This window comes from Tripterygium wilfordii, chromosome 20, assembly GCF_013401445.1.
Source record: "Tripterygium wilfordii isolate XIE 37 chromosome 20, ASM1340144v1, whole genome shotgun sequence".
Classification (NCBI taxonomy): Eukaryota; Viridiplantae; Streptophyta; class Magnoliopsida; order Celastrales; family Celastraceae; genus Tripterygium; species Tripterygium wilfordii.
The window spans coordinates 4,058,789-4,130,877 of record NC_052251.1 but is presented as its reverse complement, the minus strand read 5'-3'; the positions used below and the strand labels follow the sequence as shown (position 1 = coordinate 4,130,877).

Genomic DNA, 72,089 nt, shown 5'->3' with positions numbered 1-72,089 from the left:
TCAAAAGTTGTTAGACATTGGGTTCGTTCGAGAAGTCCAATACCCAGATTGGCTTGCAAATGTGGTCGTGGTAAAGAAGAAGAATGGGAAATGGAGAATTTGTATCGACTTCATGGATCTGAATAAAGCTTGTCCAAAAGATTCTTTTCCACTCCCTCACATTGATATACTTGTGGATGCAACAACAAGGCATGAATTACTTAGCTTTATGGATGCATTCTCCGGATATAATCAAATCTTAATGCATCCAGAAGATCAAGAGAAAACTGCATTCATAACCGAACGTGGCACATATTGTTATAAGGTGATGCCATTTGGATCGAAAAATGCAGGAGCAACATATCAACGGCTCGTCAATCGCATGTTTGCCAACCTGCTCGGAAAGACGATGGAAGTATATATCGATGATATGCTAGTAAAGACTCTGAAGGCCGAAGATCATATCGAGCATCTTAAACAAGCATTTGAAATTCTTGATTCGGAGTCAAAGCAGGAAAATTTTTGGGATTCATCGTTACACAAAGGGGCATTGAAGCAAATCCTAATCAAATTCAAGCGATACTTGATATTCCTTCCCCCACAACAATACGAGACGTACAACGGTTGGCAGGGAAGATTGCAGCACTAAACCGATTCATCTCCAAATCTTCCGAAAGATGTCATAATCTATTCACAGCATTGAAGAAATCAGCCAATTTCCAATGGACAGAGGAATGTGAGATGGCGTTAAAGAAATTGAAAGGATATCTAACCAATCCTCCAATTCTCGCGAAGCCAAAAACCGGTGAGATACTTTATCTTTATTTAGCAGTTTCTGAATTTGCAATTAGTGCAGTACTGCTAAGAGAAGAAAACAATCGGCAACATCCGATATATTATGTTAGTCGAAGTTTGCTAGATGCTGAAACAAGCTATCCTTTAATGGAAAAGCTTGTTCTAGCGCTTATCACAGCAGCATGAAAGCTTCGTCCTTATTTTCAAAGTCATCCTATCATGGTGGTAACGATATTTCTGATCAAAACAATACTACACAAACCAGAGTTGTCCGGACGATTAACGAAGTGGGCAATTGAATTGACCGAGCATGATATCATGTATCAACCTCGAACCGCAATCAAGGCTCAAATTCTGGCAAACTTCATTGCTGAATTTAGTCCAGGAATGATGGATAATGCTCACAAAGAATTGCATCAAAACAAAGAAGACGATGAAGCTATTTGGCAATTATTTGTTGATGGTTCGAGTAATGCAAAAGGAAGCGGCTTAGGTATCATCTTAATCTCACTACAAGGAGATCAATTCCCTCAAGCTATACATTGCGGATTTCACGCTACAAACAATGAAGCAGAATATGAAGCTCTGATTGAGGGGCTGAAACTAGCAAAAGAATTAAAAGTTCGACGTGTCCACGTGACTTCAGATTCCCAATTGATCGTTAATCAATTGAATGGAGAATACCAAGCAAAAGATAAGAGAATGAACGATTATCTGGAGTTAGTACAATAGTTGCAACTTGAATTCAAAGAATTCCATATTAATCAAGTGCCTAGAGAAGAGAATCAGCAGGCAGATGCACTGGCAAATTTAGGATCAACAATCTTGTAGGCAACTCAAAATATCCCACTGATCTATTTGGAATCACCAGCAATAAACAAACATTCCATGGTGGAACAATCGTTCATTATTACTGAAGACGATGATGATTGGAGAACACCATTCTTACAGGATGATATGTTACCACAAGATAAGAATGAAGCCAGAGCAGTACAACGTAAAGCATCTCGTTATACAATACTTAATGGTATTTTATACAAAAGATCATATCAAGGAGTTTTGCTACGATGTTTATCTCAAGATGAAGCACAATAGCAGAGTTGCATGAAGGTGTCTATGGAAACCATTCAGGTGGCCGAAGCTTAGCCAGTAAAGTCTTGAAAACTGGTTATTATTGGCCTACGCTTCGTGGCGATGCAGCCATATATGTGGTTAAATGTGATAAATGCCAACGATTTTCACAAATCCCACATCAACCCCCAACGGAGCTGGTCCCAATTTCATCAGCATGGCCTTTCATGAGATAGGGAATGGATATCGTTGGAAAGCTTCCCCCAGCTTCAGGACAACGAGTTTTCTTATTGATCTTAACAGATTATTTCATAAAATGGGTAGAAGCTGAAGCGTATAAACAGGTCGGGGACAAAGAGGTTAAAAGTTTCATCGGGAGAAACATCATTTGCAGATTTGGAGTTCCTTATGAAATCATTTGCGATAATGGATCTCAATTCATCAGTCGTAAACTCCAAGACTTCTATAACACCTGGAAAATAAAACTCTGTTTTGCATCGCCAAGACATCTACAATCGAATGGCCAAGCAGAAGCTACTAACAAAACGATAGTCAACACTTTGAAGAAGAGACTAGAAAATGCAAAAGGAGCCTGGGTCGACGAACTCCCAGGGGTTCTGTGGTCATATCGAACAACAGCAAGAACTTCAACAGGTGAAACTCCATTTTCTTTAACTTATGGAATTGAAGCAGTGCTACCAGTTGAAGTTGGCCTCCCAACAGCACGATTCGAATGGCAACGAGATGAGGAGAATAACATCATCCTCACTGAAGAGTTAGATATGCTCGAGGAACGATGAAACAACTCATCTGTTAGAACAGCAGCCTACAAGCATCGGATCGTAAAATACTACGACAAAACAGTTAACCCAAGAATTTTCAATATCGGTGACTGGGTTCTACGTAAAGTTTTCCAGAACACACAGCAGTTGAATTCTGGAAAACTGGAGGCCACATGGGAAGGACCATATAGAGTCATAGATGTCATCGGCAATGGTGCTTACAAGTTGCAAACCAAAGAAGGGAGGATACTTGACAACAGCTGGAATGCAAAGCATCTCAGGTTATATCTTTCCTAAATAAAAAAAAAATTAGTATAAGGATCTGGATGATGAATCACTGAAATGTATATATTTTCTCAATCGAGTTGAATATATACATATATATGCTCAGCATATATAAGTGCTTGACAGACCGCATTACATCACCCCCATCGTTCTATACTTGATTAATGCAGGATCTGTTAGCATATTGGATAAAATATCAAAGTTTAGACGAAGGTCAAAGCGACGAAGATTGACGTCCTCCAATTTCCCAAAAGGTCATGTATACTTAACCCTCTGTTTATTCTAAGATTATTATTTGCATCATAGTTCAAATCTTAAGCATATAGTTAAAGCTATGTACTTCAATTGATAAGAACGTAAAGGAGTTAAGATTGTATTTAAGACTAAAAAGGAAGGTACAAGATAGTGAGAATAAAAATATAAGTCTAAATATCGTCTTCGACTTCAGAAGCGGAAGTTTACGTTGCATCGATGACCTTGAATTCTTCATATTCTTTGATCATTCGATCAACTTCTTCCTCGTTTAAAGTACCAGCCTTGTATTGCATCATTACTTCTCCCAAAGCTTTGATTCTTTCCTTTCCAGCAGCAAGAGCACATTCTCCCTTGTAGAAATCGGCATCTTCCTTTGATTCTATCAACTCATCTGATAGCCGATTTGCTTTCTCAATAGAAGTACTTAGCTCAATTTCACAATCTTTCAGCTTAGAATCAACTTCTTACAGATCTTTCAATAATATTTCTTTTTCTTCAAATTTGACCTTGAAAGCTGAAAGTTCCTCCTCCGTATCTTTCTGTTGCTGCATTATGTTGGATAGTTGTCTACTTTGATCTGTAAAGTCAGTTTTCAAAGCAATGTGTCTTCTATCCAATTCATCAAATTTATCTTCAACTTTCTTTAAAACTTCAGCAGCAGCACTCTTCGTTTTCTCCAATTGAGCTTCGGCCTCCATCCTTAACTTTTTCTCTTGCTCTTCGGCCTTTGAAATTTTGTCAATGTCAGCCTGTAATAATCCTCTGGAAAGACGAAGGCTCTTTATCTCCTCCTTCAATTTTTTGATTTCCTTATCAATGTAAAGCTGAACTGACAAAGCCTGAAAGAAGAAGACGAAGGTTACTTTTAATTTAACATTGAAATAAAAATAAATTGAGTTTCGAAAATACCTGAAAAATATGAGAAATGCTATAAAGAGAAGCATCTTCAAGGTTTAACTTAGGAGGAGTAAAACCAAGGGGATAGGCCAATTTATATAGATCAGGAAATAACTCAGCAGGCCTTGAATAAAGGGGGATGTTAGGGATCGATATTTCGAAGCTCCTTGCTGGAAGATTAGATGGAAGATCAGCACCTGATAGTCCCAACTCTTTCTCAAGCAAAACTCTCAGAGGAGAAACTGGGCAAACAAGATCTTTTCCTTCTCTTCTCAAGGTCTCATCTATCACCTCATCATCAGGAACTTGAATGATGTCATCAGCCCCCTTGCTTAATCCCGCACTTTCATCTACCAGAGAAGGAGACGATAGCCTGAGTTTTTTCTTCCTTATAAGTGTAGAATCATCATCAATATTGCTCTCAGGAACTTCAGGAGCTTCAGTTACTTCAGCAATTGTTCCTAGCTCGCTGTGAAGTCTCAAGCTAGACTCATGTTTCTTCTTCATCCTCTTCTCCTTAGAGCTACTCTGGACTTTCTTATTTTCAACAATCTCCTTAAGAGTCAAAGGAACGATTACTCTTGGAGCCATATGAGATTTTGTCAAAAATTAGAAAAGAAATCGTTAGAAACACGAAACAAAACCGAAAACATAAACGTTTTATCAACTGACTTCCAAAAAGATACTTTGTTGAAACAAATTTCCAATCTCTTTCAGAACGAGGAATTGTCTTCAAAAACAATTGACAATTCCTCTGAGCTTCTTTAGTAATGGTTATCTTAGGAGATTTTCCTACAATAAAAAGACAATTATTCATAATAGGATTGAATGAAGATAAAAGGAATCCAACTAATTTTACCTTGAATATTCCAGGAAATAGGAATAGTATCATCATCTTCAAAAAGAGTTTCCTTCTTCACCAAGAAATATCTCTTTTGCCAGTTATGGTCACTGGATGTTGTCCCAGCGATCAAATTTTCCTTATCTTTCTTCGACAACATAAATCTACCTACATCTTTTTTATTTTCTTGCCAAGAATAAGCAGCAAGAAATTCATGAAGACCGAAAGTAAGACTATATTTTGCACTCAAAGCTTCTAAAGAGAGCAAAATACGCAAAGAATTAGGCATAAGTTGACTGGGAGCAACTCCAAAAAATCTTAGCACAGATCTGACTAAAGGTCCTAAGGGAAATCTCAACCCACATCTTAATGCTAACACATACACAACAGTCCACCCTGGAAATTCATACGAAGCTGATTCACCAGGAGCAGGAATTCGCATTTCTATCTCTTGAGGAATTCCAAATTCGGCCCTCTAGCTATTTAAATATTCTTCTGTTAACACAGAAGCAGGATCCTTGTCTATTACTATATCTTCCTCAACAACCTTTTGAGTCGTACTCTTCCTTAGAGGGACTAATCACCTTTTTGCTCGATACTCCTTCGGATTTAGAGTAAGATGAAACCCTAAGACTAGCGGTTTGATCTCCTAATTCTCTTTCAGATATATTGCCTTCAGGAAACTCATCTTGAGTATCCCTAATAGCTTGACTTTCACTCGGAATAATCTGGGGACCAAAATTAGATTCGTCCCTCTCGTTTTCTCTTTCAAACCTATCAATAAATTCTTCAGAGGAACCGAACCAAGCCATGATTGAAAATTCGAAAAAGAAGAAGTCAAGATGTAATACCCCAAACTTCTTTTTCTTTTAGAAAATAAGTAGAATCATCATGTGTTGAGTATAGAGATATGTATAAAACTGAAATTTTTTGATTACAGGGGTAACCGTCCGGACAGTTTTAAAAACCGTCCGGACAGATACAGAAGAAAACTGACCTAAACAAACCCTAAACCCCATTTTCTCTCAAATTTCCTCCCTCCCATCAATCTAAGATCATCAATCAAGGTAAGATTACTCCCTTTCAAGTTGTTTCAAGTTGGATTCCTAACTTCTCTCTCTAGCTTACACATTCTTAAATTTCTCTCTTTGTTCTAATCTTTCAAGGTTTGAACCCAAACTCAAACCCATGGGTTCCTACATCATTTGAGGCCTAAAGGAAGCTTAAATCCCTTCTCTCTACTTGTTTCTACAACCTTGGTAAGTTTCTTAAACCTAAAGGTTAGTATCTAAAGATTGGGGGATTTGGGATTCTAGGGTTTATGGGTTTTGTGGATTTGGGGGAAATTCTCTAAACTAGATGAAATTAGTGATATAATAGGTTGATTTAGACTTGTTTATGGTTGTATTGCTAGATCCTATTGTCGATTGGAGTAGTAAGCTTGAGTAGGTGAAGTTCAAGAATTTAGGAAGTTTTGGGTAAGAGAAGGTAAGGAGTTCTTGATTTATTGAATTAATTTGTATTGGATATGTGCAATTGAAGTTGTTTTTATATTGATTGGAGGATGGGTTTACCGAATAATAGGTTGGTTGAGGCCGGGAAAAGTCAAGGTTGAGTATTGATTAACATAGCTAATTTTTGGAGTGCGAGGTAGGGAAATTCCACCCTTTGTTATTCTCTTTGAATATGTATTCCTATTGGGAACATTTATTTTTCCCCATTGCTCATTATGATGCATTCTTGCCTTAATTGTGCCTAAGGGAGAATAACCCCACTTTGTGATTTATTTATTGTATGATTTGAATTATAATGCATACCCCACTTGTTCAATCTTCCATTGAGCATGAATTACTCTTGAACATGCATCAAGTAGTAGTATATGTATATATATAGGTTGTAGGTTACCTATTGGATAACCATGTTGGGCATGCATTGTAATTGCATGGAAGATGTCGGGTATGGACCCGTATATCTCCTAGTTGTGATTGATGTGAAATGTGGAATGCCGTTGGGCCGTTCAGGGTTCCCATGACTACGGGAATGCCGGTGGGCCGGATCAGGATTTCATATGTGCTCGAACACCATGTGATGATGCCGTTGGGCTGTTCAGGGTCCCAATATGTGTAGGGTTGCCGGTGGGCCAAGTTAGGATCTCATATGGTGTGGTTATCTACTTGTATTTGATGTACATGATGTTAGCTATCATATTGTTGCATTTGTGCCTTTCTTTAATATTTCAGCCTTATTTATTCAATTACTCCTTATTATTCCCTACTGGGCCTTTCGCTCACCCTTTTCTTTCTCCTATTCCCTCCTCGCAGGTGAGTCTAGTTCCGGTACCAGGGTCGCGGATCAAGAGGAGGGTGCGTGACATGGATGGACCCCTGGAGGGTGATAGGACCAAATAGTTCTAAACCTGATATATGTTATTATTTTGTCGTAATTATGTTACTTTGTCGAGACATTGTGTGATGTCCCTGTTCGATGACGGGATGGACGGTAGGGAGGGTACTCCATGTGATCGGGACTCCCGAACCGGGTTTGTGGACTTCGAGTCCTGACGATGCTTACGTTTTCAGAATTGCTATTTGTGCTGGATATTGACTATATATGTTGTTGTGTGGAGAAATTATGTGTGACGGTTAGGTGGCCTGTGGCCCTGCTTAGATGTGAGAATTTCTTGATGCTATGATTGCTAGGTGGCCTGATGCCCTGCTTAGAATTGAGAATTTAAATTGTGATATTCTTGTTAGATGGCCGGAGGCCCTACCTAGGTTACGAATATGTTTTTTTGAAATTGCTGCGTGTTACTGCAGGTTGGCATCCTCCGTATTATGGGGAGGTGCTGTCGAATTGTTCTTGGTGGTATGATGATTGAATTTATTGTAGTTCAATTTATTTAGTTCCAAAAGTAGTGCATTCCGGGTCGGGGCGTTACATTTTGGTATCGGAGCCAGGTGACGAAATATAGGATCTGTGTATGGGTCTAGAGAAGTGTAAATAGTATGTTAGTGAGTCTCCAGGCCATGTCACGACCTCCACTGATTCGGTATGTATTCTTCTCCGTAAACTCTTATTTGAGTTTGTTGTTGAATTGCATTATCTGTGGTGGTGCAGATGGATACCCGCAGGACGACTCGATCTTCTCATACTGCGGAGGCCCCTAGTCTTGGGGGCAGGCGAGGGAGACCGAGAGGCCGAGTTAAGGGCCGGGGTGGTAGGACAACACGTACTACTAGGCGTACTTCCAGTACACAGGAGTTAGTACCTGATTCGGATATAGGGGCACGGGAGGAGGGGATTGTACAGGATGAGCCACATACAGGGAGTGGTCAACATGCGAGGACCACGATTGTTCCACCAGGGCAGGTGCGGGAGACCCCAGGAGTGCAGGTGACCCTTCCTACTGTTGAGGAGCCACCAGCATCCATGAGGGACATTGTGGAGATAGTGAGGTCATTAGCTCAGGTAGTACAGACTCAGATGGTTAGGGCACCGGTGGACCGCAGTGAGGGGCAGATTTCAGGAGTTGATATTGGGGATAGAGATGTATCGAGACCTGGACGAGAGTTATGTGAGATGGAGCAGCTGCGTAAGACAAATCCCCCGGAGTTTTCTGGAGAGGGGGAGGGATTTGAAGCTGGGGAGTGGTTGCGCCAGATGAGCAGACTATTGGAGACTTTAGCTATACCGGACAATAGGAGGATGATGTTGATTTCATATTATTTGAGGGGGACAACTTTTGAGTGGTGGGATTCCTTGGATCAAAGGAAGAATGATTTGACTTGGGTGTCCTTTGAGTTACTATTCACGTAGCGATTCGTGCCACGGTCTTTCCAGGCGGATAAGGCCAATCAGTATCTTGATTTGGTGCAGACACCCGAGATGACAGTGTCACAATATACCAAGAAGTATGAGGAGTTGTACAAGTATGGGAAAAAGTATGCTCCAGATGATGAGAGCAAAGCTGAGAAATACAGAGATGGTCTACTTCCGAGCATTGGCAGAATGGTGATTGCCTCTAGGGTGCGAACTTATGATGAGATGGTGGATATGGCACTAGAGTTAGAGCGAGGAGAGCGCAACTTCCGCCAATATTGGGATGTGCAGAAGGGTCGCAAAGCTTCAACAATTAGTGGTAGTGGAGGAGGTAGTCAGAAGAAACCAAGGACTGAGTTTCAGGGCTTAAGGGGCCAGAAGGTTGATCAAGGCAAAGGTTCGGGGCCAAGGGATGGTAAGATTGTGTGTTTCAAGTGCGGCAAGGAGGGCCATAAGAAGAGTCAGTGCCCTATCATGGGAGTCAGGTGTTATGGGTGTGGTATGGTTGGTCATAGGAAATATGAGTGCCCACGAGGTGGCAGAGCTTCAGAGCAGTCACAGGCACTAGGTTTGCCACCACCAGCTCCTACTCCAGCTCTTCCTTCTACTGTTTCGTCAGGAGAAAGGGGGCGGGGTGGGGCTAAGCAGCAGACAGCATTGACTCATGGAAGAGCATATGCATTAGGACACCATGAAGCATCTGAGCATCCTAACTTCATTGGAGGTACCTTTCTCATTTCAAATTGTTGGGCAAAGGTGTTATTTTATTCAGGAGCTACGACATCATTCATTTCTACATCCCTTGCTCATGCATTGAGTTTGAAAATCTCTCCAATGAGGCGAATGTTTACGGTAGACACTCCTTTTGGGATTTCACCTCATTGGAGGGTGTAGTTATTGATTGTGTGTGCCGGTTTGTAGACACTCCTTGCTCATGCATTGTGTGTAGCTCTAAAGGCTGATTTGTATGTCTTAGACTTCAAGGATTTTGATGTAATCCTTGGAGTAGATTGGTTAACCAATCATCATGCATTGATGGACTTTTGGGAAAGGAAAGTCACTCTTAATGTACCAGAAGGAGGGGTGATACAGTTACACGGGTCGAAGGGTGTTCCATGTCCTCACTTCATGGACAATCCTTTATATCAAAATTGTAGGATCACGAGTTTGATTACGTTGGCACCTAGGAGTGATGTAGCCACTCCGACACGTGTGGTAGAGGAGTACATGGATGTATTTCCAGATGAATTACCCGGATTACCACCGAAGAGGGAGATTGATTTTACTATTGAATTGCATCCAAATGTTAAGCCAATTTCGATTCCACCATATCGAATGGCTCCGGCAGAATTGAAGGAGTTAATGACTCAGTTGGAAGAGTTGCAAGACTTGGGGTTTATTAGACCAAGTGTGTCTCCGTGGGGAGCACCAGTATTGTTTGTAAAGAAGAAAGATGGCTCGTTGAGGATGTGTATAGATTATCGGCAATTGAATAAGGTTACGGTAAAGAACAAGTATCCGTTGCCACGGATAAATGATTTGTTTGATCAATTGAGAGGTGCTAAGCATTTCTCTAAGATTGATTTACGTTCGGGGTACCACAAATTGAGGATTAGAAATGAGGATATTTCAAAGACGGCATTTAGGACACGATATGGGCACTATGAGTTTTTAGTGATGCCCTTTGGGTTGACAAATGCTCCGGCGGTGTTTATGGATTTGATGCAAAGGGTCCTTCGTCCATTTTTGGATAGATTTGTGGTTGTGTTTATTGATGATATTTTGATTTATTCTTCGACGGTAGAGGATCATGAGGAACACTTGAGGTTAGTGTTGCAAACGTTGAGGGATAATCAATTATATGCTAAGTTGAGTAAATGTGAGTTTTGGGCTACGGAGGTGAAATTCTTAGGCCATGTAATTAAGCAAGAGGGCATTGCGGTAGATGACTCTAAGGTTGAATCCGTGTTGAATTGGGAGAGACCTAAGAATGTTTCAGAGATTAGGAGCTTCTTGGGATTAGCGGGGTATTATAGGAGGTTTATCCAAGACTTTTCGCGTGTTACCGCACCTATGATGTAATTTACGCGGAAAGGTACACCATTTGTGTGGTCGGATGAGTGTGAGAAAGCCTTTAAGGAGTGAAAGGGTAGGTTGACATCCCCACCGGTATTAGTGGTTCCGGAGAGGAGTGTAGGTTACCAAGTGTATTGTGATGCTTCCGGAGTGGGGTTGGGTTGTGTGTTGATGCAAAGAGATAGGGTAGTAGAGTATGGTTCTAGATTGTTGAAGATACATGAGAAAAACTATCCGGTTCATGATTTGGAGTTGGCGGCAATTGTATTTGCCTTGAAGCAATGGAGGTATTATCTTTATGGGGAAAAATTTGAGGTATTTTCGGATCATAAGAGTCTTAAGTATCTATTCACCCAAAGAGAGTTGAATTTGCGACAAAGGAGGTGGATGGAGTATTTAGAGGACTATGACTTTAGTTTACAATATCACCCGGGTAAGGCAAATGTGGTTGCGGATGCATTGAGTAGAAAGCATAGAGTTGCTAGTTTGTTTATACATGAGTGGGGAATTGTAGAGACAATAAGTCAATTTGGTTTGGAGTTGCAAACTGTAGAGGAAAGGGTGTATTTGGGTAGTATGACTTCTAGACCAATGTTGATTCAAAAGGTGATGGATGCACAAAATGGGGACCCGATTTTTGATACATTTGAGGAGGACTCCGGATGGGTCCGGGGTGATGATGGAGGTGTTAGGTTTGCGGGGAGATTGATAGTACCCGATGACAAGGAGCTACAAGAGGAGATTTTGAAAGAAGCACACCATTCTCAATTTGCTATGCATCCCGGAGGCACGAAGATGTACCAAGACTTGAGAATAAACTTTTGGTGGAGAGGCATGAAGGCTGATGTAGCTAGATTTGTGGCAAGATGTTTGACATGTCAACAAGTGAAGGCGAAACACCAAAGGGCGACAGGTCTCTTACAACCTCTACCGGGAGCACAATGGAAATGGGAGATGATCACTATGGACTTTGTGACGGCGTTACCGATGACACCTAAACAAAAGGATACTGTTTGGGTGATAGTTGATAGATTGACCAAATCAGCTCACTTCCTACCGGTGAACAAAACGGACACTTTGGATTCATTGAGTACATTGTACGTGCAGGAGATAGTGCGACTCCACGGAGTGCCACTATCCATTGTGTCGGATCGAGACCCGCGATTCACGGGTAGATTTTGGGGTAGTTTGCAGGAGGCCTTAGGGACACAGCTGGATTTCACTACGCCATATCACCCGCAGAGTGATGGACAAAGTGAGAGGACAATCCAGATTTTAGAGGATATGTTGCGTGCTTGTGTGGTAGATTTTGGTGGTAATTGGGAGAAATACCTACATTTGGCAGAGTTTGTGTACAACAACTCATACCAGAGTAGCATCGAGATGGCACCATTTGAAGCACTTTATGGAAGGCCTTGTAGGTCACCATTGTATTGGGCGGAGGTTGGAGAGAAAGTAGTATCGGGACCCGAAATGGTGAAGGAAGCGAGAGACGGAATTGAAAAGATTAGAAAAGGGTTGATCACGGCTCAAAGTAGGCAAAAGTCCTATGCGGATAAGAGGAGAAGGCCATTGGAATTTGCGGTTGGGGACAAGGTATTTTTGAAAGTTAGTCCACGACGTGGCATTCAAAGGTATAGCAAGCAAGGAAAGTTGGTACCACGGTTTGTGGGTCCTTTTGAAATTCTTGAGCTAGTTGGACCGGTAGCCTATCGTTTAGCGCTTCCACCAAAATTGGTTAAAGTTCATAATGTGTTTCATGTTTCCATGTTACGAAAATATGAGCCGGATCCATCCCATGTTTTAGATTGGACTACATTAGAAGTGGAGGAAGATGGAAGCTACACTCTTCAACCGATTAGGATTTTAGATCGAAAGGACAAGGTCACACGATCAAGTACCATACTGTTGGTAAAGGTCTTGTGGATACATCACGACACAGAAGAGGCGACTTGGGAGCTTGAGTCGAAAATGAAGGAGAAATATCCACATTTATTCACAAGCCTAGGTACGTTTTAAATTTCGGGGACGAAATTTATTTAAGGGGGAGAGGATGTAATACCCCAAACTTCTTTTTCTTTTAGAAAATAAGTAGAATCATCATGTGTTGAGTATAGAGATATGTATAAAATCATTAGAAATTAATACCGAGTGATTTGGGAGGTGTACGAGGGGTTTAAAACTGAAATTTTTTGATTACAGGGGTAACCGTCCGGACAGTTTTAAAAACCGTCCGGACAGATACAGAAGAAAACTGAACAGAGGGGTTTTTAGGCATAAGTGTCCGGACACCTATAGAGGTGTCCGGACACTTCCTAAAATCTGCAACCCGAGATTGTTTAAAAACACCCATTTTCGCAATTTCTTTCAAAATACCCGACCTAAACAAACCCTAAACCCCATTTTCTCTCAAATTTCCTCCCTCCCATCAATTTAAGATCATCAATCAAGGTAAGATTACTCCCTTTCAAGTTGTTTTAAGTTTGATTCCTAACTTCTCTCTCTAGCTTACACATTCTTAAATTTCTCTCTTTGTTCTAATCTTTCAAGGTTTGAACCCAAACTCAAACCCATGGGTTCCTACATCATTTGAGGCCTAAAGGAAGCTTAAATCCCTTCTCTCTACTTGTTTCTACAACCTTGGTAAGTTTCTTAAACCTAAAGGTTAGTATCTAAAGATTGGGGGATTTGGGATTCTAGGGTGTATGGGTTTTGTGGATTTGGGGGAAATTCTCTAAATTAGATGAAATTAGTGATATAATAGGTTGATTTAGACTTGTTTATGGTTGTATTGCTAGATCCTATTGTCGATTGGAGTAGTAAGCTTGAGTAGGTGAAGTTCAAGAATTTGGGAAGTTTTGGGTTAGAGAAGGTAAGGAGTTCTTGATTTATTGAATTAATTTGTATTGGATATGTGCAATTGAAGTTGTTTTTATATTGATTGGAGGATGGGTTTACCGAATAATAGGTTGGTTGAGGCCGGGAAAATTCAAGGTTGAGTATTGATTTACATAGCTAATTTTTGGAGTGCGAGGTAGGGAAATTTCACCCTTTGTTATTCTCTTTGAATATGTATTCCTATTGGGAACATTTATTTTTCCCCATTGCTCATTATGATACATTCTCGCCTTAATTGTGCCTAAGGGAGAATAACCCCACTTTGTGATTTATTTATTGTATGATTTGAATTATAATGCATACCCCACTTGTTCAATCTTCCATTGAGCATGAATTACTCTTGAACATGCATCATGTAGTAGTATATGTATATATATAGGTTGTAGGTTACCTATTGCATAACCATGTTGGACATGCATTGTAATTGCATGGAAGATGTCGGGTATGGACCCGTATATCTCCTAGTTGTGATTGATGTGAAATGTGGAATGCCGTTGGGCCGTTCAGGGTTCCCATGACTACGGGAATGCCGGTGGGCCGGATTAGGATTTCATATGTGCTCGAACACCATGTGATGATGCCCGTTGGGCTGTTCAGGGTCCCAATATGTGTAGGGATGCCGGTGGGCCAAGTTAGGATCTCATATGGTGTGGTTATCTACTTGTATTTGATGTACATGATGTTAGCTATCATATTGTTGCATTTGTGCCTTTCTTTAATATTTCAGCCTTATTTATTCAATTACTCCTTATTATTCCCTACTGGGCCTTTCGCTCACCCTTTTCTTTCTCCTATTCCCTCCTGGCAGGTGAGTCTAGTTCCGGTACCAGGGTCGCGGATCAGGAGGAGGGTGCGTGACATGGATGGACCCCTGGAGGGTGATAGGACCAAATAGTTCTAAACCTGATATATGTTATTATTTTGTCGTAATTATGTTACTTTGTCGAGACATTGTGTGATGTCCCTGTTCGATGACGGGATGGACGGTAGGGAGGGTACTCCATGTGATCGGGACTCCCGAACCGGGTTTGTGGACTTCGAGTCCTGATGATGCTTACGTTTTCAGAATTGCTATTTGTGCTGGATATTGACTATATATGTTGTTGTGTGGAGAAATTATGTGTGACTGTTATGTGGCCTGAGGCCCTGCTTAGATGTGATAATTTCTTGATGCTATGATTGCTAGGTGGCCTGATGCCCTGCTTAGAATTGAGAATTTAAATTGTGATATTCTTGTTAGATGGCCGGAGGCCCTGCCTAGGTTGCGAATATGTTTTTTTGAAATTGCTGCGTGTTACTCCAGGTTGGCATCCTCCGTATTATGGGGAGGTGCTGTCGAATTGTTCTTGGTGGTATGATGATTGAATTTATTGTAGTTCAATTTATATAGTTCCAAAAGTAGCGCATTCCGGGTCGGGGCGTTACACAAGAAACGTATCGAAAGTCGAATTGTGTTCTTGAAGTTTTAAGATAGTGGGTGGTTACAGTAACCCATTAAAAAAGCCCCAAGGATTAAATAGTAAATTCAAAATTCAAAAGTTAAAACTCCTTAGAAATTGCTCCTCTCTGAACTAATCAGAGCCGTTCGATCCAAAGTAACTTCTCGATAAGTGGCGAAAACGGCGACGCTACATTATTACATCTCCTTAAAAGATTAGTTCGAATCGAAACACGATTCAACTTCTAAATTTGCACTCTTTTCCCTGTAAATATACTGGAGAAAAACCAAAGAAACGCCACTTTCAAAACAAAAACCTCTACAGTCATGAGTTCCTCCAAGCTTCCTATTAGACCTGAATATCAGAATATAATGTCCAAACCATCAACCAAGTCAGATGAAGGACCATCTGAAGTGGCAGAGGAACTTCATCAACTGAAATTCTACCCCGACAGGTATGATCCTTACCAACATGTCTCCGATCTGCAAGACTTGGTTATCCGTTTGGATAAAGATCTCCATGAAGCAGAAAGAAGAATAATGGAACTTACCCGAGCCTACAAATTGGCAGGAAGCTCACTTTATCGACTTCGAGATATGTCAGAAAATGCTGCCATGGAAGACGATCCTCAAAAGCTACAACAAGCTTTACAAAACATCAGTCTTCTTATGAAGAATAATCTAGTTAGAATGTATTATGCCTTATGGCCAAGACCTTAAAGGCTTGAGCAATTTTAACTATTTATAAATACTATTCCATGTTTATTTAATCTCTGTTAAAGATAAAGCTCTTAGACAAACCGAGAATTTCCTCACTAGATTCCAAATACATTCAATTTCTGTCAAAGATAAAACCTTTAGATGAAGCAAAAATCTCCCGGTTAAAAGACGAAGCTTTTTAATGGAAGACGAAGCTTTTAAGGGAAGACGAAGCTTTATTAGAGGAAGACGAAGCTACTCAAAGTTTCAAAAATAATTCAACTCCAATAAATTAGCATTAATTCTGATAAATTAACCCTTGAGCAAACCAAAAGGCATTCCAACTCCTCGAAAAGAGACATGGATTGAATCCATAACTGTCCATCTTCCCACTACTTATCACAACTTCCAATAACTTCTTTCATATTCCACTTGTATAAATATGCAAAAGAAGGAATTGAGAGAAAACAACATTTTCCACAAAAAATCTCTAAGGATGGATATTCCCAACTATCCACCCGCGAAGAAATCTAGAATTGATGAAGGTTCTACTTCTAAAGAGAACGAAGACGGAAATGATCCCAGATTCAACCTCTCTCCTATAAGAGAAGAAGTATATGAAGACGATCACCAGAAAACCATCGAATCTCTAAAAGAAGCTTTGATGGAAACCAAAAGAAGACTCGAGAAAACAACCGATAAAGTTCAAGACTATAGAAGACAACTCATGGTCTCAAAGTATGTCATCCAAGGCATCCGATATATGTCATGGCATAGACAAGCAAGTAGTCATGATCCAGATAAATTGCACAAAGCGATCACTGAGATCACAGTACAACTTAAATCTGTTGTAGATGGAATAGATAATGTTCTTTATACCATGGATTAATTCCTGTTTATTTATCTTCCTTCAATTTTATTTCAAAAGGTTTCCGTGAAGTTTCACTTTATTTTCCTAAAGAAACGATTCACCACGGATATAAAAGAAGGGATATTTGAGTCATTTATTTTCAGAACTCCAAAATACGAAGAGACACCATAATCTCTAAAAACGGTCCAACCGTTTAGCTTCCCCATGTTCTTCAAAAATAACTACGTCTTTGAACGTGAATCTTTCGTCCTTAAATACTCGATAATAAGGAAAGAGAAGACATTCCTTCTTCCACCCAAAAGTCTCTCAACACTTAGTAAAATGAGTTCTTCTGATTCAAATCCTACGAAACGAGCATTGGATGAGAAAGAGAATCTCATTCCTTCAAAGAGGGCAAGGAATGGAGATCCATCGTCTTCAAAGGCAGGGACCAAAGAGCAAGGTTCCACATCTCGAATCAACGATGAACCAGACGATTCAGTCGTTGAAATATTTGTAGTGTCTGAAGAGTTGTATGAGGAAAACCCTCAAAATTCCATCGAAGGCTTAAAAGGACTCCTGGAGGAGGCCGAAAGAAATCTACAAAATGAGTACGAACGAAACCAATCTTATACAGACGTGCTTAGAGCAGCCAGAGATGCGTTGAGTAGAGTTCGTGATAACGCTTGGGGCCATTCTCGAAATCAGAATGTTTATCGATTACAAGAATCCTTGTTAGATCTTGCAGCCCATGTTGGGAATGCAATGAATATCATAAATGATGTTATTCGCACCTGGGCTCGTTAAGAGTTAGACTACTACATATTTATTTCCATGTATAAAGTATTTATGTTTTATCTTGACATAGATATTTTCATTGTTACTCTCATTGTTCTAAAATTGCAATTGCAGAAGAACTTCAATAGTCAAAGATGCAAAAACTGCAAACAGAGATGATGAGACGAAGAACTCTAAAGAAGACACAACCCCAAGCAAAATATTTTTAACTTTAAATCAAAATTAAAAATAGGGGGCAAAGTGTAGGGGTCAAAGTCAACCTCAACAAATTTTATGGGCCTCGAAGCCCAACAACATAAAAGCCCAACAGAGGCTAGGGCCCCGAAGCCCAGCAATGAAATAAAAGCTCAACAGAGGCTTGGGCCCCGAAACCCAACAATAATCAGGCCAGAGCATACAGTCCAAAAAGGACTTGGTCTTTTAAAGGCAATACAAAGCCGATACAAGTAAGGCCGAACCAATAATTAAGGGACGAAACCGAAGATAAGGCAGTTCCTCGTTAAAGGGTAACAGCCGAAACTATTGCAAACTACCGCAAACTCCCCCAAACTTCCATGAACTTCTCCAACTGCCACAACTGCTGGTAACTGCTCAAGAAAAGCATAAAAGGAGTTCATTAGGCCAAGGAAAGGGGACTTCGGTTAAAGGGGGGAAAATTCAGACTTTCTCACTCACTCTGTAATCACAAGTGATAAATAAAATGTCATATGGTTCTGCACCGTGGACCTAGGCTCGAAGCCGAACCACGTAAAATCTCTCTGTGTTGTCTTACATTTACCAACTCACTCTCAACAATTCGATTATCGATAATTTACATCAACAGATGAAAAGTTCAAAATGTGTTCAAAAGAATAGAGGAGAATCTCTAATCCAATAGAGCCCAATTTCATGGCTTCATCGAAGCTTTAGTCATATCCACTTCTTCATTTCAACACAAAATCTTCTCTCCCTTCTCTCTCTACTAAATGCGCACACACACAGAGATTCACTGAGCTACACGTATCGAAAATCGATGATTTAACTTTTTAATGGTGGAGAAACATTAGCAGTGTCCTCTCTAATAGGACTAGTATGCTAAAGGTCATTATTTTATGTAATATTCGAACTCGATTTATTTATTTGAATAAAATATATTTAGCATTTAAAATGAGAAAAGACATATTAGCATCAGTGTCTTGTATTCTATATGGTATATGAATTGGTGGATAGAGTCTAAGCTTACACACGGAAGATCAATTCATAAGTTCCTATCGAATATAAGTAAGCGATCACAGCTAAGACGAAATTGGACAGACCGTCAGCTTGGCTGTGGTATACTATTTCAGTATACCTATCTTGGTTACGGAGAGTGGCAAAACTTAAACTTACTATACCAGTACACTTGGAGTGTATTGATCACGACTACATGTGAGTAAATTTTCTTAGTTTGACAATATGGAAAATTATACACTCACACAGACGTTATAGAATTGTTTATATTTTTAATTTATTAAAGATTATTAGTACATGTGCATTTAATGTACGAGACTTTGATTTACTAAAGGGTGAGGTCTTTTTGTACAAGCCAACAAACACCAAGTGAGTTGGGTCACCGCAATAAATGTACGATGAAAAATAATTTGTTAATAAAATTCACATCCAATTATGGATTGATGATACCCTCTTGAGAATGCTTATAGGATTTGAGATTGTGTCAAAACCCTGCAGGTGGATTTTAATTAATTCGACACATTCAAATAAGTTAGGCGGTAGGCTCTAGGAAATATTTAAAGATGTCAATTAAATATTATATGTCAATGGCATATTTAATTGACGGGTATCTATAACTTAACGTGAGGAATTTTATGAACAAGTATAACCAAAGGCTCAGATTTAATTTGAGATAAAATGGGGAGTGCAATTATAATATTTTAGTGGAATATATTATAATTTATGAATTATAATTATGTCCATAGGTTTTGGCTGATAATAAAATTCATAAGAAGCCAATGTTTTATTTTTCCTAGTTGGTCCCCACTGTAGCCCAGAGGCCCAATACTAGAAGATACAGGAAAATCAAAACGGACCAGAATTAGGAGAGGGAGAGGCTTAGGGGCCGGCCCACCTAGGGAGAAAACCCTAGGTGTGGCCACCCCATAAATACACACATAGTGTGTGTTTTGTTAACACAAGTTTTGAGACACCAATTGACCTCTCAACTCTCTAATCGTTTCCACTAGTTTTGGTTTGTGTTCTTTAGGTTCTTGGAGAAAAGAGACCACCCTCTCAATCCAAGTTTGGGAATTGGTGCATACGGTGGAAGATCTGCAGGTTTGAGCTTAGTATCAAACTCGCTGACTCCATCATTCGTTCTTGATTATTAGAGATCAAATCAGAGAGATCTCAAGGTATATAATCTACTTGCAATTAATTGCTATGGTTTATGCTATGGTGATTAGTATTTGATAAGAAATTTTTGAAACTTGTCTAGCTATCGTTTATGTCTATGAGGTCCTTATACGCTTCCGCGAGTTACATGTTTCCAACAATTGGCATTAGAGGTCGGTCATAGATACGTAATCGATGCTAAACAAAATAAAAAATTTGTCAAATTTAATTTGTTAGCATAATCTATGTTTTTCGGTGTTATTGCTAACTTTTTTTTGCGGGCTGAAATTCTGGCTATCATGGTCTAGTTTTTTTTTTTTTTTTAAATTCTGGTTTTAGAATTGTTCACTCCGAATAAAGGAGTACGAATTTTTTGTAAACCGAATTTTTAGATTGTGAACTCCGGTTTGAAGGAGGCTAGGATTTTTTTTGTAAAAACAGATGAAGAAACGAAGAGACGAAGGACACCGGCAGCCTTGCTGCCATTGTCGGCTACTGCTGCCAGCACAGGCAGCAAGTGCTGGCAGTAGCTTTGGCTGCAACCAGCAGCTGTTGTCGTGCATCTGACAGCCTGTGGTCACAGCCGAAAGCTGCCGGACAGATGTGGGTGACAAGGAGCAGATCAGGCAATGGGTGCAGGGCAGTTCGGGCAGCAGTGTTTCGAGCAGTTTCCAAACAAGGATTCCTAATCGAGTGGAGATTCGGGCTTGATTGAAGACCATGATAGCGAGGACTCTTGATTGATTTGGTTTCCTATTTTAACTATGTCTCCTATTTTAATTTTATGTATGATTGTAATGCCATGCTAGATTAGGATTCCTATTTATTTATGGATGTTATCTAAACATGGAAATTAAAATATTAATCACCCGAAAATAAAATATTAAGTGGGAGAAGGGTTACACATCACCCTACGGTCTCCATCATTGGTTCAAAGGAAAATATGTAATAATAAAATTCGAAAAGTTGAGATATTAAATGTGACTACGGAATTATTTTGGGAAAATCCCTTTTTAACTTAAGATTCTTTTCGGAACCAAAGTGTGCAATTCCGACCCTTGCATTTAAGTATTCTAATTTATGATTAACAATGCAATGTCTAGAAAGTACTGTCGAGGATTGAGTTTCTTAATTGCGCGCCGTTTTTCGAAAAGCCCCCTCGTTCTTGGGAATGACCTGGTTGCTAGATTTATTAGTCGTTAAATTGAAAACCTATGGTGCTGCGATAACAGTTTCACTTCATGGAGAAAATCCGCAACGAATCTCGATTTTGGGTGGTGATACCAAAATGCGTAAATTCTGGTCAATGCATTTTTTTAAGATATCTCAATTCCAGGAGTTTTGGAATTACGGAAATATTTTTTAAGTTTGGATTATTGGTAAGAAAATTTAATAGAGATGTAATTGAAAATATGTGTTGGCTTAGACCTTCCTCCCTATCGAAAATTTTCGATAACAGATATCTCAGATTATTAATTTTCTTGATAGTCATAATGGATAGTCATTTATTATAAAATTATTTCCCCATCGGAATAAATTTTATGAAGATGGTGAGATTATGATCAAGTGATGGTTATACACTTAACTATAAATTATGAAAATATTTCCCATCGAAATCAATACCATTATTTATAGGACCAAAGCAAGTTAACTAATTAAATTTACATTTGACACGGCGTGTTGTCTAGACAATGAAATTTAATATGAACTAAATTGCATGGAATTTATTCTCCCATCGAGATAGGAAATTATATGCTAAAGTGTTTTGATTGTTAACGAATTATATGATTGATTATGGGTGCAATCGTAGATAATTCGAATCATGTATGCCATAAATTGATTTCTGAATATGTCATTTTTTAGTTTTTCAAAATGCCTTCATTCAACCCATTATTTGTTATACTGAAAGACCATAAGTTGGATGGAACAAACTATGTCATCTAGAAAAGAAATTTGGATTGTGCTCACCTATGAAGAGTACAAATTTGTGTTAACTGAAGTATGCCCTGAATTGCCTGAGGAGGGTGCCACTGATGAGATGGCTAGATGCTACATGTTAGCATCAATGTCAAACGTGTTGCAAACACAACATCAGAATATGACAAGTGCCTATGACATCATTTATAGCCTAAAGGAGATGCTTGGTGATCAAGGCAGACTGCCATGAAAACACTCCTAAACACCTAGATGAAGGAAGGAGCCAATGTAAGTGAGCACACTCTTAAGATGATGAGTCTTTTGAATGAGCTTCAAGTACTTGGTGCTGATATTGATGGTGAAAGCCAGATCGATCTGGTACTTCAATCTCTTCCTAATAGCTATGAGAATTTTTGGCTGAATTATAACATGAATAAAAGGCTTTATACCTTGTTGGAACTTCTCAATGAACGTAAAGGAGCAGAGAAACTTCAACCTAAGCAAGCTAATGTCAATCTGAATGAGAAAGGATCTTCTACTAAATCGAAAGGTAAGAAGAAGAAAAAGACTCAAAAGAAGAATAAATCAGTCGACTCTAAGGGTATTCAAGGTGGAGTGAAAAAGCCGAAAGGCAAGTGTTTTCACTGTGGCCAGAAGGGACATTGGAAAAAGCAATGTCAGGCAAGGCTAAGCAAGAATACTCAAGGTAACTTTCTTTTATTTGTTGCCGAAACACAATTAGCGGTTGTGTCTACTGGATCTTGGTGTGTGGACACTGGAGCCACTAATCATGTTTGCAATTCGTTGCAGAGGTTCCAGGAAACCAGATGACCAAATAAAGAAGAGAGTTACGTGCTTTTGGGAGATGCAACAAGACTAAGAGTAGAAGCAGTAGGTGTTTTTCATTTGAGTTTTAGTAATGATAGGACTTTAATTTTGAATGATTGTCTTTACATACCAGCGATGAGACAAAATTTACTTTCAATTCCATCTTTAGCTTTGAATGGATATTGTTTTGAGTTTGATAACTCTATTGTTATCAGGTACAATAAACGTTTTATCTGTTCTGGTACTTTGGTAGATACTCTTTACATTATAAGTCCAAATTCTGCTATATGTAATGAATTGAATAACTCAACAATTTTGTCATCTAAGAGAAAGGAACCTTCGAAACCAAATCAAACTTATCTTTGGCATCTACGCTTAGGTCGTATAAATCTAAACAAGATTACTAGACTGGTACGAGATGGACCTTTGAGTTCATTAAAAGTTGAGGAACTTTCAGTCTGTGAATCATGTTTGGAAGGTAAGATGACTAAGAGGCCATTTTCGGCCAAGGGGTATAGAGCCAAAGAATGTTTGGAGTTGGTACATTCTGATGTGTGTGGTCCAATGACTATCCAAGCAAGAGGAGGTCATGAGTACTTCGTCACTTTCATAGATGATTACTCAAGGTATGGATACATTTTTCTAATGCACCGTAAGTCTGAAACTTTTGAGATGTTCAAAAGCTATAAGGCAGTTACGGAGAAGCGTTTAGGAAAGAGTATCAAAACACTACGATCTAATCGTGGTGGCGAAAACCTCTCCGGAGAGTTTATGGAATACTTAAAGGCAGAGGGATTTCATCCTAGCTGACTGCGCCAGGCACACCACAACAAAATGGTGTGGTAGAAAGGAGGAATAAGACTCTTATGGAAATGGTAAGATCGATGATGAGTTTTTCTGAGTTGCCTAATTTCTTCTGGTGCTATGCCCTGGAAACAGCTGCCTATATTCTGAACTTAGTTCCTTCTAAGTCAGTACCAACTACTCCTACTGAATTATGGACAAGGCGAAAGCCCAGCTTGGCCTATATATGGATATTGGGTAGTCCAGCCCATGTGCTAGTAGGGAACATTGGGAAGTTGGAATCAAGAACAGAAGTATGTTTTTTCATTGGATACCCTCGAGGTACCAAAGGTGGTTTGTTTTATAGTCCTAAGGATCAGAAGGTCATTGTCAGCACCAATGTCCGATTCTTAGAAGAAGACTATATGATGAATCACAAACCCAAAAGTAAGATTGTTCTTGAGGAATTAAGAGGGGAAATACAAGGAAACCAAACAACTCAAGGAACACCAGTTGAGGAAAACGATCCAGTACCACATAAAAGTGGGAGGATTGTGGAATCCCAAACTAATTCTGTTTAGAGGGATGATCAGGACATGTTGGGGAATCAACCAGATCAGCGTGAAGGTCCTGATACAAATTGAACAGAATCATCACACCAAAATACTCCAAACGAACAAACAGGGCTTCGTCGTAGTGGGAGGGTAACTAGATTACCTAGTCGATATGCTCAATTGGGTGAAGTATATGAAATGATCCCAACTGAACAAGATACTGATCCTAGTAACTACAAAGAAGCTCTCCAAGATAAAGATGCAATATCTTGGAAGAAAACTATGAAATCTGAGATGGAGTCCATATACTCAAATTAGGTATGGGAACTTGTAGAACCACCGAATGGTGTAAAACCCATTGGTTGCAAGTGGATCTACAAGAGAAAGAAGGGGGTCGATGGGAAGGTTGAAACCTTCAAAGTTAGGCTTGTTGCGAAAGGGTACACTCAGAAAGAAGGGATCAATTATGAGGAAACATTTTTGTCGGTAGCCATGCTTAAATCTATCCGGATACTTTTATCCATTACAGCATATTATGATTATGGAATATGGCAAATGGATGTCAAGACAGCTTTCCTAAATGGAAGTCTTGACGAAAGCATCTATATGGTGCAACCAAATGGATTTGTAGCCAGAAACCAAGAGCACCTTTTGTGCAAGCTTAAGAGATCCATTTATGGACTCAAACAGGCATCTAGATCTTGGAATATAAGATTTGACCAAGCCGACTGTGTCTTGCATTGTAAGGCATGGGTTGGGCCTATCTTGGTACACAATAGGAGCTTTCCAACTTTATTGGACCTCTACGTTTTCATTCAAGGCTCAAATATTATATTGGTCCTTGGTCCATTTTTTACTTTAATTTCGATTATGTAAAATATTTATTTTACAATCTAAACCGAAATTCTGAGACTTATTATTTAATATAAATACACTTACAAGAATTTTGTATATCTTAACAAAAGTAATTTTATCTTGAGGTTATCTTTGGAAAACCAAAACCCAATAAAATTATATCATTTTTTTGTTATACAAACTCTATTCTTGTAATATCCCAATGACCATTGTGATATGGTGAAATTTGCCGATCTTCCTTTAATAGGATGAGAGACCAAGATGAGGCTACCCGGGGGACTCCGCAGGAAATACAAATCTAGGCTCCCGAAATATTATTCTTTGTCGCCAGGCCCTATGACTAGGAATAATATTTCAATCCAATGTTCGTTTGACACCACCTAAACTATGGATGAACTCCCAGAGATGTACGATTCGTACATCGAGACTTTCCCTTATTAGAAACCTGTCCTCAACCTGTGAGATGTGTACGAATATATCCTCCATGCAACACCCGGTAAGTTGGAGTGAGAGTTTATGTACTATCAAACACTCCAAATTCCATATTTCCCTTGAGATCTCGGTTCCCTTGTATCTATCCACTAAGCGTATTAGATTGACCCGTCGATCAATCTAAATACTAACGCTTGATCCATAAGGGTCACTCTGCGGAGTTTTTGGGTAGATTAATTTGAACCTCTCAGGTGGGTGCTTACACTTTTGTATCTCGAAAGTACATGAATGACTATGTTGTGGGTATGCTCCCACACCCTAGTGGCATACATCCAATCCATCGAGTATATTGACAATAGTGTGTGTCTCACTCATTGATGAATCAAAACACACATGCTATAAGTATGAAAGTATTGACCTACTCAAGCTTAATAGATATCGTACTCTCACAGCTATAGGATGAACAACTTATTGATATTACTTTCTGGTTGTTCTTTCCTATGTAAGTCTGTCAATGTATGTTTTCTTACATACACTAGTACACCAATCCGAGACTCCTCTCAAGTGGTCAAGACAAACCACTCCCCTATTTGGAGATGTCCATGCACTACAACCAATATCAACAAAGTGTCTAGCTTTGTTAATCTGGTTGTGACTAATTTTTTAGTGAATCTTGTGTCTATCTATACTCACACATAAAGTGTATCTGAGTATCCAAGTTACTATAAATAACATCCCTAGACGTTGATGGAACATTCATACATAAATGAAAAGACAGCTAATACACATAATGCAATATTAAATATTTATCAATAAATCTCATAATTGTCATACATGGTATGTTTTTAGGATATAATCCCAACAAATTCATCGTCCAATACAACTTAGCAATCAAGAAAACATCCTCTCTCCTCAATGAACTCTGAAATGCTTTAACCAATGCTTCCCCAACTTCAATATCATTTCCATATAGATGTGCACTATATACCAATTAAGTTACATTGGTCATTGGGATCAAAAGTTTTCCTTACCAACAAAGAGGTTCCAGAATCAGTAACTGTAGAACACTTACCAACACAAAATTCAATTATTTCACCATCAATTAGAACATCAAACTTGGCTACCAAAAATGTGATGTTAGGCTCTCTCGTGGCCTCAATGAAGTCCTGATATTTGACAACAAGATTATCAACTTTGACATGATCATTGCTAAAGAAACATAAAATTTCCCCAAGTAAATAATTGATTTCAGTAGATTTCCTATTGGATTTGTACGAACTTGATTCACCAGATCTATACTTTGAGTATAAATAGCGAGCAATTGAGAAATAACACATTGATGAGGGAACCCACATATAATATAAATACTTAACAAGACGCTTCCATCTTTCCTTAATGCTGTATTCAATAAGATTCCCTTCAGATTTCAAAAGTGCAACAACAAGGAACCCTTCCTTAACATGAATTGAATTCAACCACTCAACAAGACATTAAATGGACCTAAGATTTTCACCATTGTCTTGCAACACAAATTTCATGTACCTTTTGAGTCCTTTAACTCTTACCCAAGTAGGAAAATTCTCTAACGAGGCTCCTTTTCACCCGTGCATCTAAACTATTTTTCTTGACTTCCAATTCATTGTCTAATCCTCCATTGATAGAGCATCACCATGAATTTGGATAGTTAAATCTATCATATTTTCATACTGATTTGATATCTTATTACAGTTTGTACAAGTCACCTGAGATTGCAAGTGCCCACCAGGATAAAAAGTAAGGAGTAAAATTATCTTTCCTTCTCTTGTTGCAAAGAGTTTTTAACAAAGATTACATAAGATTCCACACTTGGTTGAGGAATTTCATCAAACACCCTGTGTACATCTCCTATGAGTGGTTTTGGATTGAACTTCTCATCTGCCTTTGATCTTTGTATTTCAAGAGTGTTTGAGGAATCTTCGCTAGATCTTGAAGAAATTGAAGACTTCTCTACAGATTTAGAGATATCAATTACTTTGAACTCCATCAATTTCTCAATCGATTTGAAATTGTCACTGGCAGATCGCAGATGTGGTCTAAATGATTTTCGTTTTTCAGATCGTTCATCCTTCTCAAGATCATCCACTTCAATCTCTCCTCCTTTGACAATACCAGTGGTAGATAGCTTAGCATCTATCCACGAGTCAATCAAGGTTGGTAATTTTGCAAACTCACTATGAACATATGTTCGGAAATTTTCCAAAGTTATAGCAATCTTTTCAAGCTTTTCTTCAAGGATGGACATGCGATTCTCAAGAATGGATGTTGGAGGTCCCATGGCAGCAAAGTGATGAACAAGTGTGGTGGTGTGATATGCATAGGAAGGGAACAGTAGGTTCCAATCAGAATCAAGATCAATTGAACCTTCTTTTAAATCTTAACCTATCACAGGTGAAGGGAGCATTAAGGATCAATGGCTTCGATACCAATTGATAGAACCCCCTTTCAAACCTAAACCCAGCAAGATACATGAATAGAGAAGAACAAGATTACAGGGGAAGGTACAGAGAGAATACACGAAAGAAACACTTCATTCTATTCATTTCATAACTGACTCTGTCAGAATACGTTTGCAAACTAATATACCAAAATAAAAGTACATATGGAAGCCTAACATTGGGTTCGCATCAATGTTGGACAATGAATCGTATTGACCTCCTCCCTCTCTCGTTTCCATTGTCATTGTCTCTGTCAACCTTAGTTTTTTTTCTCTTATAGTGTGCATAATTGCTTGTGTGTAGATTGGGGTAACATTCTATCATACTGTACACTTATATATATATATTTCTATGCCCTCAAAACCTTAAAAAGAATGAAAAAGAAAACTCTAGGTGCTCATAAGATGATAATGAGTTATTCTTGAATTTTAAAAAAAAGAAAAGGAAACAGTTAGGTGGATGGATAAGACTGTGTTCTTAGGCGCACATTGTATTAGATACTATCTTGTTCTCTGAAGTTCTTCATACAAGAAACCAAAAGGAGAAGGAAACAAAGACGAGAATCCACACGACACAAGCCAATCGAAACCCCAGGAGCCGCTATCTCGCCTATCTCTTGAATTCTTTCACACTCTCTCAAGTGTTTTACCCTTGTGTAGTGTTCTCTCTCTTCCTCTCACTATAGGCGGCGCTCCAAGGATACTGCCGAAGCAACACTCCCAACAAAGAAACCTAAAGTTCTATTTAAATGACTTTCCTTACTATAGATCTACGACATCTATCGGGATGGCTCCTCGAGCTTTTCAAACAGATTGCTCTCTATCAAGATTTTAAGCATCCTATTCAGACAACCCCATTTGTTGTCCAAACATCTCCCCTAAAAATGAGCCATGAGCCAATATCTCTACAAATCTCCACCTTGACGAACACCGAGCAAGGAAACAACTTCACCCACTCCAAGCAAACTCCACCAAGCAAGAACGGGACAAACCAACCAATAAAAATACCGACGAACAAGCAATCTAGATGCCAAAAAGCAATGCTCATCTTGAGCCAACACAAATCTCCTTCTTGGCGAAAGAAAATGAGCCAACACCCAAGTGTGTTCCAAACAAACTCCACCAAACGTGAACAAGTCAATGTCGATGTCATCAAGCAAGAATCATCTCAAACCAAACAATCAAGCAATCAAACAAACCCTGTTGTCTTCAATCGACACCACGTTGTCCAAGTAAAAATAAGTCCAAGTTGATTATATCCCTAGCATATTGGATATTGTCCCAAACAAGCAACACCAAAACAAGCAAACAACTAGGTGGTCATCAACATACGAGTATGGTGAACTCTCGTAAAAATTTTCAACCGACCCATGTAATCATGATTAGGAAATCTCAAATAGCTTATTATAATATGAAGGAATTAGGAGAACAATATAGAATCACTCTCCGATCGAGTATGGTGAACTCTCGTAAAAATTTTCAACCGACCCATGTAATCATGATTAGGAAATCTCAAATAGCTTATTATAATATGAAGGAATTAGGAGAACAATATAGAATCACTCTCCGATTACAATCATGAATCACTACTGAAGTAACCGGCATGAAAAATAATGAAGTCGCCACCAATTGATTTTTAGGAAGCAATTGGACATCCGTTCTGGTCTACGAGAAAAATGGGCATGGGGAAGGTGTTAGGCACCTGATGAATGTTTTCCTGAAAACGGTTACCTTTGAATGTTTTCCTATTTGACTCTAATTTGTTTTTGAAAATCTCATTGCGAATGTGATGAAAAATCTACTTGGAGTGGTTTAAAGAAAAAAGGTGCACGGGATCATTGCGGCCATTCCCGGCTTGGCCAAAGATTAAAAAATTCCACTTGCAGTGGATTTGGATGATTTGAAGAGAGGGTGCACGAGATCACTGCGACCATTCCCGGATTGGCCAAAGATTACATAAAATCCCACTTGGAGTGGGTTTGGTAATTTGAAAAAGGGTGTGCACGGGATCATTGGAGCCATTCTTGGCTTGGCCAAGGATGAATAAAAATTCCACTTGGAGTGGATTTTGTAATTTGAAAAAAGGGTGTGCACTGGAACATTGGGGTCATTCCTGGCTTGGCCAAAGATGAATAAAAATTCCACTTGGAGTGGATTTGGATGATTTAAAAAAAGGTGTGCACGGGATCATTGGGGCCATTCCCGGCTTGGCCAAAGCTGTTTGTTTTGCTTAGTCTGGATGAAAAATGCGACTTTGAGTGGGTTTCGATATTTTGGAAAAGAGACTTTTCGGGGACTTGGTTGATGTACCAAAAGGGCCCACAATCAAGGAAAAATGTTCAATTTAAGCCTTACTCACAATTATATTCTTCATGAGAAAAGAAAGAATCCATTTAAGGCTCATTGAATGGGCCAAATATCTGTAAACCCACCTTTGAGTCCTTAAATAAATTCTCCTAATCCCTAAAAACATATTTGCTTTCCGGGTCCACGAAATCCAAATGTTTTGTATGAATGCCAATGGAACCCTAATATCTTGAAAGCTCCTCAGTAATTTAGTCTTGGTGTATTTATTAAAGTAAGACGGCTTGGATTAATTCTAATGACTAACGCGTCGCATTCATTTTCATTGCATTCAAACAATCCTAGCATACATCTAAGCATCATGGCATAGTGTGAAAAATCAAAGTCCTAAGCATGCATTCTAATGCAATCATCATTCACAAAATCAATTCCTAAGTTTCTATATGCTTCTAGCACCCTACAATATCATGTATGTATTTCTATTTTACATCCACTATTTTTCTATCCTATTACAAGGTTTACACTTTACAATTATGTACAAAAGACAAATATAAAATGAGAAATACAAATATTATACAACAATTGGAATATTGCCCATGGGGCCCATTACTCAAATCCGGTCCAAATCTTCTAAGTATGTCCTCCGGCCCAAATGGTCCCAAGCCCAACAAGCAAACACAAAATCGGTCAAAGAGGTATTCAAATATAACATCAAATTTAAATCAAATTAAGTACACATATCCATATGCATCATAAACAGATATACAAACACATATATAAACTGGCATACATATACAAGCTCATATACAGATACACACGCAAACCCACTACATATATACACACATACACACACTGTACATATATATACACACACACCTATAGACATATATATTCGGGCCCTCAATACATATAAACATACATACAAATCCTAAACCTTGCGCACATATATACTGTATATATACTACAAGCACACACAAACTTGCAAACTGTGTACAATATATACGAATACATATACTGTATTATATACACACGCACACCATATATATACACACACAGAAGCACTTGAAGCATGATTCATCAAGGATTTAAACCCAGAAAGTCAATATAAATATGAACATAACCTCAATCTTTAATAGCACAATCATCCATCATTATCAGCATAATTTTATCTAAACCAGGTTTCAAGATCTAGCATCACACACCAGCCATCACACCGGGCATCAACACAATACATCATAACCAGACATGAAAAATCAACATGAACATGGTATATTCACTAGATACATACAGCATATAGCACAGTACATTGACCTGATTATGAGTAACCAAACATCAACCCAGCGTATCCAATCCAAACATCAACCAGGGAGTATATGCTACTGCCTTCTCAGGAGTATAACCAGATAATGCCATGATAGAAACAGAAAAATAGACCTAGAGAGATGCCGAGAAGAAATAAAACCAGAATAATGACAGAAATGTGTGCCGATTATTGTTCTCTTAGATGTGGAATCCAACAGGTGCAAAACCAGAGATCAAGATAACAAAAACAAGAAAGTGGAATCAGATTCGAATCAAAACATTAGTGAATCGCTACCTTCTCAAAGAAATGGAAATGGGAAGATGAAACCCCTTTCTCTTTTTCCTCTCTTCTCTTTTCTGTCCCCGCCGCCCCTTTTGTCTTCTTTTTTCTTTCACGATTTTCTCTGTTTTCGACGATTTCTTCTTGCTCTCCTCTCCTCTCCCGTTTTCCTTCTCTCTCTTTTTCTTCTTTTTTTTTTCTCCTTTTTGTGTTGTGCGGCTGCCTCTTTCCTCTCCCTTTTTTTCTTTTTCAAAACTGTATGGTGTGCTCTTTATATTGTGCAACCTCTCCCCACTAAAACCCTAGCTCTTTCAATTTTCCCCTTTTGCCCCTACATTTTCTTTCCTTTTAACCAAGATGACTATTCTTTTTGGTCTTTTCCACTTTCTAATTTTCCATTTTATTTATTTATTTTTTATTCTCTAAATATTTTCTAGGGTTTTGTTTTTAGTAATTGGGCCAAAACTTAGGAATTGGGCCATAAATTTTGAGTTTATAAATCCACGAGCTTTTAAGTAAAAATGAGTTAGGATTTCATTTTTCCTCCTTTAATTTTTATTTTGGATTTCATATTTTTATTTTTCTTTTATTAATATTTTTGGTCGGAGGAAAATCGGTTACTATAACTACTCTTACAAGTCTCTCTAAAATTTGAATACTGAAAAGATACCTTCGTAAGGGGAATGCTAGTTTAAATAGAATTCTAAATGCATAGAATGTAATTAATACTCAATGGTAGCCCTTAAATTCTCCATCACCATAGCTGTTGGAATCAAGTCCTTTGCATAATTAGCTCCTCGCAATCAATGCTGCCTTGATCAAGCCTCTGGTGCCTCCATATCAAGATTGAGTTCACACTGCACTTTCCATACAGCTAATGCAACCAGGATACTGAGTTGGGTCTGATCTTTCATGGGCCCCTTATAATCTCCAAAGGTCCACGCTTCATGGGGAGGAGATCGGAATGCTCTAAGCTAGGCCCAATTATAGAAGCTACCTCCTTGGAATGATCTCTTGCACCAATTCTATCCCTTATTAGAAATTTTGACTCTGTCGAATGTAAGGTATAGTACTGTTCAAGAAGAACATGGTGCAACCTAGCCATCTCATTGGCATTCTCCCAAGAATCTTTTGATTGTGGCTTACCGGCCCATCTGACAAGGAATTTGTGATAGCCTCCCCGACGTGTGGAGATGAATTGGTAGTCTAGAATGTATGATATACGTTCCTTATTGTCCTACACTGGCCGGGGCAAATTTTTTTAGGGTGCCTTCATCATTGTGGGTTCTCTTCCAACTGTTCATTATATTGAAATAGATCAGTTACATTAAATACAAGATGAAGTCGTAATTTAGATGGTAGCAGAAGCCGGTATGCATTCGCGTCAATTTTTTTGAGTACACGAAATGGTCTTATTTGCCTGTCATGCAACTTGTGTTATGTACCTAGAGGAAACCGTTCAGCTCGCAACCTCACTAACACCATATCACTTACAAAAAAAAAGGTTTCTTTACATCGATGTTGATTAGCGTTACTACGATATAGGTCATTATGTTTGCTTCTGAGCTTTCTGGTGAATATTCTGGAGATAGTTAGCCATGTTATTAGCGTTGGTGCAACAATGGTGTGGTGGTGACATTGGTAATAAATCAACTGGTGTTTCGGGTTGTCAACCCAACACTATTTCAAATGGACTGCGCCCTGTAGTTCGATTCACAGAAGAATTGAACGCAAATTCTGCATGCGGTAGTATCTGGTCCCATGTGGTGGAATGATCTTTAACCAATCAGTGAAGCAAATTCCCTAGACTTCTATTAGTGACTTTGGTACGATCGTATGTTTGTGGATGAAATGTTGTTGAGTATTGAAGCTTTGTATCTTGCTTTGCCCACAAGGATTTCCAGAAGTGGCTTAAAAAGTTAGGATCACAGTCAAAAGCGAGTGATTTAGGCACTCCATGGATCTGCACAATCTCAGTTCAACGTCACTTGGGAGAAAATGGTTCCTTGCCATATTGTCTTGCCAACAGTGAGTATCAAGATCAATAAAAGATGACACTAGGGCCACTGCTTTGTTGTTTGTGACAATGATGGGCTTGAAGGAAATTGATCTTGGGAGCCAAGGATCCATTCCACATCTAATTTGGTTGCCCATATCTACTTTTTATATGAGATCGCGAGCTAATGCCAACTTGGATTCCCATATACTACGCCAGACGTAAGAAGGATTGAACCCTAATGAAGAATTTATGAAATTGTCATTTCAAAAATATCGTGTATGATAAATTCTAGAGAACAAAGAGTCATAATTTGTCATTAACCTCCGACTTTGTTGAAAGACTCCCAAGTCTTTGAAACCAAGTCCACATTCTTCTTTGCAAACACATAATCTCTTCCAAGACAATCCAATGGATTCATCGCTTATTATTATGCCCCTACCGAAGTCTCACTAGTAGAGATGACAACTCATTACAGATTGATAGCGGAAACTTAAAGCAAGACATAGTATAAGTTGAGATTGTCTGAGCCACCGCCCGTCTTCACCATCTCATGATAAAAGTTTCTCCTTCGACCCCTTGATCTTAGTTAATATGCGAGCAAGGGCCGAGCCAAAAATTGGTGATGGGGTGGGTTGATACATTTTGATCTTAGGACTATTTACAACAATACAACTTATTATAAATACTTTAGTTTTATTAATAATATAAGCAAGGCAACAACACAACTATGTGTAGAAACAAGGCTACCACTATCACAAAGCCAACAATCTCAAAAATTGGGTAGGGGGCTACAGTCTAGTGTAGACCCCCTCCCTCCGCCCCTGGATGTGAGTACGAAGCATCCTTAAAATCTCCCATTTTGATCAACCAATTAAAGAAGGGAGGCGCAAATACTTCTCGTAATTAACAATGTTAGAGGATCCCAGTGATAATCATTCTAAAAATATCTTAATAGTGTGTGGCACTCATTTGTTGGGTGTGATTTTCAATGGGCATCTTGTTATGATGTTATCACACCCAATGAATGAGTATCACACACTGCTGAGATACTTTTAAAATGATTATTACTAAGATGTTTATCATTTTTGTCTCGTGACTTACAGGTAGCCAAATCTTCTTGCATATGATGTGCATGTTATGGAGCAAATTACTCTAAGTAGGGCACATTTGACATTTTTAATCTTTTTGAAAGACCCCATAAAGAGAATGAAAAATTAGTTTTGCATCACATCATATCATCATATGCATGACGTGTGAAAAACCCAAAGTTGACAAAAACCATAAAGCAAAGCATGCAACTCTCACTCTCTCTCTCTCTTATGCCCTATGAAAATATCATTACATCTTCAATGAATATGAATTATTTTTAGGAACCGCAAGACAAAAAAAATAACTAAGGACGTCTTGTTTATAATTCCGTGCGAGTGTTGTCTTAATCCACTATATAACCAAGGACGATCCCAACCAATTTGTGATTGCTATACTAATTTTATCTTTTATTAAATATCATTAAAGACAATCTAGATAAGAAATAATCTCTACCAAATAAAAAAAAAACTTGACAATTTTCTAATAAGAACCACATATACTTAATCACTTCATATATATATATATATGTATGTATGTATATCACTACCCTCTATTTCTCATGCCCTTGAAATATAGATATTACCCAAAAGAGAAGGAAATTAATCTCTCTGTGTATAAAATACCTTAGCAATATCAATCACTAATTGATCAATCAAAATCAATCTAACATTATAAAATTTTTATGCATTTTATGTATGGAGAGTATCAATAACCCTCTCTCTCACTATGTGCCTAAATTTAGGTAGTATTTATATATGCAATCCTAATTAACCTGTTAAATCATGAAGCAGCTGTGCCCCCATCAAGTTTCTATAAGGCAAATTCTGTCCTTCACCATCTAAAAGAGAGTACTGAACCTGTTGACAATCGTCATTGTGCTCTCTTGAGTAGAAGAGTGAACTTTGCGAAGCCGGTGGAAACGCTAAGCTTACTTCACCACCACCACCACCACCACCACCACCACTCCCACCTTGTTGTTGCAACCCTAACGTCAGCGACACGCCACCGTTGAAATTCTGATTAGCACTGGAGACCCCTGGAGGGTTGTGGTGGTGGTTGTATGATGAGAAGTCCAATTCCATGGCAGCAGCACCAAAAGAAGACCCAAAATTAGTGCGGTGGTGGTGAACTTTTGGGTCACGGTGATTGATTATGGAGGAGAGGCTATGATCTGGGTCTATTCGGAGGAGCTGGTCCGGTATCAGTTTTCGATCCGTGGATGGATTTGGATTTGGATTCGGATTAGGCCGGCCAATATTGTCGTCAAGAATATTATGATCAGTGACCCCATCTGGAGAATCCATGTTGTTGTTTTTTTGCTCTTTGATTTCTTCCAAGTACATTTCTTCCACCATTGGTTTCCACAGCCTCACTCTTGCATTAATAAACCAATTAGATACCTATTCAAACACATAGACAAACGCAAAACACACATTAGAAAACACTTTAAATCATTATATGATATAATAAAATTGGAGATAAACCCCATTAATTGTTTATAGAATACTTGGATTAATTCCAAAAAATATGAATATGTATCAAAGTTTGAGAGAGATGTGGACTGACCTGGCTTCTTGAGAGACCAGTTTGGCGAGCTAAGATGTGTTTATCGACATCACAAGGGTACCTACAGAAAAAAGTTTCAATTTTTTCTTTTACCAAAAAAAATGTTGTGATATATATATATACACATGTGGGTCCTATATATCCAACAGAGAATCAAATCCAAAGAAAAAATAAAAAAGACATGACCAAAACCCAAAACAAACACAGATTGATTGAAAACAATATGACAAAAACTCGAAAAGTGGAATCTGAATGCTTGTGTATACATACTAACAAAAAAAATATATAAAACCCATCGTCAAGTAATCTCTTTATAGCTAGGCATGCCAAGTTACAGTACTGGAGCGACTTCTACCACACAAGTCTTGTTTTGTTTTCTTCTTTATCTGTGGAGGGAACATGGATTCCTTCACTAAAACTACCTTTGTAGTATAGTTAAATATATAAAGACTAAGAATCTCTGTCCAAAACTGAAAATAGCTAGAGAGGAAGAAGAGATAAAGAGAGTTATTACGGATGGAGGAAATGCTCGAACAACCAAGCACGAAGAACAGAAACAGATCTCTCCGGTAAACCTTTTTGTGGTCTCCATGGATGAGTCTCCATCGTATTCATAAGTTGAAAGGCCCTCTGTTGTCTCAAAGATTGATCAAGGATTCTAAGCCCCGGCGTTTCGCCTCTAGTTGTGCCCGGCACCACAGGATCTCTCTCTCCCATGGCCTTCTTTGTGGCCTGAATCTGACTGATGATTCCATCTCTCAAACACCTAAAGTGCCTTGACATTGCCTTTGCAGCTAGGCTTGAATAACCACTTGCTGCTCCATGACCTGCCACAGCTTCAAAGAATGACACCACTGCCTTCATTTGGTTACAGTAGTGCCTGTATCTTCTGTCTACCTAAACAATGAAGAGAGAACTTGAAAATTAAGTTACAACATCGAATAGATATATATGTGTGTGTATATATATATATATATAGTTAAATAAGGTGAGGGAAAAGAAGATACCATGAAAAGATAAATAAATTAAAAGGAATAACAGGTTTCTGATGATAGTAAATGGAGAAAAGATGAAATTGGCACTATGTGAGAAGCATTAATAATGGGGAGGCCCCAAGTCGCCAAATTAGTTCAAGAAACAAAGTTTGGGAGACACCTCCTCATGCTAATAATCAACCCCCCTATAATCATAAGTTTCAAACTTATTTTCACAAAATCACATCAAGAACGTTTTTAATTATGTTGAAAGAAAAGAAAACAAGGGTGGGTAAAAAAAATTGCTTAGAAATACTTACTACCTCTTCAAGCATTGAAAACAACTTTGTCTTCCTCTTTTGCAACTCCATGAAATCAAGGGAATGAAGAGATTGTTTTCTGGAAGAACTACTAGCATCCTCATCTTCATACTGTTTTGGCTTGTGAGGCTTTTGCTTGAAGACATCAGTTTGTTTTGTTCCAACACTACAAAATTCAATCAGAAGTTCCTGAGCAGGACCCAAGTACTTTGAGTTCCTTAGATGGAACTGCATCATCTGTTCTTGCTGATCATGATGCTGATTAGTACTTTGCTGTCTGAGTTCAAAAGACTGTAAGCCTAATCTGGAAGGATTGGTTGAAGATAGAGAGAGTGACAGACCTTGACTTGGTCTTTCATTCCCTTCACAAGGAAACACACACCTCAAAGAAGAATCATCAGCAATCAATCTACTGTCTTGCCATGGATGATGAGTTGATTGATGATGATGATGCTGAGTTCCAGCAACTAACAGATTCTGATGATCACTACTTGTCTCTAAAATCCCAGTTGGGAATAAATCAGGTTTATTGAACTCATGATGCTGTTGATAGAAATCAGTGATGGAATCATTGATAGTCTTTGAAGATGAAGGACCTGCAGCTGCTTCTGGTGGTGGTGATGGGTTGTTGCCAGTTTTGCCAAAGAAGCCTTTCCACATAACAGAGTTACTGTCACTTTGTTGATGCAGATTCTTACTAAACCCAATCATCTCCATCCCTGTTGTCAAGTGAAACATATCTGGGTTCGATTCAAATCCTTGGATCTGATCCACTAGATGGCTGTGAATTTCTGGATTGCTTGATGAAACATCTGAGTAACAAAACCCTCTTGATGAAGCCATGTAATTTCTCGATCTCTCTTCTCCTCTATATATGCTTCTCTTGATGCTGGTTCTGTAATCCCTGCAAAATTGTGAAGAATCACTGGAACATGAGAACCAAATTACAACACCGACAATAAAACAAACAGCTGGAGATCATAAACCAAGATTGAAACTTTTATAAACCCTTTTGATCAATCTCCAATATTCGTGGGAGACTGTGAAAGGAATACTGAAAAGAAGGCTTACCAATTCCAGGGGTGGTTGATGGAGAGAGAAAGATGAAGAAGAAATGGAGACCTCCTTTTCTTAGGTATCTTCTCTTAATAAGCAAACATGGTGTACCATATCAACACAAGAAGTGGGAAGGGAAGAGAAAGATATATATTATCGTCTCAGAAATATAGATCAGATACTGGAGCCAAGATCATCATTTCATACTTCTCTCTCTTTCTGTGTGTGTTCTCTCTCTCTAGTTCTCAAGTGGGTCGATACACCATGATATAAATACATCCAAAATAGACTTCCTAGGAAGAAAACCAGGTCAACCACCCTCAATTATTTCATGCCCAACAATTAAAAAATGAATTTATTAGCATAATTTAATTAATTAATTAAACAATAGAGTCTGCTTGCTTCTGCTTCACAAAGTAGTACTAGTTGGCTTACAGTCACAGAAGCAGCAGGAGCAACAGAACAGAAAGTAATGATGGTCCCCCGCCTGCTAAACAAACTGCAAGCCGCCAGATGACTTGTTTGTTGGTGTGCTTTTACTCCTTTTTAGTTCAATGGATTTTTTTCTTTCAAAACCCACCAATAGCATCATCAGCTGCAGATAATCCACATGCGCACCAACCGAAAAGAATTTGCTGAAATGATTTCAACAATTTCACATTATCTGCACCATCCAATGTATTGGGTATGGTATTGTATTGGATGGTAAAGATTTGATGGAATTGAGTGGACTAATTCTAGCCTCCTCTATTCCCACACCAATTATGCGTACTAATTTTACGCACTCGAAATTTAATGATAAGAATAAATCATAATAAAAGTGGAGGTCAAATATTTATTGTGGGACCCATCGTATCTATAATTGAAAAATAAATACGTAAAGTTGATGCGCATAATTAATAGGCATGTGAGAATTATCAGACTACCCAACTCAATTTTAAATTTAAAAAGAAACAGAGAATAGGAGAATTCTTTTTCTGCCCCCATTTTTAATGAGCTTCATTCTTTTTCCCAATAATTTTTTTTTTAATTATCAAAGTTTTAGTTATAATCGTTAAATGTATATCCAAAGTTAAAACTTTGGGATAGTTGGGAAAATGAATTTTTTTCTTATTTTAAAATATAGGTAACAAGATAGGAAAACCAAATATCTTTTCCATTACGAAAATAAAATGTAACCCATCAATTTGGTAACCTATGGAAGCTCAATAGGTTTATTCCACTCTTTTATCTCAGAATTCATTGTCCAAAATTTTTTGTTTTAATATAGATTCCATTGTTTTATTAAAGCACGGTCTAGAATTCATTGTTTTTGAAAAAAACAATGGAATTGAAATTTCATTAAAAACAACGAAATTAAGATCTATCCGATAAAATTCATCCATAATGGATCTTGTTAGAAAGAGTTTTATGCGTTGATTCCGAATAAAACATTTTGCTTAAGAGACTTGGATTCCCATGACCTACAATTATATAGGTTATCTAGAACTACTGTTTCAATTATTCCTTAGGGATCCGGGAAAAAAAATTGCTTTGCCACTCCAATACACGCGCCAAGAGAGAGCGTAGGCCAACGGAGCCTTAAATTTTTGTCCGTTAAAAGCACGTGGTCCTCACACCAAAGCTTTCTACGCCGCTTGCCAACATTTATCCTCTCTCATACCCTACCCTCTGCTGACGTCACCAATTTTATGCTTTTCTTTGTCCTCTCTACGTTCCTTATCCCCTCCCCGCACACGTTAAGTTCCTTCAATGCCACTACCTATCCTCGTATGCTATTAGATGTATGTGTTGGTGTGAATATTATGTATTTGTTTGTACCAAAACTGATCTCTAGGCACCTGATGACACATGACAATATTAGACCCATCAATGGAAACTCTCAAGTAATCGCTGATAAACTATGCATTCAGACGGTAATCACATCAAAATAGAGAAAATCTAGCTTGTATAAAAGAGAACTCTGTATGTTCGTGTAAAACAGAACTTGACTAAATGCAAACACACCAAACAAAGAAATAAGAAAAGGAATAATGAAAAAGACTTAACCTACCCTTAAGATATAAAATACAATAATATAAGAATACGACTAACATGCCCCCTCAAATTCATGATGCGACAACATTGAGCATCGAGAGTTTGCTAATTACTAAAAATTGAAAACGAGATATAGTATGTGCCTTTGTAAAGAAATCAGCAAGTTGCATAGAAGAAGAAGTAGAAGGCAAGGTAAGAGTGCCATGTTGAAGATGATGTCGAGTAAAGTGACAGTCAATCTCAATATGTTTGGTCCGCTCATGAAAGACAAAATTATGAGCTATGTGAATAGCACTCTTATTGTCACAATACATAGGAGTAGGGCGAGATAGAGTGACACCCATATCAGCACGTAACCAATGCAACCAAACTATCTCAACAGGAGTGGATGACATTGCGCGATACTCTGCTTTAGTAGAAGATTTAGAAGGAATAGTTTGCTTCTTACTCTTCCACGAAATTAGAGAATTGCCCAAAAAGATACAAAAACCTGTCATAGACTTACGATTAGCGGAGTCACGACCCCAATCAGCATCAGAGTAGGCACACAATTCCAAAGAAGAAATGGAAGGAAACAAAAGACTCTGAAAGAGAGTGCGCTGAAGATACCGCAAGATACGAAGAACAGCAGCCCGATGAACTATAGTAGGAGAAGCAACAAACTGACTGACAACATGAACCTCATATGTAATATCTGGACGAGTAATGGTAAGATAAACCAAACTTCCAACAATAGTGCGATATAAAGTGACATCAGACAAAGGAATACCATTAGAGGAGGAATAACAAACATTAATCTCCATAGGAGTAGAAGCAGGCTTAGAGTCAGTAAAATGGGCACGCTCCAGAATATCAACAGTATACTTAGACTGAGAGAGAAGATAACCTTTCGGAGAAAAGGCCACTTCTATCCCAAGAAAGTAACGAAGAGATCCCAAATCCTTCATTTCAAAGCGAGTAGACAATTCATACTTCAAAACTTCAATCCCATGATTGTCATCCCCAGTAATAACCATATCATCCACATATAAAGAAATAATGATGAAAAAGACTAACCTACCCTTAAGATATAAAATACAAGAATACGACTAACAATCGCCAAATGACACTTGGAGCAGCAACGAGATTTTATGGCTAACTGTTTGTTTATTTTGTAGGAATTGTGATTTTAATTTAAGTTGGAATCCAATATGTTGTCACTAGAAATCAGGATGTCTAAAGGAGTATTATCCGAAATAGCTGAAATTCAGAGATTCATTATCAATGTTATTTTCTTCTATTTAAATGCGGTTGTTATTAAAATGGCGAGATTTTAGCTATATAATCTCAAAACAGTTCAGAAGATTACTGAGTTTGATACCCTCATTCTCGTAATTTATCTAAGACATGTATTCAGTTATTGCACGACGACCAATGACTAGAATTGACTATTTCCTACATTTTGAGAATCAAGCCACCTTTCCACCATATATAGGGAGAGTGAGACGATTCATGTAGTCGGTGTTTACATAAACCAATTATTGAATGCAAATATTAGTATTATATTCATGCTTCCCAAACACAGAACCAAACGGATCTTAATCATTCAATCTGCAGTTACATATGCTGCTCTATATACCTTAATTAATAAGTCACTTTCAATAATTTATATGTGTGTGAGTGTGAGAGAAAGAAGGAAAAAGAAAAGCATATGGTAGGGTGAGGAAGGTCCAATAGCACCCATAAAAGACGGGGGGACAAGAAAAAGAAACTGTAGAGACCGTGTGCGTTGAGGAGTTGACACTTGACAGTCTACATTTTGGCATTGTTTTTGAAACTTGTAACTCCATTAAAGGAGGATTGGAAGATCATATATATATATAGCTAGGTATGTATGTAAATGTTTCTTTTTTTGTGTTTTCATGGACCAACCTACATACCCAAGAAGGTATATCTAGCTATGTAATTCATGGTCACTGCAATATCACTGCCACTGTAAGCTAGTTAGGTTTTGCAGCTTTTCTTCTTCTTTTTTTTATTTTCCTTTCCTTTGGTGATTTAAATCACTAAGGTTTGGACTATTATACCCTAGTTAGGTAGGGGTCCGTTTGGAGGTTGGGTAGTGGACCAAAACCCAAAAAAAAAAAGATTTATTAATTAATTGTTTAATATATGTATATGTATATCTATATGTGTATGTCGATGGGATAATCCGATAATGGTTGCCAGGTGCAGTGTAGAAGGACCATGATCTGTAGGTACAATAAAGAGTCACTGTGAACAAATGTGTAGTACTACTGTCTATAAGAAACATGCAGTAGTATACTATAGTCTATACTAGTATCCGGTGGGGGTTGTAGGGTACATTACATGTATCTCATATATTCGTTTCTACGTGGCACATGAGGATTGAGGGGTGGAAAAAATCGGATTGCTAATTTTGCTTTTTCCCATTGTGTGGGAGTAGGGCTTCGAGGTTGGAACATTATATGTTATGGTGGACCATACCTTATCATGTATATATGGAAAAAAAAAATCGGATTGCTATATTTTGCTTTTTCCCACTTGTGTGGGAGTAGGGCTTTGAGATTGGAACATTATATGTTATGGTGAACCATCCCTTATCATGTATATATATATATATATATATATATATATATATATATATATATATATATCCAAAACGAGAGTTAAAAATCAACATCACCATCTTCATTTTTTCTTTAGTTCCCACGTTGTGTGGAATAAGACTTACTAACAGACTACTTGAGGGGACAATTAATGTTGTAAATAACGGTATTTCTAAATATATTTTGGTCATTGTCTAGAAGGGCGGACGCAGGATTTTATTTAAAGGTGGACAAGATTTTACGAGGACTCGAGGACAGTAACCTCGAATTTTTTTTATTATGCCTTCAAAATAAAAATCAAAAGTTTATAGAATAGTAACAAGTAATAATTGAAAGTTGATTTCCTATAAATCAGTGTGCATATGTTATGTTTTCTAGTATCAATCATTTTTTAATTAGGATTATGATGCTAAAAATTAAGGCATACTTATAGTTGTGGCCGAAATGAGTTGTTTGCACTTTGAATAGATGTTGTGCCTGTTAGAAATGTAAGGTCGAAAAGAAGCCTATATTAAAATGTAGGAATGGGTGGCCAAAAGGCCCAAAACCTCAACTGCAAGAAAAATGCATACGTTATAGCCTATGACAAATGCAAGAAAAAGACGAATGTGTGTTGTTATCATCAGCATCTTCATTTTTTCTTTAGTTCCCACGTTGTGTGGAATAAGACTTAGTCACAAACTACTTGAGGGGACAATTCATGTTGCAAATGGCCCTATTTCAAAATATATTTTAGTTATTGTCCATAAGGGCGAACGCAGGATTTTATTTAAAGGTGGACAAGATTTTACAAGGGTCCGAGGACAGCAACCTCGAATTTTTTTTATTATGCCTTCAAAATAAAAATCAAAAGTTTATAGAATATTGACAAGTAATAATTGAAATAATTGAAATAATTGAAAGTTGATTTTCTATAAACCTGTGTGCCTATGCTATGTCTTCTAGTATCAGTCATTTTTTTAATTAGGATTATGATGCTAAAAATTAAGGCATACTTATAGCTGAGGCCGAAATGAGTTGTTTGCACTTTGAATAGATGTTGTTGCCTGTTAGAAATATAAGGTCGAAAAGAAACCTATATTAAAATATAGGAATGGGTGGCCAAAAAGGCCCAAAACCTCAACTGCGAGAAAAATGCATAGGTTATAGCCTATGACAAATGCAAGAAAAGCAGGAAAGTGTGTGGTTATGCTGAGTCTCTGACTTTGGATCTGTAGGCCGTAACAATATAAAAACTTAACTAAGAGGCGACTCAGAGTGTAATTGTACACCATTAACATAAAAAAAAAACTATCATTAACATTAAAACATAAAAAAAAACCATTAATATTAAAACAAACCAAAAAATCAGGGTGGGAAATTATAACGAATTATCTCTGAATACAAGGATTCGTTCTCTTGATTACTAGGATTTTCACCCTAAAAATATTTATACTAAGTTTAGAGTTTATAGACAATCAAGGGTGGACCTAAGTGAATTCAGGATGGAAAATTATAAATATTCTTATTGTGAAAACCCTAGTAATCAAGAAAATGATTTGTGTGAGAGAGTTCATCAATAAAATTTATCACCGCCTATGGACGTAGGCAAAATTGATTGAGCCACGTAAAATGATTGTCTCTTGTGTGTGACTGATCTTGTTTTTGATTGATCTTTTTTTTCGTATTGGTTATTTGTTGATAGTGAATATCTTGGGTTGTTTTTGCATAATAATTAAGAGACAAAAAAGAAAAAAATTGTTTAAAAATGCAAGTGAAAGTGAAATAATGGATTTCATAAAAGTCGTTGTGTGTCTTTGGTAATAATTCTCATCAATGATATATATGTACAAAAATTCTCCAATGAACTCCTAATTTTTAGGGTTCAAGATATTTTTTAAAATTTTAAAAAATATATTTGTATTTTGATCAGTTTTGGGAACGCAACAATATATTTTTTTGTTCAAAACCAAAATCAGATGCAACCTGAAAAATGTACGAGTGTTTTCTCATGTTGAATTTGATTTTTTTTCAAATTTTTTTAAAAAATATTTTTAACTCTAAAGTTATAGGATAATTCCTAATGTACATATAAGAACCTAAAGTAATAACCTAAAATAATGATCACTTTTTGAGGTTGTGGATAAGTGAAATGATAAATTGGGCTCATTGTTTTGGGTCTCACATGTTCCAAATCAATAGTGAAAACATAGGTTATTATTTTAGGTCCTTACCTTAGATTTTCAAGAGAGAATTCCTCAAAACACACAAGCAATAGATACACATATAAAAGCAGTACATGCTTATATAAATTATACAAGTACAATTAAAACTAAATTTGTTAAAAAAATTTAAATTTATCACTAGATGTTTGTATAAAGTTTAATTCCTTTATTGGTAAATTGAGAGCGTATACTCTATGTTTCCGTTTTACCAAACACCGACACAATGTGTCTTATAACTTATATTTTAATATAAATCAACAGCGTATACTCTATCAACGATATGCTGTACCAATCGGAGCCTCGTTCCCACCCATTTATGTAATGAAAACAACATTATTACACAAATTAAACAAAGATAATAAAGTAGGGCCAAAAATGTTGACGGAGACTTGCTTACTTTTTAAGGGTTTGAGAATTTTGAAAGTTATTACTACCCACATAGATTGTTGAAACTCATTTAATTAATTATGTGGATGGGAATATTGAGATGATAGAGGGAAGACAAAGTCTTTATTAGATGATTTGTTGTGTTCAATTTGCAGGTGTGGACCATTATCATTCACATTTCATATATGGCTGCTGGTCGCCAATGAAGACATGGGTGGCCAATAACTCAAGCTAGCTAGGTGCAACTTGATCATTATGCCACACAGTAATGGTTGAAAGATGAGCAACATAATCTTAATTAATTTCTCTACAGTTTATTCTTTCATTAATTACAAATTATTTTTTTTTAATTCTGTTTCTATTTTTTTGTACAAGTTTTTTTATTATTTAATTAACAGTAAATTTTGTTGAATTTTAAGGCCATATTAATTAATTAATTAATTAGGCGGTGTAAGTTTTTCAGAAATTTCAATTTAATTATCCAACAAAAATATGGCAGTAAGAAATAGAAATACCAAAAAGATTCAACGATAGAAGACCAAGTGTTTTAATTTAATTATATTGAGTCAAAAGTTTGGTCTCTGAATTAACCCCAAGACTCCTGGACTAATAATCATAACAAAAGTTTGACCAACCATTGTGATTAATAATAATACTCGGAGAGTTTATTACAAAGGGAATAAGTAATCTTGGCCATTACTATGAGACTTATATGGCATAGACGAAATAGGTTTGTCCATAATGGAGATTTTGTGCATCCAACCCGAATTGCAAAACAAGGGAATAAATAATCATAAGGTTTGGATTGAAGATGCAGTGGCTCAAGTTTTATCAATTGTAGATGTGGAGAAGCTTTCATGTGCAAGGGGAGATCTTTAAGCGGAATTATCAAACCCCCGCTCCTTGTTATGTGGTGTTCATTTTGTATTTGAGATTCTAGTTCTTTCATTTGTTTCTTTTTCGAGTTCAATTATGTAATCCATCGTTTGGTGACACGAGTGTCTAGTTTTGGCCTCCAATTCAGTTACCCAGAGTTTTGGGCTTTTGAATCTAATCAAGTGACAAGACATTTTTCAAAAAAAAAAGAAACCTAACAGTTACTAAAGAGGTAGTGGAGATGCTACACAACCATCCACCATTCTCACTTTTTGAGAGACGATCGATTACAACTTATAGTAATTACAGAAGAGGTGGTGGAGAGTTTACACCTCTACACTACCATCGATTATTCAAAGAGAATTCTTTACAATATCACCACCCATTACTGTTACACAAAAGGGGTCACTCCCTTACCCATCATTTCTAGTTGTCAAGTAGGAAGTGGATGAGTTAAATGACAAGTGGGGCTCATTACTTTGGGTCCCACATGTTCCAAATCAATAGTGTACGTTCACATGTTAAGTGCGCATAGGAGAAATTCATATATATGAGATTTTTCTCACATGTGAACCAAAAATGTAAACCAATTTTGTGAAAATGAAATCCAATGGTTATAATAAATTACATATTTGTTGTGAGACCCGTCGTATTTATTGTTGAAAAACATATATAAATATAAAAGAGAGGGGGAGAGAGAATATATGGATAACATTCCTAAGAACATGAATATGTCAATAAACCCATTGGATGATTTGATTCTTCTTCTTCTCTTTCGTCAGCAAGTAATTCAAATGATAGACAGGACTACAGTTAATACAAATGACAAACCCACTAAAACGAAATTAAGAAATGAAAATGTATAATTTGGCTTCTTCTCTATAAGTGGGGATACATGCAAATTTTGTTTGCTATTTAATCTGTCTTGTCCCTTTCTTCTTCTTTCTTTTTTTCTCCAAACCGTCTTAGCGTACACACTTGTGTTCTTTTAATTTTTCGCAGTAATAAAGTAAGTTGAGCTTACAAGTATGGATAATAAATTAATAATTTCTTCTTTTTTTTTTTTAAATGAGTTTCTTAAAGAAGTTGCTACCTTTATCATTGGATGACAATGAGAAGTCTTTTTGTCACAACAGATAAATCCATTGAGGAGTTAGTTTTTCCTCGAATCCACCCTACAAAAGTAAGGTGGCTATTAATTAATTAGGAGTTGGCTTATCTTGGAATCCAATCCACCTTATTACTTAAACGGGAGCAAGCTCCATGTTATTGAGTATTAGATTAAAATTAGTTGTACGCCTGCGTTTCACACGACATTATGTAACACGCGTTACATCAATATCAAAGTTTGAATTGCTTAAGTTTAGAACGTAAAACGACTTGTAAAATACATTTATACAAAATGACAATTGAATGTCAAATTGTCAACAAATATGCACCAAAAATCCGAAAAATTGTTTGACTTCAAGATAAGAACGTAACGTGTTCGGATCTTGATTTAAGAACATAATGAGGATATTTTTCCGGTATTCATAAGAATTGTTTCTTGTTAGGACTAACTAATAGGAAAGGGGAATGAACTAAATAACAAAAACATAAGCAATTCAAGCATTATTGTAAAAGCAAATCTGAGATGTTCATGCTTGATCACTTCAGCCCATTACTTACATTGGGCTCACTATTCTATTTCTATAAAAGGCAGGCAAGAGTAAACATAACCCCATGGTTCAAAGAAATTCAGGTACTTGTAACTCGGGCGGCAAGACGTTAGCAGTTGAGGAAATATAATCCAACCCAAACATATAACCAACCATAATGTCAGTAACTCCTATGAGAAGAAGTAGATGGTCATATGCGTTAATTAAAGATATGATGATGTCCAAAATAGGTTCTCCCTATCTAGCAAATCAGTCAAGTCATATCGAGCTGGAATAACTAAATTCTTTACATCCTGGTGAGTGTGCACTTCCTTCCTACCTGCATAGGGAGAAAACGTAAGCTACGGTAGGGCCCCAAGGGTGTGCTCGGGGGGACCTCTCCGACGCTCAAGTCAGTACGATACTAAACTTGGGAGGATGACTAGTTGCTTCGAGCAGTGTCTCTTGCTTAGTAAGTAATTCATGCAGTAGTTAGAATGCTTACCTGAGAGTGGAGGTCCCCTTTTTATATGTGTCTGAGCAGTTTGAGTTGTAGTAGGAGTCAGACTCTCTCTCATTAGTTTACTAGAGGGTTTTTCAAATGGTAAATTCCCTCCGTATCCCTCTCCAAAGGGGAGTAAAACTCTGTTTGGGGGTTAGTGTCATGTTCGGACTCTTCATTGGTAGATATGACCTTAGTAAGGTATGGTCGAACCTTACTACCTAGGTCGGATAGGACGAACTATCTTGGTTGGAAGGAGTGTAGTAGGAAGGTCGGTCATGACCTTCCTATCCCGTGGTCCAGACTTCTTACTTTAGTGAATGACCGAAGTAGTGCCTTCAATCCTATAGCCCGACCTCTTCTTGGCCATACCGAAGTAGGAACTTTAGCTGCTGACTGGTCTTGGCATGGCTGTCACTTATGTGCCACGTGTCCAACTTTGATTGGTAGGGATATTTTGATAATATCAAGATCCTAACAAAAAATCAAACGAAACACCAAGATTTATGCCACTAACCTACATAAATTTTTGATAGGATTACCACCCCTAAAATCTTTTAAGTGAAGAATTGAATTCAGTAGTTCAAAATTTATGTGATAATAGGAAGTGCCGGAACCAAACATCAACTGTGGCTTTATGAGGAATTACTTGTGTGAACCGACCTTAGTCTGATGTAGATTTGAAGGCAGCTTTCTTTGCTATAGCAAATATCCTAATTGTGTGATTGTATATTAGTACTTAATTACTTTCCATGAAAGCAATTAACACCTTTTGCACACCTATTGAAATTCATGTATCCTGTTAGTAAAGAACCATTAAGTTTGCTTAAATAACCAATGTCCCAGAATTTTTTCTTTTTAAAGAAAGTTTAGAAACATTTGTTATTTCTTGAAAAAAAATCCCACAACCAAAAGACCATGAAAAGATCAACTTTGAAGAGTCAATGCCATTGAAGGCCACAAATTAGGGACTAATATTGATTTGATTTGGATGGAGAATGAGCAGAGTATCAAATAGTATCTAAGTTCTAAAAGCTTTAAAAATTATGAACTATGATAAGACGACAAATTTTTTTGATCCATTCAACTCGATCCGAGGCCAACACAATTTTATGTTTCATAATTTGGACATTTTGTGTTATTTTTTAATAATCACCCAAACTAATTATAAGTAATTTCAAACAATGTTGCACCAAAGCCCCGAAAAAAATCATTTTTCTTTCAATAAACTACATAATTTTTGGAGTTCTATGTTTTGGAAGCTTACTTCAAAAATAATAAATAAAAATGGACTAAAAATAAAAAAGAGGATTAACCAAAAGACATGACTAATTGCAGACTGTTTTTTGCTAAGAAAAATTAGAAAATTCAAGTCCAATGACATCACAAAAAGATAAATAAATAATGTTTGAATCGAAAGCAAATCAAGGAATGCTCTTACATCATGAAATCAGCAAAGATAGGGATCCCATTAATAACTATCCCAGAAGCATCCCAGTAGTGTGTGGCATGCATTCATTGGGTGTGGTGACATCATAGCAAGGGGTCCAATTGAAAACCACATCCAATGAATGCTTGCCACACACTGCTGAGATATTTCTGGAATGGTTATTACTGGGATCTTTATCATTTTTGTCATGAAATTATAGATAAACCCTGTAGGACAATTCACAACAGTAATGCTATTGTTAACTATTCAAACAACAAAAATTAAACCTAAAGAATTTCTTCAACCTGAATAGTCCAAGGATAATATCAGAAATGAAGCAAAGACACGTACCAAAGATTACAAGATTGCAGATGTCTTTGAGGAGAGAAGACCCATTGAAGTTGAACACAAATCAATAACGCAGCATGAAAGACCCAAGCCAAAATATTATACGCAGAATGGGCGCAACCCTGAAATTATTGGTGATGATCATCATTGTTGTAGGGGCAAATTGCTACAATAGTTGAAAGATCAACTTTTATCTCTGTGGGGTCCGTCTGCAACTTTAAATCCTACAAACGTCACAACAAGAACAATCGTGAAAGCTCCTCAACCGGTTTGGGTGGTGCCGATCGTGGAGGCTCCGACGATCAAGTCAGTATTTATCGGAGATGGAAGACCGGTTATGATTTTAGTGTTTTGTCCGAGTGTATTTTGTGAAGGGTTGGTAAACACTGTTTTCTGTATTCTCTAGATTGGAAATTGCTCGATCCCCTACATATGGATAGAGGGGGATACTTATAGAAGAATGAGGATCAAGTGATCAACCTCGGGAATTGTGTGCGCATTCCACTTGTCTTATTGGACCAACTTGTATAAAGGAGATGTACGAAAAGTTTATTGTCTCGGTTGTGTCAGGGTTGATAGATAGATAGTGAGATAAAGTAACAATATAAAATGATCGAGACAGATGTCGATGGGGGTATGGGTAGAATTGTAGGCGGTAATTAATGAATAGATACGTATATGAAAGAAAGTCATACCTAGGGATGTGAAGCTGTCACATCCGCAGATGTCAGTTGTAACCTGAATTGGTTAGAGCTCCTTTATCAAGGAAATAATAATTGAAGTGGCGCTAGGACGTACTGACGCCCTTCTATGTTGTGGCCCTGGTGCAGGCGCCACTACAGTAAAGACATCTTGAAACTGAGTTCCTGTTGTTAGGAAAATGTTATTGTGAACATAATAAAGTAAATAGGTCATAAGATATCAGTAGCAAGTGTCAGATATAATGTCAGACAAGTTGGCATGGGTATAACTTTAATTAGCTATGATGTAAAAGTTATATATGGGCCTTAGATTGGGCCTAACCACAGTGGTTATATATGTAGACTCAGATAGTCCAATTGCATTTTGTCGTCACATGACCCGATAGGGTCATACCATTTTTGGCAACTACAATTGTCCCCCACTCTCCAAGCATGAAGACAAGTCATCTTGGAGAGTAGTACACGATGTACTCCTGCATAGAACGAAAAAATAACTGAGTAAGTATAGCATGAAATGGAATGCATAATGCTGATAGCCTGAAATGAAGTATATATAAATTGTATCATGAAGAGGCGTGGATAGTCTAGACGTTTGCTTGATGCTGGTGAGATACAACTTCGTTTGTTTGAAGCTATATGAGGGACAACCTCGTTTGTTTGAGGTTGAGAAAGTATACAACCTCGTTTGTTTGAGGTTGTACATAGCCAGCATGGGCGTTAGCGTAAAAGCTAGATTGGAGTCACAGCTGTGGCCTGAATTGGCGCTAGCATGATGACTGTAATGAAGCTGTTGCTGTGGCCTGAATTGACGCTAGCATGTTAGCTTATCCGATGAAACCGAATTATGTTTGCCTGGCAGCGATTGTATGTAACCTTGTATGTTTGAAGGTACGAACCACTGAATGTAGCTGATTTGTAATGTTCAATACCTGTAAAAAAGGAATACTCAATGGCAACCGCATGAGTAACAGTATACTCAATTAAATAAGAAAGTTATGAAAACGCAGTTGAATCAATAAGCATCTTCGGCTGAAACCAGCTCCATTGGTCATGTAAAGGTGTGCATAGCCCTGTATTCGATCTAGAAAGCATTAATTTGATACCCAAACATAACAATTGATGAGCAGTCGTTTACATAAATTGCCTCAAAGGAATAACTGTTTATACCAAAGAATAACATAGTATGGACGCCATCACACTGAGGTAAAAATAAAACTTTAAAAGAAATATTAACGAAAATACTTTGTAGCACGTGTTAATGTGAAATAACAGGTATTTAATGCACCAGTCGTGCACAGTAAGAATTTAAATTGTTACGGCCAGTGTTTCTTGGGGAGCACGTTTCGAAAATTGTGCATCATGATGATTCTTTAAGGGTATTTAAGGAATCGTAAAGTTTTAAAAACTGAAAACGTTTATCCATACTCATACTGCTAAAATAAAACTTCCAATCAAAATTTGCTAAGAACATCTTGAATTTTGTGACGAGATAGGAAGAGGAAAAGAATCACCAAACAAAACTTATCAAACGAAGGTAACTCTCGTTTCCTTTCGTTCCAAGTATAGATTTAGTATAATGGCTCGACCTGGTAATCAAGAACCAGAAAATGAAGAAGTATTCAGAAGCAGTAGGGCTTCTGCTGGTCAAACCAGAGGTGAAAAAGAGACCAGTGTAAACTACTCATGGACTGGGTCGAAAGGTCGAGATTCAGGCGACGAACGAGCATAATCCAGTGGTGCTGTCAATAAGGGTAAAGACTCAGAAAGAAATTGTCACGCCCCTATCCGCAGAGCGTGAAGAAAATGACAAATACGCAAGAACCCTCACACCAAACACAATCACGTGCATCTCACGTGTTACGTCCCAACCCAATATAAACTATACCAAAAATTTCGACAGCATCTCCCCATAAATTGAGGAAAGCCACCTGTAATAAGATCACATACAAGAAAAACACTTCTAATATCATCAAAATCAACCGACCCGTAGGTCCACCATCAAACACATACCCCATCATCATCAATCCAGCCATAACCATAGTACATCAATGTACTTAAACTACTAAAACATACCAACATCACACCATACATATATATAAATCCACACACATGTGTCACATAACCACAAAAGTCCAGGCCACCTTTGTCACGCGTCCTCCTGCTGATCCGCGGCCTGTGCACTAGATCCTGTCTCACCTGTGGGGAGGGAAAGTAGATAGGGTGAGCTGAAGGTTCAGTAGGGATAAATACTGGAAGACAAGTAAAGAATAGTAAGGTTGGAGAAGAAACAACGTTTAATCAATGCAACAAAATGCAATGCAAACTAATGCACCCGATCGACCCAACAGAACCTCCATATCCACCTCCAATGACACCCAAGCCGGCGGATCAGATTCCCGCTCTGTGGCGACAAGCCGACTAGAATCCACTTGCACTACCTCTCTCTCTAGCATCCAACCAAAATCAGTCATCCAACATCGTAAATCACAAACCACTAGAGAGAAGGTTGGCACACATGTGGTCGCAACCACTCACTGCTGGCCCCACAGTGATATCTCAGCCTGCCACGCCTGGCCTAACATCAAATAACTAGCCAGCGTGCAGTAATAAATACCGCTACGGGAATCCTATGGACTAGGACCATCACAAGGCTCCTATCCATCATCTACGCACGTGCCCAAATAACATTCAACACCTAACGTGAGCCCGGGACCACCCTCGGAACCCACCATGCATCTAATGTAAATTCTTATAATTCATGTCATTCGTGCAACACATATATATAAAAACATTCATTCGTTGTGATGCATGAAGATTTAGATAATGCTCGATTTATGACCAAGCATTCCAAGGTTATATATTCATCAAATTAAATCACCAATAAATTGACAATAATGCAAAGGAACAATGGTAAGCATGCAAAGGCTTGTTTCCCCTCGGGAAGGATCGAGACGGAAACCAAAACTTACCATTCAAGCAATTCGGTGGTTTGAAAATGTTTTGAAATAAAAAGAGTAAGAAATCCCTACCTCGAAGTAAACACGCAATCCTCACCAAGAAGCAACGTATACTTCACGCCAATTCGCTAACCTATTCATTAAGGTAAGCTCCATTAATTTTCCATATTCACCAATCCTCTCAAGTCTCACATTCCATACAACACAATATCCTCATTTTCACTAAATTCATCTTCTACCTTAATTCTCTAAGGTTAAACAATTAAATCCATATCACAATATTATTTTTCATCTTAACCCAACCTTAATTAAAGCAATTTGAGTCACTAACCCTTACCTTGAACCTTGTTAGTTCCACCAACTCAAGAATTTCAAGCTTTCTCTTGAATTGGTTCAAGAACCCCACTTGTACCTAATAATATAAGAAGATTAGAGCTTAAACTTGAGTTATTGAACAAAGAAAGCTCTCAAAGAATCAAAATCCCCAAAACTCTTGTAACCCACAAACCCTAGGTTCAAAATTTCCTTAATCCTTCTCTTTCTTAGGTGGTTGTAGATTTTAAGATTGGAGCACCTTTACTGGCCAGAAAAGTCGCCGGAATGCCGCCGGAAGTGGCTGACCGGAGGTGGTGGAGTGAAAAATGGTGGCTGCCCTTTTGCTTTTTTTTTTTTTTTTAAACTCACGGCGACCTTCACCCACTTTAATCTTTTCTTTTTTTTATACTACTTTAAGTTGTTTATATATATATATATATATATATATATATATATATATATATATTTATTTATTTATTTATTTTAAATCATTCCATTTTATTCTTTACTCATTTCACCCTAACTTTAACTCTAATATTCTTTTAGCCCTCCCAATAATTCTTTTTACCCTACAATTTATTCTTTTTATAACTAAATCCAATTTATTCATTTTATTTTTATTATTGTATATTTAATTCATTTTTATTTTGGGACAAGATATTACATCCTCCCCTCCTTCTAAAAATTTCGCCCTCAAAATTTACGTACGTACCCGTGGAAATAAATAAATCGGGATACTTTTCCCGCATCTTGGACTCCAACTCCCACGTCGCTTCCTCCGTCCTGTGATGCAACCATAGCACCTTTACCAATGGAATTACACTCGATCCAGTAACCTTTTCCCGTCTATCTAGGATTCGCAACGGTTGTAAAATATACGTCCTATCTTCTTCCACCTCTGAAGCGGACCAATCCAACACATGTGATGGATCCGGTTCATATTTCCTCAACACCGATACATGAAACACATTATGAACCTTGGACAATCGTGGCGGAAGAGCCAACCGATATGCCACCGGTCCAATATACCGCGGAGCTAGCTTCCCTTGCTTGCTAAATCTCTGAATTCCCCTACGCGGACTTACCTTCAAGAACACCTTATCACCCACCACAAACTCCAATGGTCTTCTTCTTCGGTCGGCGTAGGACTTTTGCCTACTTTGGGCCGTAAGTAAACGCTTTCGTATTCCCTCCACCTTCTCTTGCGTCTCTTTCACCAAATCCGGACCCGATAATGTCGTTTCTCCTACCTCCGCCCAACACAATGGTGATCTACAAGGTCTCCCATACAAAGCTTCATACGGCGCCATTTCAATGCTACTTTGGTAGGAGTTGTTGTATACAAACTCCACCAAAGGCATATGATCCTCCCAACTACCCCCAAAATCCATAACGCATGCCCGAAGCATATCCTCCAATATCTGAATAGTCCGCTCACTCTGACCATCACTCTCCGGATGAAACGCAGTAGAGAAACATAGTTTTGTGCCCAATGCCTCCTGCAAGCTCTCCCAAAACTTACTAGTAAATCGCGAATCTCTATCTGATACTATAGAAAGTGGCACTCCATGCAACCTCACAATCTCATGAATGTATAATCGGCTCCAAGACTCCAACGTGTCTGTCTTGCTAATCGGAAGAAAATGTGCCGATTTTGTCAATCTATCCACAATCACCCATATTGCATCATGCCCACGAGGAGATCTCGGCAATGCTGTCAAAAAATCCATCGTGATATGTTCCCATTTCCACTCTACTATCGGAAGTGGCTGTAACAACCCCGCCGGTCTCTGGTGCTCCGCCTTCACCTGTTGACAAATAAGACACTTCGCAAAATACCTTGCCACATCTGCCTTCATACCTCTCCACCAAAACTATCTATGTAAATCCCTATACATCTTGGTACCCCCTGGATGCATAGCAAATCTCGAATAATGCGCCTCTCTCAAAATCTCCTCACGTAACTCCTCATCCTCGGGTACTATTAATCTACCTGCACATCGTACTCCTCCATCCGTGCCTCTAATCCAACCACTCTCCTCTTCGAAAGTATCAAATGTAGCATCTCCAATTTGAGCATCTATTACTCTCTGAATCAATACAGGACGAGTAACAATGCTCCCCAGGTACATTTGACTACCCCACTCTTGTAGCTCCAACCCAAAACTATCAACTGTCTCTAACATTTCCCACTCTCTCATTGCCAACCTCGCAACTTGGTTCTTCCTACTCAAGGCATCCGCAACTACATTTGCCTTCCCTGGATGGTAATTCAATGAGAAATCATAATCCTCCAAGTACTCCATCCACCTTCGTTGCCTCTGATTCAACTCCTTTTGTGTGAAGAGATACTTGAGGCTCTTGTGATCTGAGAACACCTCAAATCTCTCTCCACACAAATAATATCTCCACTGCTTCAATGCAAATACTACTGCTGCCAAATCCAGGTCATGCACTGGATAATTATGTTCATGTGTCTTCAACAAGCACGAACCATACTCTACAACTCTTCCATGCTGTATCAATACACATCCTAGTCCAACTTTGGACGCATCGCAATACACCTGATATCTCACATCTCTCTCTGGAACAATCAACACCGGTGAAGATGTGAGTTTGCGTTTCAACTCTTGAAATGCCACCTCACACTCCTCTGACCACACAAACGGAACTCCCTTTCACGTAAGGCGAGTCAACGATGAAGCAATACGGGAGAAATCCTGAATAAATCTCCTATAATAACCAGCTAACCCCAATAAACTCCGTACCTCCGTAACATTCTTAGGCCGCTCCCACTTCACTACCGTCTCCACTTTTGATGCATAAACTGCCACTCCCTCCTGAGTAATCACATGGCCCAAGAATTTCACCTTTGTTACCAAGAATTCACACTTGCTTAGTTTTGCATACAACCGATGTTCTCTCAAAGTCTGCAATACTATTCTTAAATGTTCTTCATGCTCCTCTACTGTAGGTGAATAAATCAGAATGTCATCTATGAATACAATCACAAAATGATCCAGAAATGGGAGAAGAACCCGCTGCATCAAGTCCATGAACGCTGCCGGGGCATTTGTGAGCCCAAATGGCATCACCAAGAACTCATAGTGTCCATATCGAGTTCTAAATGCTGTTTTTGAAACATCCCTCTCCCGAATCCTCAACTAATGATAGCCCGATCGCAAATCAATCTTTGAAAAGTGTCGTGTTCCTCTCAACTGATCAAACTAGTCATTGATTCTCGGCAACGGATACTTATTCTTCACAGTCACCAGATTCAACTGCTGATAATCAATGCACATACGCAACGTGCCATCTTTCTTCTTCACAAATAACACCGGTGCTCCCCACGGTGAAACACTCGGTCTAATAAATTTCTTCTTCTCCAAGTCCTCCAACTGTACCTTCAACTCCCTCAACTCTGCTGGAGCCATTCGATACGGAGAAATCGAAATTGGCTTCGTATCAGGAAGCAAATGAATGACAAACTCTATCTCCCTCCGTGGAGGTAGACCTAGCAAATCCTCAGGAAAAGCATCCATGAACTCCTCCACTACAAGTGTCGGGGCAATCACCTCGCCACTAGGTGTAGAAGTAGTCTAACTCACCACTGAACAATCAGCGTAGGAGGGGTTGTCCAAAAACTGTGGACAAGGAACACCCCTTAATCCCCTCAATTGAATCACCACCCCGCCAGGCGTATTTAAAGTAATCCTCCTCTCCCAAAAGTCTAAAACTGCTTTTTGCTCCGTCAACCAATCTACTCCCAAGATTACACCAAAATCTTGGAAGTCAAGAACGTACAAATTAGCGGTCAACTCGATATCACCAAACCGACACATGTAAATGCAATAGCCCTGAATACGAGTGAACTGTCCGAATGGCGAGTCTACCACTATCGTTCGCCTCATCGGTCTCACCTCTAACCCCAAAGCCAATGCAAATGAAGATGTGATAAAGGAACTAGTGGCACCCAAATCAAATAAAACTCTAGCCCAACAATTAGAAACAAGAAACGTACCCCCAATAAAATTCGGATGCTCTGGTACTGTCTGGTGAGTAAGAGCAAATGCTCGTCCCTGAGTCAAAGTTTGCTGCCGCTGTGACTACTGCTGCTGCTGTGGCTGCCTAGCCGGTGGTCGTCCCTTCCCTGATGGTGTAGATGTAGTAGGGGTGTAGGGAAGGTCGGACGAGCTGGTGATGCTGGCAAGTACAGATCCTACTGTCCTCCTCGCTCAAGCTGAGGACAATCTGCCATCCGATGGCCAACCCTACGACATCGAAAACACTCCACCCCCTGAACTGTACACTGTGCTCTCAAATGTCCAGGACGTCCACATCGATGACAAATCATCTGCCCTTAATGTGTACCTCTGCCACCTCGTGGCCTCTGATCTCTACCTCGACCTCCACTCTGTCCCACCTGTCTCTGCCCATCGGTCCTCTGTCTCTTCTGACCTCCTCTAGAAGAAGCACCTGCCACAAATGCTGTTCAGCCTCTATGCGTATCCCAGTACCTCCGAGACTCCCTGAAACTCATCTCATACTGTAAGGCCGTCTCCACCATATCAGCATAAGTCTGCAACCTCAATCCCACTAAATGTGTAGCTATAGCAGGAAGTAATCCCTGTCTGAACTGCTCTGCTTTGCTCGCCTCATCTTGTGCATACCTTCTACCAAATTTGTATAGCTCCTCAAACTTCCTCTTACATTGACTCACAGTCATATCCGGAGTCTGCTGACATGTCAAGAACTCACGGGCTCTATCCATACGATAAGACTGCGGCACAAAATGCTGCATGAATAACTCATCAAATGATAGTCATGTCAATGTCTCTCTCCTGTGCTCTAATGAATCCCACCAGTCATAAGCTGCCCCCCTCAAATAATATGAAGCCAGCAATGCGCGTCTCTCATCCGGAATCCCCAGAGTCTCAAACCGGCGTGACATCTGCCGAATCCACTCATATGCACGTGCCACATCAGTATCACCTGTAAAAGTAGGTGGATCAGTCTTGCGTAACTGATCCAACTCTGTCAACTCTCATCTTGGTCTCTGCACACCCCACTCATCTCCCCGTACCTATAAAGTCTGTCCCTCACTGCGGACCTCTGGTGCTCGTGCAGTCTGAGTCTGCACTAGTCGAGTAATAGCCCCTATCATCTCTGACATTCTCCTCATGGACTGTTCCTACGCTACTAACAGTGGAGCAAGCTGCGCTGCTATTGCAGGCTGGGTAGGTGTTGGGATCTCTTCACCTATCTCATGCACAAGTGTCGGCTCATCTCCGAGCTCTTGGCCCAAATCCTCCTCCTGCACTGGAGGATCCATCACACTTAACTCTGGAAATAAATGTGTGTCCAGCTTATAATCCCCTGACTATTGGGTCCTCAGAAGACACGCGTCCCTGCTCTCCCCCACGTCCCCCATCGCGGGAACGAATAGTCCTCGTGTGTCCATCTGTAGCACAAAGGACACAACTTTCCATCAAAACCAATACGATTCGAGGATTCGAGGATTTAGTATAATGGATTGACCTGGTAATCAAGAACCAGAAAACGAAGAAGTATATGGAAGCGGTAGGGCTTCCGCTGGTCAAACTAGAGGTGAAAAAGAGACCAGTGTAAACTACTCGTGGACTGGGTCGAAAGGTCGAGATTCAGGCGACGAAAGAGCATAATCCAGTGGTGCTGTCAATAAGGGTAAAGACTCAGAAAGAAATTATCATGCCCCGATCCGCGGAGCATGAAGAAAATGACAAATACGCAAGAACCCTCACACCAAACACAATCACGTGCATCTCACGTGTTACGTCCTAACCCAATATAAACTTTACCAAAAATTTCGGCAGCATCTCCCCATAAATTGAGGAAAGCCACCTGTAATCAGATCACATACATGAAAAACACTTCTAATATCATCAAAATCAACAGACCCGTAGGTCCACCATCAGACACATACCCCATCATCATCAATCCAGCCATAACCATAGTACATCAATGTACTTAAACTACTAAAACATACCAACATCACACCATACATATATATAAATCCACACACACGTGTCACATAACCACAAAAGTCCAGGCCACCTATATCACTTGTGGGGAGGGAAAGTAGTTGGGGTGAGCTGAAGGCTCAGTAGGGATAAACACTGGAAGGCAAGTAAAGAATAGTAAGGTTGGAGAAGAAACAACGTTTAATCAATGCAACAAAATGCAATGCAAACTAATGCACCCGATCGACCCAACCGAACCTTCATATCCACCTCTAATGACACCCTAGCCGGTGGATCAGATTCCCGCCCTGTAACGATAAGCCGACGAGAATCCACCTGCACTACCTCTCTCTCTAGCATCCAACCAAAATCAGTCATCCAACATCGTAAATCACAAACCACTAGAGAGAAGGTTGGCACACATGTGGTCGCAACCACTCACTGCTGGCCCCACAGTGATATCTCAGCCTGCCACGCCTAGCCTAGCATCAAATAACTAGCCAGCGTGCAGTAATAAATACCGCTACGGGAATCCTATGGACTAGGACCATCATAAGGCTCCTATCCATCATCCACGCACGTGCCCAAATAACATCCAACACCTAACGTGAGCCCGGGACCACCCTCGGAACCCACCATGCATCTAATGTAAATTCTTATAATTCGTGTCATTCGTGCAACACATATATATAAAAACATTTATTCGTCGTGATGCATGAAGATTTATGTAATGCTCGATTTATGACCAAGCATTCCAAGGTTATATAGTCATCAAATTAAATCACCAATAAATTGACAATAATGCAAAGGAACAATGGTAAGCATGCAAGGGCTTATTTCCCCTCGGGAAGGATCGAGACGGAAACCAAAACTTACCATTCAAGCAATTCGGTGGCTTGAAAATGTTTTGAAATAAAAAGAGTGAGAAATCCCTACCTCGAAGTAAACACGCAATCCTCACCAAGAAGCAACGTATACTTCACGCCAATTCGCTAACCTATTCATTAAGGTAAGCTCCATTAATTTTCCATATTCACCAATCCTCTCAAGTCTCACATTCCATACTACACAATATCCCCATTTTCACTAAATTCATCTTCTACCTTAATTCTCTAAGGTTAAACAATTAAATCCATATCACAATATTATTTTTCATCTTAACCCAACCTTAATTAAAGCAATTTGAGTCACTAACCCTTACCTTGAACCTTGTTAGTTCCACCAACTCAAGAATTTCAAGCTTTCTCTTGAATTGGTTCAAGAACCCCACTTGTACCTAATAATATAAGAAGATTAGAGTCTAAACTTGAGTTATTGAACAAAGAAAGCTCTCAAAGAATCAAAATCCCCAAAACTCTTTTAACCCACAAACCCTCGGTTCAAAATTACCTTAATCCTTCTCTTTCTTAGTGTGGTTGTAGATTTCAAGGTTGGAGCACCTTTACTGGCCAGAAAAGTCGCCGGAATGCCGTCGGAAGTGGCTGACCGGAGGTGGTGGAGTGAAAAATGGTGGCTGCCCTTTCGCTTTCTTTTTTTTTTAACTCACGGGTGAAGGTCTGCACCTTCACCCACTTTAATCTTTTTTCTTTTTTATATTACTTTAAGTTGTTTATTTATATATATATATATTAAATCATTCCATTTTATTCTTTTACTCATTTCACCCTAACTTTAACTCTAATATTCTTTTAGCCCTCCCAATAATTCTTTTTACCCTACAATTTATTCTTTTTATAACTAAATCCAATTTATTCATTTTATTTTTGTTATTGTATATTTTATTCATTTTTATTTTGGGACAAGATATTACAGAAATGGTCATATCAAAGGAACTTTGATACCGAAGAATTTGAACCCCGAATTGGTATTAACATCGAGTGATATGGATTATTTTCGAAAAGAATACAGGATTCATTCATCCATTGAGATCAGACCTGGAGCTGATACGGAAGGAGTTGATCACCAAGTTCTCGGATGGTCGCCATTTTATATGCTGTCTTTTCAAATAGGGCTAAGATTCTCTATCCCAAGTTTGCTCGTAGATGCTTGTAGAATATGGAAGATATCTCCAAGCCAATGGATGCCTAACAGTCTCAGAATCATATTAAGTGTAGAATGTTTGGCTGAAAAGGAAGGTCTTGAATTTGGAATTAACGAATTGACGGTAGTATACTACGCCAAGGAAAGTTATCCTGGAAGATACTGCTTGGTACGACAAAAAAATAGACAAGACCTGATTCTTGAAACGGTCTCCAATGACCATATTGGTGGTTGAAAAAACAAATACATATTCGCTAGGGGCGCCCTTGTATATGGGCTTCATGGAGATTTAAACTTGAATTGGGTTAAAGCTGATAGTAAGTTTCTTTTCTTCTACATCTGTTAGCAACTGTTACTAAATCTTATGCGCTGCTTCTTTACAATGTCACGAAACTACCTGAACAAGTGGGATACCAGTCCAGAGGTACTCAACCGTTTAGGTGAATTCTATAGTCTAGGGGAATGTAAAAGATCTCGCAAGAATATTTGGACACCTCGTAACTTGAAGAGATCATCTCTTTTGAGATATATCAAGAAGTGTATATAAACGTATGAAATAATATTTCATTTCTTTCAGTTGATATACTTTGTAAACTTACTCTTCTTTTTCTTATATGCAGGTGACGAGATCTTTGACAAAGTTTTTGCTGACATTACTGACGCTGATGACCTGTACGAGGCCCTGGTGCAAGATGCTAAGCAAACAAAGAAAAACCAGGAAACCTCTGGTGGAAGATTTGTTGCAACTAATCGTGCTGCCGAGGCGTCTAAAACTAAAAAAGTTGGTGAGAAAAGAAAAACAACCAAAGAGCATACTGAGAAAAGGTCGAAGAGAAAAGAGGATTCAGCTAGCAAAGGAAAAGAAAAAGTTGTTGAAGTCAGTAAAAATCAGCACTTGAAGTGGCGGTCCCAAATGTTGGCGCTGGAACAGAAGTTCCTAAGAAACTTCTTCATGATGCTATAGTATCTGGACCTAAAGGTGGGGGTGGCGCTCCCATCATGACTGCCATGTCGACATCTGCTGCCATTGTTCTGGATGATGAAATGGATGAAGATGAAGGGGACACAATCCCTTTAACCAGACGGCTTCTAAGAATCAGAACGACAAGAGTGGACTCTGCTGAGCTAGAGGAAGCGCTCAGAACAGAAGACCGTGGGGATTTCGATCCAATGGCTGTTGACTTTGTTGACATGATGTTTGAAACGGATATGGCTATAGGAGGAACTGTAGGTAGTGGCTCAAGAACTGAACTACCGCCAACCCACGACCAAGAAGAGAACACTGCCCGAAGAGAAGAAGATATACAACCTCGGCTCAGGCTGGACGTAACGAGGAGTGATATGGAAGAAATTTCCATGTGGGTCCCCAAGTCATTGACAGTTACTTCTGCTCCCGTGCTGCCTCCAATTGGCATCAGGAAGTTCGTCTTCCCGGAAGATGCTAGGAAATTGGATGCCATGCCTTTGCCCAGTCAATTCAACTATGCGGTAGCCCATTGCTTTATGGTAAAATTTCTCATTATTTAATATAATACACATTTTAATGCTATTGTTAGACAATTGTATATTGTACACGATCGACTTTGTTTCCTCTTCAATCTGGCAGGCTCTGCAAGGAGTGTTAAAATCAGGGGAGAACGCCATTGATGATCTGGCCAGGGAAAGAATTGAGAAGGAAAGGCTAGAGGGTGTGGTACAATCTCTAGAAAACGAATTGTCCAATGCTAAGACCTCCTATGAAGAACTGAGGCTTCAACTGGTTGGAGAAAAGAACAAGAACTCTGAAATGTCTGCTCAGATCGTGAACATGGAAGGAAAACTAAAAGAAGCAGATGAACAACTGCTGCACTCAGCCGAGTTGGTGAGTGCACTGAAAAAGAAAATAAACGATGATGCATACAAGGCCAACCAGTTTGAGTCAATAATTACTCAGGCAACCAGGGATGCTTAATATTTCAAAGACTACTGGGAAGGAATCACCAAGCAACTAGAGAGTGCTGAAAGCAAAGTAAAGATAATGGAGTCTCAAATGCACAACCAATCTAACAAGCTTGGCGACGTTTCCAAAGAAAGAGACCTTCTAAAAGATTCATTGGCAGCGTAGACTTTAAAGACAACAGAAAAGGTGAAAATGGCCAGAAAAATGGAAGAAAATTACATCATCAAAATTGAAGCCATGGGGGGTATTGGAAAAGCCATGGAAAGGTTCAGATTGCTAACCCAATACAAGAAAAATGAGCATCACAAATGGGATGTGGACTTGCTGCTTAAAAAGGCTATAGTGGTGCTTGAAAACTATCAGCCTAATCAAAAATGGGTTATTGACGAAGAAGAGCCTGAAGGACCTGGCACTGGGAACAAATTGGTTCCACCAGAGAGCAATATACTTCCTTTTGCAGAGCAACTGCCCGTAGAAGCAGTCGAGTCGCCAGCACACGAGAGTGCTGATACTCTTTCTGTTCCTGATACCGTGAGAGTGGAACTTCCATTTGGACCTCTGATCCTCGGGATTGAGGCCTCAACTCCTCAGCCAGAAGCCACGGATCCAATCAATGCAAGTGTAGACCCTCCTATTGAAGCAGTGGTGGCAGAGATTACGGAGGAGGCTATTAATCCTCCAACCTAATTTTTGGTCATTTGAACCAATTGTCTTACTTTTTATCACATTGTAATTACTTTTTATTCGTGTTTATTTCTTTTTAAACATATTGAATGCATTGTGCGTATTACTTTTAGGATTACTTATTCCTGTCCCCCAGTTTGAGTTGGATTTAGGACGTAACTCTAGAAGTCCAATTTAAACTTTAATAGGTTACTTCTAGATATACAGAATCTGTTGAGATGGGACGTTTTTCTTCCATTATATCCAATTTAATGAATATGGCAGGGTGAATCTTGGAATACAGTAACAAATCTTGACTGAGTACACACTAAGAGTTAAATGTCTATGCCAAGTGGCACTAGAAAACCTGGTAAGGATGCCAAGTGTCCCCAAACACTATTGACAGACTCAAAAGGAAGACAAATCCGCTAGACTGTTACTCTCTATATAAGAGATATAGAACTAGTTAAATCACAAGGGTTTTTAGAAAATCTGAGATTAGAATTCAGTGATATTGGTACCGATGATCAGGCTACACTGTCAGTTTTGACAAGGCCCATATGGGTTGCCTACCACTGACGGTGGGTTTGACCATCAGTACCTTATATCACGGTGCAACAGAAATCTAAGCTTACGGTCAGGGTAAATGTAAGGGTCATCGTATTAGCAATGTTAGTCTGGCTTCATCCCCAGTCCTGGTACGCCCCAGGGTGGTAGCCTGTTACTGGGAATGAGTCAGTCCAACTGGGCTTCTATGATGCTAGAAATGACATCGAAGATCATCGTTTTGGAAAACTATAGTTATTAAGCCCAATCATGGTTGAATGTTTTGGTGACGCCACGTTTTGGCGATGGTATACTGTAATACTTTTCATATCTTAGATTCTTAACAATTTTCATTTAATGTTTTCCAAGTTTTTAGTGCTTGATGAACCTTTGTCCCCCAGTTTTAAATATATTTATGGCATGCACCGATTGGCTCAAATTTCATTTATGAATTATTTAATTGTGTAATACTAGCCTCAGAAGTCTTTTACGATTCTCTAAGTTAATTGAATTGAGATACTGACGTTTTCAACGCATAATTGAATTTTCTGTCTATATTAAATGTTTATGTAAAGGTTTTAACGGTTGTAAAGTTAATCCCGACTCTTTGATTACTGCGAGGAATTTAATTCATAATTGAATTTTCTGTCTATATTAAATGTTTATGTAAAGGTTTTAACGGTTGTAAAGTTAATCCCGACTCTTTGATTATTGCGAGGAATTCATACTTTAATTTCGGGTACTTCAAGAAGACCAAAAGGTAAGATTTTTCGCTCTATAAAGACTAACGTAGATTGACAAAGAAATCAATCCTCTATAAAATATATTTCTACTATCACAGAATAGCTGCCTCTCAAAGCTCTGTCAACTCTCCATCAGACTCGAATGACTTCAAAGACGTGAGTTCTTTCCTTCCCCCAGACTATCAAAATCCTACAGAGTATATTACAGACCTAAAGGGGGAATTGAAGGAGGTCTATAAAGACATAGAAGATCACGAGGACAAGATTGCAGAGCTTACTAAGGCTCTGCAAACTGAGGAGAGCTCCTTGGCACAGCTTCATGAACTCGTAGAAACGCGAGCGATGGAGCAAGATTCCCAGAAGCTCCAAGAATCTCTCCTTAATCTCTTTGTTCTGATTAAGGAGACATTAGAAAAAATAAACGAGAGCTTGAATATATGGTCTTAAAAATTTTATGTAATAGAACTTTATTTTTAATAAAATTATAATTTTTTGTTAATATTATTTGTTATTACGATTATTTTTATCTATATTTCGCAATATAATAGTGATTCTGAACAACTTTACAGAAAATAGCAAATAACAGACAATAATAAAGCTTTAATAAATAAAGAGAATAAAAATTCATCAATTAAAAAAGCTTATCTGTAACGACGGCGCCCCTATATTTTGGCGCTTGTCCATCTTGTTGAATCGTGGAACTTCATGCTATTCAATTCCTGCACTCAAAAGAACAATCAAAGGTAGTCCCATCGACACTCCGATGCTTAAATTAGTCCATATATTATTAACACACAAATTACTATGGACTGTACATTTTAAATAGGCAAGGCACTCTAAAGAAAATCATAGAAAAAGTCATAACAGCAGAAAGACAAAAAGTCAAAGTTTTCAGGAATGGTACAACTTTAAGTGAATGGCGTTCCAAGGATGTAGGATGGTTTCACCGCTTTCCTTGCGCAACTTGTAGACGCCATTTTCCAACACTCTGTCAACCAAATACGGGCCTTCCCAGTTTGGACCCAACTTCCCAGCATTTAGCTCCCTGGTATTTTCAAAAACCTTGCGAAGCACCCTGTCTCCCTCCTTAAATGTTCGAGTTCGAACATTTTTGTTGAAGAATCTTGACCCTTTATCATGATAAGCTGTTGTACGTGTGAGCGCCCAGTCTCTAAGTTCATCAATTGTATCCAACTGATCATCCAACTCCTGCCAGTTTCGTTGTTCATTTGTCCACTGGAATCTTGCAGATGGAAGCCCAGCTTCAACGTGTATTACTGCCTCAGATCCAAAAGCCAACGAAAAAGGAGTTTCCCCTGTAGGCGTCCGTGAAGTCATTCTGTAATACCACAACACTCCAGGTAATTCATCAGCCCAAGCTCCCTTGGCCTTCTCCAAACGCTTCTCCAGGGTTTTGATCAGGGTTTTATTGGATACTTCCGCTTGTCCGTTGCACTGTGGATGTCTTGGAGTTACGAAATTCGCCTTTATTCCCCAATTTGCGCAGAACTCCTGAAACTTATGACTAGCAAATTGTGGTCCATTATCGGTGATAATCTCCTTGGGCACTCCGAATCTGCAAATTATATTCTTCCAGACAAACTTCTCCACATCAAGATCTTTAATCAATGAATAGGACTCAGCCTCTATCCATTTTGTGAAGTAATATGTCATTGCTAGAAAGTATTGTCGCTGACCTGACACCTTAGGCAAGGGACCAACTATATCCATCCCCCATTTCATGAAGGGCCAAGGTGCCACAATAGGAGTAAGTCTTTCTGGAGACATGTGAGGAATCTGAGCAAATCTTTGGCATTTGTCACATCGCCTTACGTAATCAATCGCGTCTGACCTCATTGTTGGCCAATAGTACCCAGTCGTCAATGCACGATGTGTCAAACTTCTGCCTCCAGAACGGTTGCCGCATTCCCCTTCATGCAACCCTGCAAGTACATATTGGGCTTGCACTGAATCTACACACCGTAGTAACGGACCTGAATAAGACCTTTTGCATAACTGCCCATCATACACTGTGTATCGTGCAGCTTTGGCCACCAAGCGTCTTGACTCATTTTTCTCCGCCGATAGAATACCATCAACCAGATACTGAATGAATGGATTCATCCATGTCTGGCTCAAGCAAACTGGGAGGACTTCGCTGTCATTATGATCTTCTGAACCCTCTAATTTTTGATCGATAGCCACTTCAAATGTACCAGAGGAATTTTCTGTCCTTGAGTTGTTTGAATTGAGGACCCAAGGTTGGCTAGTGCATCTGCATACGAATTCTCCGCATGTGGAATTCGAGTTATAGAAAACTCTACGAACACCAGTTGCAATTCCTTCACTAACTCCAAATAACAAGTCATCGTGGGATCTTTGGCCTGTAAGAATCAAGAGACTGATTCACTATTAGCTGCGAATCCGAGTGAACATTCAAACTTGCTACTCCGAGTTCCTTAGCCAACATTAGACCAATGATCAGAGCTTCATACTCTGCTTCATTGTTGGTTGCATGGAAACCGCATCTAACTGCCCATTGAATTACACTCCCTTCTGGGGAAATCAACACAATTCCCAAACCACTGCCTCTGACATTACTAGAACCATCTACATATAGAGTCCAAACCTTAGGTGTTTGCTCTACCATGCAATGTAGTTCTTTGTTTGCCTCTGGCTGTATTGATGGAGCAAAGTCAGCTATAAAATCTGTCAAGACTTGTGATTTTATTGCTGTTCTCGGCTGATACAAGATGTCATGCTCACTAAGCTCCACCGCCCACTTGATTATCCTTCTAGAAAGCTCGGGTTTATGCAAAATGCTTCTTAGAGGGAAGTTAGTCACTACTGTAATCGAATGACATTGAAAATATGGCCTCAACTTCCTGGCTGCAACCACCAAAGCTAAAGCCAACTTCTCCAGTAAACCATACCGGGTCTCGACATCCAATAAACTCTTACTCACGTAGTATACTGGCAATTGCTTCTTATCTTCTTCCCAAATTAAAACTGCACTAACTGCTACTCCAGAGACAACCAAGGACATGTACAATTACTCTCCGGTTTGTGGTTTGGACAATAAGGGAGGGGAAGTAAGGTAGGCTTTCAATTGATTTAAAGCATCCTCACACTCAGGTGTCCACTTGTAGTTGACAAATTTCCTCAAAGTAGAGAAAAATGGCAACATTTATCAGATGATCTAGAGATAAATCGATTGAGCGCCGCTACTCTCCCATTAAGCCTTTGAATATCCTTGACACAAGTCGGGGAAGGGATGTTCAGAATGGATCGAATCTGATCTAGGTTGGCCTCAATTCCTCGCTTTGTGACAATGTACCCTAGAAACTTTCCAAATGCCACTCCAAATGAACACTTGGTGGGATTCAACTTCATATTATACTTGATCAGCTGATCAAATGCCTGTTGGAGATGTTAGAGATGTTGGTCGGCCACCAATGATTTCACCAACATGTCGTCGATGTATACCTTCATAGTGTCCCCCAGATATTTCGAGAACATTTTGTTCACCAATCGCTAGTACGTGGCTCCGACATTTTTCAATCCGAAGGGCATCACCTTATAGCAATAGATCCCCCTTTCAATTATGAAGGTTGTCTTCTCCTGATCCTCCGAGTGCATCAAAATCTGATTGTATCCAGAAAAAGCATCCATAAAACTTAGCAATTCGTGTCCAGCAGTCGCATCGACCATCATGTCGATATGAGGCAGCGGGAATGGATCTTTCGGGCAAGCTTTGTTCAAGTCTGTGAAATCGATGCAAACTCTCCATTTGTCATTCTTCTTTTTCACAACAACTATATTAGCCAGCCAGTCAAGATACTGTACCTCCACTACAGACCCATTGTCTAGCAGCTTCTGAACTTCTTCGTTAATCACCATGTTCCGTTCAGGAGCAAATTTCATTCTCTTCTGCTTAGTAGGAGGATATTCAGGATTAACTTTGAGCTGATGCATTATGACCTCAGGGTCTATCCAAGTCATATCAGCATGGCTCCATGCAAAACAATCGTAATGTCTTGACAAGAACTCGATCAATCTTTCTCTTAGATGAATGGACAACTGCACTCCAATCAAGACTTTGTGATCTGAAAAGTCAGGGTGGATTTGTACTTCATCAAGCTTCTCCATCCCTGGCTCGTCTTGCTCCAGACCGGGAACCTGGTTCTGTAGCTGCTATGAGGACTAGCTCTTGCTCCTCATGGTGACTTTGTAGCAACTCCTAGAAGAGTGCTGATCCCCCAGGATCTCCCTCACACCATTATTGGTAGGATAACATAGAACTTGGTGATAAGTAGAGGGTATAGCCCTTATAGCGTGCAACCAATCCTAGAATAGCATTATAAGCAGAAGGCGAATCTACAATCCAGAACCTAGTCTGCTTGTTCAACCCTGGGGCATATATTGGTAAGGTAACTTCACCCAGCGAATGGCTCACCTCGCCATTGAACCCAATAAGCGTTGTTGACTTCCATAATATTAGGGTTTCATCTAGACTCATCCCTTTGTAGGCAGCCAAAAATAATACATTGGCTGAACTTCGGTTGTCAATTAGGATTCGCTTTAGATTAATGTTAGAAACCTGAAGCGTAAGCACCAAAGCATCATGGTGCGGATGTAAAAGCTGGGTAGCCTCGTCATCAGCGAAGACCATTACTTGGTTAGTGAAAGTCCCTATAGACCGTGCCATTTTTGCGGCGGGGTTTGCCGCTTCTTTCTCATGCTTCTTAGCAGAGGTATGAGAAAGTCCACTAATCTCTGATCCTCCGAAGATTACACAGTAAGTTTGTGTGGCTAATGGTGGCGGAGGTAATGCCTCTGGGTCATCAACTTTCCTCTTTTCCCAAATAGCTTGACTTCGTTCGGATAGTAAGTCTCTCAGATGACCTTTTTTCAGTAAGTAATCCACCTTATACCTGAGGCCTCTGCAGTCAGGAGTGGTGTGCCCAATATCTTGATGAAAATCGCACCACTTCTTAGGGTCTTTCCACCCTTCAGTTTCCTTCTTGGGCGGCCAATTCGCCTCTTTGCCCATCTTCTTCAAGACTTGCATAGCCTCGACTTGATGTATCCGAAGGGGATACTCCGGGCAATTCTTCATATAATCTGATGGTCTCAACTTACGGGAATGCCAGTTATTGCTAGGCACGCCAACGATGGATTGCTCCTTCTTAAGGCGTTTATCTTCGAGCTTCTCTTCTTTAGGAGGATTGGATGGCTTTCTCCTCACATCCTCCTCCCATCGAACAAACACAGTGGCTTTAATAAGAGCTTCTTCATAGCTCCTTATGTCACACTTTGTGAGTTCTTTGTAAAACTCCCCATCTGGGAGTAGACAACTCCGAAGTGCTTGTATAGCAGTCCCTGGATCGCAGTAAGGTATACCTTCTCTGTATTGAACCTAGCCAAGAAAAAATCACGGAGGGACTCTCCCACTCGCTATCGCAGTCTATATAAGTCGTTAGAACACTTATGGATCTTACGACTGCTCGAGAACTGCATCATAAACGTCTCGATTAGCCTCTCGAAAGAAGCGATACTACCGTTGGGTAAGTTG

The 72,089-nt window shown here is 38.8% G+C and overlaps 3 protein-coding genes and 2 long non-coding RNA genes across 5 annotated transcripts; 1 reads left to right on the top strand and 4 right to left on the bottom strand.

Moving 5' to 3' along the window:
* Positions 1–23,078: 23,078 nt before the first annotated feature.
* On the top strand, positions 23,079–23,959 carry LOC119986882. Its single transcript, XM_038831573.1, has 2 exons — positions 23,079–23,176; positions 23,527–23,959. Exons 1-2 carry the CDS (start codon positions 23,079–23,081, stop codon positions 23,957–23,959), a joined length of 531 nt encoding a protein of 176 aa, XP_038687501.1.
* An 11,409-nt stretch (positions 23,960–35,368) lies between these two features.
* On the bottom strand, positions 35,369–38,794 carry LOC119987417 (homeobox protein BEL1 homolog). The gene is made up of 5 exons (XM_038832328.1): positions 38,598–38,794; positions 37,530–38,430; positions 36,747–37,129; positions 36,233–36,293; positions 35,369–36,066 (listed from the first exon to the last, which is right to left on the bottom strand). Exons 2-5 carry the CDS (start codon positions 38,367–38,369, stop codon positions 35,434–35,436), a joined length of 1,917 nt encoding a protein of 638 aa, XP_038688256.1. The 5' UTR covers positions 38,370–38,430; positions 38,598–38,794; the 3' UTR covers positions 35,369–35,433.
* Positions 38,795–40,690: 1,896 nt separating this feature from the next.
* Positions 40,691–48,910, bottom strand: LOC119986881 (uncharacterized mitochondrial protein AtMg00810-like). Its single transcript, XM_038831572.1, has 3 exons — positions 48,838–48,910; positions 48,441–48,523; positions 40,691–41,680 (listed from the first exon to the last, which is right to left on the bottom strand). Exons 1-3 carry the CDS (start codon positions 48,908–48,910, stop codon positions 40,691–40,693), a joined length of 1,146 nt encoding a protein of 381 aa, XP_038687500.1.
* A 4,091-nt stretch (positions 48,911–53,001) lies between these two features.
* LOC119987450 lies at positions 53,002–54,683 on the bottom strand. The gene is made up of 3 exons (XR_005465448.1): positions 54,607–54,683; positions 54,342–54,402; positions 53,002–53,508 (listed from the first exon to the last, which is right to left on the bottom strand). It is a non-coding gene; the product is annotated as an uncharacterized LOC119987450 (long non-coding RNA).
* A 6,834-nt stretch (positions 54,684–61,517) lies between these two features.
* On the bottom strand, positions 61,518–62,136 carry LOC119987452. The gene is made up of 3 exons (XR_005465449.1): positions 61,973–62,136; positions 61,785–61,859; positions 61,518–61,580 (listed from the first exon to the last, which is right to left on the bottom strand). It is a non-coding gene; the product is annotated as an uncharacterized LOC119987452 (long non-coding RNA).
* Between the last annotated feature and the right edge of the window lie 9,953 nt (positions 62,137–72,089).

Coding starts and splice junctions, on each gene's coding strand:
- LOC119986881 (XM_038831572.1), bottom strand. CDS start 48,910: ATGAGAGAGAGTCTGACTCCTACTACAACTCAAACTGCTCAGACACAT. Junction 48,524..48,837: donor AAGGGGACCTCCACTCTCAG/GTAAGCATTCTA, acceptor TTCTTCTCATAG/GAGTTACTGACATTATGGTT. Junction 41,681..48,440: donor TCTTGCCGCCCGAGTTACAA/GTACCTGAATTT, acceptor TTATATCTTAAG/GGTAGGTTAGTCTTTTTCAT.
- LOC119987417 (XM_038832328.1), bottom strand. CDS start 38,369: ATGGCTTCATCAAGAGGGTTTTGTTACTCAGATGTTTCATCAAGCAAT. Junction 37,130..37,529: donor TGTTTTCAATGCTTGAAGAG/GTAGTAAGTATT, acceptor TTCATTGTTTAG/GTAGACAGAAGATACAGGCA. Junction 36,294..36,746: donor TTCGAGCATTTCCTCCATCC/GTAATAACTCTC, acceptor TTTTTTCTGTAG/GTACCCTTGTGATGTCGATA.
- LOC119986882 (XM_038831573.1), top strand. CDS start 23,079: ATGACTAAGAGGCCATTTTCGGCCAAGGGGTATAGAGCCAAAGAATGT. Junction 23,177..23,526: donor CCAATGACTATCCAAGCAAG/AGGAGGTCATGA, acceptor GTGCTATGCCCT/GGAAACAGCTGCCTATATTC.